The sequence below is a fragment of the Aspergillus japonicus genome (genome assembly GCF_003184785.1).
Source record: "Aspergillus japonicus CBS 114.51 unplaced genomic scaffold BO86scaffold_14, whole genome shotgun sequence".
In the NCBI taxonomy this organism is placed as follows: Eukaryota; Fungi; Ascomycota; class Eurotiomycetes; order Eurotiales; family Aspergillaceae; genus Aspergillus; species Aspergillus japonicus.
In genome coordinates, this window is record NW_020291651.1 from 385,428 (window position 1) to 457,516 (window position 72,089).

Here is a 72,089-nt window from a genome sequence, read left to right on the forward strand (position 1 = left end):
TTATTATAGTCCTGTTTTTACAGCTCCAGATATTAGTATATTTAGTATTAGAATTTTTAATACTTTAAATACTAGATTTTTTTATATATTATATTAATATAGAACTAGTATTTTAAAAAGGTTTTCTACTTTTATATTTTCTACTGCTATATGTAAAATATATTAATATAGTTTATTATAAAATATAAAAGTAGTATAACAGCAGTTATAAGTTGCTATAAACTTATTAAATTTATTATTATAAAAAAAAATAAAATATATATAATTATTTTTATTTTTATAATTATAGTACTAATCTTTATACTTATTATTATAATAGTTACTATAATAGATATTAGTCTAGTTCTTATAATAGTTATATCTATTATTATAATTATAATATATATTATTAAACTTATTAAGTATAGTAGAATTAGTTAATATAGTATATAACTAAGATTAAATATTATTTTAAATTAAAATTTAGTATATTTATTAAGGCTTATTTGTATAGTTTTAAGACTGCTTATTATTTTATATACTAGTTATATTAATATTTTTATTTTTTATTTTAGTTTAAAAATAATTAGCTAAAAGTAACTATTTAAAATATAGAAGCTACTGCTGCAGCTGTATTTATATATTATTTTATTTCTATAAAATCTATCTTTTCTAAAAAAAAATACCTATTATTTTAATTATTAGTATTTATATTAGTACTAGTAAGCCAGGGCTTTTTAAAATTAAAATTACTATTATACTAGTTGCAACTGTACCAGAATATATAAAAATTTTTAAAAAAATAAATACTATAATTATTATAAATATTTTTAGTATATTAATTTTTTTAGTATTTTTAATAGTTAAACTGGCTTTAGTATATATTGTTAAAGCAGCTTTAATATATATTATTAAAATATTTTTAATATATACTATTAAAATATTTTTAAAAAAATTATTTTTTTAATAGTTATTATTGTAACAGTTGCTGCTTTTATATTAGTATTATTACTATATATTTTATTTATTATTTAACTGCCTTTGCTAAAGGAATATTTTACTATCTAAGCAGCTAAAAAATTTAACTATAGTAGTAGTTTATATAAATAAATTAATATCAGCAGTAAGATTAGAATAAAAATATATCTATATTAATATTAACTAATTATAAATATTATTAATATAAAAGATTTTATAGTTATATATAATATTTTAAATAAATATTTAAATAGACTTATTTTAGTATATATCTATCTATTTATAGTCTATAGTAGCTTACAGATAAGTAAGTACTTAAATACTATTAAACTTAAATCTAATATAAAGGCCTTTAAATATTTTATTTTTTAAAAAAAATATATATATATATATTTTTTATATTTACTAAGTATAAGGTACTAATTAAGGGCTGTACTTTAAAGATAATTAATAATATTTACTTATACTACAGATTTCTAATATATATAAACTATATTTTTAATATAATTAATAAAAAAATTAATATTTTTAAAATATATAATATATTTTTGCTGTTTAAAATACTAATCTATTTTTATATTAGAAAAAAAATAATTAATATTATTAGACTTTAAAGCTTATATATATTATACTAACTATTTTTTTTTTTTTTTTTTTACTATTTGGTTATTTTTACTTTTAATAGTTATATTTTATATATTTTTTCTAATTATATTAGTTATACTTTTATTTAAACTTATAAAGGTATTAGTTTATATTTTTTAATTCTACTATAATATTAGTAAGCTGTAGTTAAGCTTTATTATTTTATTTATTATTTTATAATTTATTTTATAGTTTAATATTTTTTATATTAGTATTTAGTATATCAGTATCCTTTATACCAGTGTCTTTTATAAAAAGTAGTATTAAAATTAGATTAAATAATATAAATAAGTTAAGCAATAAAGGCGTGGGGAAGAAAAAGTATATAAAAAAATCTAATAAAAAATAAAAAAAAAATATTTTTTTAAATTAATATTTTTTTTATTACTGTTTAAGTATATAGAAGATAAATATTTATTAAATATAAAAAAAAATAGTAGACTTTCTGCAGATATTTTTATAGTTAAAAAAGCAGATATAAAAAAAAAGCTGTAAAGCTAAAAAATACTGTAGCTGTAAATAATTAAATAAAAAAAAAAAACTTTATAAAAGTATAATAGTTTAAATTTAATAAAAGTATACAGTATTTTTATAGGTAGTATAAGTACTTCTAGATTTAAATATTTTAATATTTTAATAAATACTTTTAAAATTAACTGTTTAAAAGTTTATACTGGGTATTTTAGTATTTTATTAAAGTCCTTTTATAAAGGGTCTATAAAAAAAATTAAATCTTTTAGTATTAAAAATCTTAATATAAAAAAGTCTACAGTTTTTAAAAGTTCTAATAATATAGTACTAGTATATTTTAATATATTAATACTAGCAGATTTTAATCTTATATATCTAAAAGATTTGTCTGGATTAATACTAAAAACTGGCTACTTAACTAGCTAAAATATATATACTACTTTTAAAAGAAAAAATTTTATAAAATGTTTAAATTTTTAAATAGTCTTATTAAGTATTGGACAGTTAATATTCCAGTTAAATAAATAAAAAATAGTATCTACTAATTTTAGTAGTTTTAATATACAGATAATATAGATTATATAGTATATTATATTTTTATCTAGCTGCTAAATATAGCAGCTGTTTAATATATTATAATATATTACAATCTAGTATTTAAGTTCTATATATTTTAGTATTTTTATATTTATATCTTTCTATATAAAAAGATGGTAATATTATAAGACAGAGATATAGGGCTGTAAAAGCAGTATAATATAAACAGTTAAAATCCTAGTTTTTATATTATCTAAGGTATAAGCTTAGTAGATAAAAAAGAAAAAAAGAGTATTAGTATTTAAAAAAATAATTTTTAATATTCTAAAAAAATATATTTAAAAGAATTTAAGATTATGCCGGATATGCTACCAACTTGTAGCTACACAGCTATATATAAAAATATAAAGATTTTAAAATCTTAATATTTATTAATATATTAATTAATTAATTATAAAATAAGGTGGGGCTATACACTTAGATAAAAAAATATAAATAAGAAAAAACAAAAAAAGGAACAATAAGGAGGCATAGAGATGGAGAGATGAAGAAGCACAACAAAAATACTTTATTAGCTATTCTAAATTAGTTTATAAGATTTATAATAAAATCTATTAAGTTATCTATATATATAATATTATTTTTAATAAAAAACTAATTTTATAAATACTATTTATACTATTTATATATAATTTGAATTCTATATCTAATAATACTGCTAATATAAAGTAAATTAAAAAAAATAATTTATACTACTAATTTTTATTTATTATATTTTTTTAAAAATAAAAGCTTTTTTAAACTAACTTTTTTAATAATTTAGTTTTTTAAAATATAGACAGTACTATAGACCTTAACTAGCTTATTAAATATAAATAAACTATTATACTACTAATACTACTAAATAAAAATAATATTTTATATAATACAGCTATAATATTATTTTCTGCTGTTAAAATATTATTTTTAATAATAAACTAATAGTTATAAATCTTTTAATTACTAATAATATTTTTTTAGTACTAGTATTTTTAAAAACTATACCTCTACTATTATATTATTTAACATATATTTATAAACTGTTTTGTATACTGCTTAAATTACTATAGTTATATATTATTAATATTAATAATAATCTAAATTTTAATATTAGTATTTTTTATAATCTATTTATTAAAAATTATTTTATTTATATTTTATTTTTTAATATTATAGTTATACAGCCGGTCGAGAATCTGCTAAAATATAAAAAAACTTTTACTATAAAACACTACTACTGTAAAATATTAGCTATACCTTTGCCAGCTATACTAATACTATAGTCTATATTAAAGTTTTAAAATAGTATAAAGTAGTTTATTAAAAAATATATTAGTAAATTAAATAAAATATTTTCTATATAATACTATATTAATATAAATTTACATATCTGTCTTTTAAATAGATATAAAAAATTAAATATAATAATATATATATAATATATTTTATTATTAAAGGCTTCCGCTAGTATACTAAAAAAAACTATTATATAAAAAAATCTATATTATAGTTATAAAAAAAATTAGTTTTATAATTTTTATTACCTTTACTGCTATACTTAGTTAAATACTGTATAATTTTAATATTATTATAATTTTTTTTAATACTAAATTATATAAACTAATATATATTAAACTACTGGTAGGCTTTTAAAAAAATAGTATATATAATATATTTATCAAATTATTATATAGATTAAAACAGGTGCTATATAAATAGTATAATATACTTTATAATTCTTTTACTGTAAATAGCTTTGAATATTTATATATAAATTATTCTATATTTATAAAGAAACACCTTTTTATACTTATTTATATTAATATTTTTTATTTATACTAGATATTTTTATAATTAATATTTTTAAAAACCTGCTGGGTAGCTTTTTTAAGTTTATAAATAATAGTCTTTATATATACTTTTTTAAAATTAATATTATATAACTAAATAAAAATATATATTTTTATAAAAATTATATATTAAAAATTATTTTAAATATTCCAGTGTATTTATCTGTAAAAACTTTTTTATAATTTTTAATTATAAAAATCTTTTATTTAAGTATACAGAAACAGTATAGATAGATAATATTAAATTATATTAAAAATATTATAATATACTAATTTAAATTATATTTAATATATATTTTAATTAGCTATAGTACTATATTTATTAAACTTATAAATAAAGAAAATAAACTGTTTGGTATACTAAAACTAGACTATATATAATTTATACCAGCCCTAGTAAGCAACCTTATTTTATATAAACAGCTAGTATATTTTAGTATATATATATATATTAAAACCAAAAATATAATACTTTTTATTAAAAATAGTAAATAACTAGGCTATACTGTTGCCGGTACTGCTTAATACTTTTTTTATATAATTAATATAGTAAGTTTTAATACTATATACAGTTTATATAGCTGCAGTGCCTTAATTTATTTATTTTTTACTAATTTTACAGCTAATACTATTAAAAAATCAGCTAATATACTAATTTTAATATATTTAGTATATTACTATGCGGCCTATACTTTTAAGATTGTAGAAATATATAGCTGCCTTTCTTTTTTTTTTTCTTCCTATACTTAAGATTTTGTCAAGATAGCGCCAAATCAATGGAATTATGTTGATCTGATCGGCCGTCACACCAGACTGTCTGTAAGCTTAAAAATATAGCTAAAAATTAATATAAGATTATAAATATAAAAGCTGGCCCAATTGGTATTATAATATCTAATAAAATTAAAGCTACTATATTAATAAAAGAAAATAATTTAAAAAGCTAGTAAAATAGTACCGTATAAAATTTATAGTTTAGATATAAAACTTATTAAAATTAGCTGTAAAAAATAATAATTTACTAGTTATACATAAGTAATATATACTGTCTTTTTAATTTTTAAAATACAGTTTTAAAAATATATATATAACTGCTGTTAAGGATAAGCAGCCATCTAAAGATGAGTGCTGTAATATTCTAAGTAGAGACAGCAGTAACTACTACCGCCTGGTATACTGTCTGCTTCCTACTGTTAACAGGATTCTGCCGCCTTCTGTTCAGTATTAGCCCTTACCGCCTCTAGGATAGATATTACAAGCTGTAGGCTTTATACTAATTATAAAAAATTATACTTTTATTAGATTATAAGCCCTTTGATATATTAAGACTTTAAAATCAGCTACATAAATATGAAAATTACCATTTATAGTATAAAGATTATTATAAATTTTACTAATATATGTAATATTTTTTTTATTTTTAAAAAATATAATTATAAGTATTACTATGCTATTAAAATATTTAGATATATCTACTATACTATTAAAAGTACTGTATATATTATATAGTTTAATACCGGCTTAAAAGATTTTAAAAGTATATTATTTTTGTTTTGCTTTTACAAAATATTTACTAGATACGCATATTTGAAAATATATTAAAAATATATAGTTAAAATCATTTTAATAATATATAGTATATTTACTGTAATTTATAAAAAACTTTTTTAAATTAAATAAACATAATAAAAAATTTAAAATATAATAAAAATAGTTCAGTTAAGTAGACTTTTAGCTATTAACTATACTATTTAAACCTTTTTTGAATAGATATTTTACTAATCTACTAAAAGATTTTTATAAAAATGAAATTTTTAATAAAATCTACTGCCTGGTCTATAAAGAGTACTTTATTGAAATATAAATAATAATTTTTTATTATATAAAAATATTACTATTTTTATACAGTAGACTAGTAAAATTTATTAATATATTTTCATAGAAATATTTAAATATAAATTTAGTAAGGCGCAGATATTTCTATTTATATATTTTAATATTATATTTTTTAACCTTTTTAAAATAGTTTTAAAACCTATATATATATATATATATATATAATGCAAAAGTTATATCAAAAAAAAATAAAATAATATAAAGATTTTAATCTATAAGCCTTAATTTATAATATATATAATTATACTATTTAAAAAATAACAGTTTTTTTAATACAGCTATTACTATATTATTAAAAGTTTTTAAAAAAATAACTAGTAAGGTGTCTAAAGGTATTACTAATAGACTTTTTAATTAATTTAAATATAAGCTAAGTAAAAAGTTTAAGTTTAGGAAACTTTTTTATAACTTTTTTAAATGATAGAAAAAGATTATTTCATATATAGTTAAAAGATATATATATTATAAAGTAGAAAGCTACAGCAGTAATAAATATTTATACTTTTATTTTAAAAACTATTTTTTAAACTAGAAGCTAATAAAAAAATTATTTTATATATAAAAGTTTAAAATATAAAAATAAAATATTACTACTACTATATATAGCTATAAATTTATAACTATTATAAATACTACAACAAATACTATTTTATATAAATAATTATGAATATAAAGTTTAGGCTTAGGCTATATTATAATATTAAATTTTAATATATTTATTAACTATTAGTTATAAATAAAAACTAAAGACTATTTTTTATAAGTAATAGTAATAATACAATAAAAGTACTAGGCAGTAGAATAATTACTATTTTATTTAACTTTAGTTATAAAAAGTTGTATATATGTTTATTTATACTCTTTATAATTTGAAAAGTCTATATAGTCTTTTTTAAGTAATAAAATATATAAAGAATACAGCCTTGTATAGTATTAAAAAAACTATATTATATAAAGGGCCTTTATTAATAAAGTAATTAGCAGCGCCTTACCTAAAAAAGTACTATTTTTAAAATATAAAATATATTAAAAATATATAGTGATATTTAGCTTATTTTAATAAATATTATTTCTTATACTATATACTAGACTATATAAATCAGCTAAAAATAAAAATAGTTATAAAAACTCAATATTTTAATTTTATAAATATATAAAACCTCTACTATAAAACATATAAGCTAAATAAAGCTAAATAAAAGATTTTTTATTTATTATGAAATTAAAATATCTACTGACTTCTAGTACACCAATAGATAATATATTAAACTAAAAAAAATTAGTAAAAAATATTATTTTATTTTTATTAATTTAGTAACTAGCTAAATTAAAGTAAAGCCTTGTGACAGCTAATATGTGTGATATTATGTATATCTAGCTACGTGGCCTGTGTATGGGCAAAGTGGTAAGGTCCGAGGTCACATAACCCCGAATATCTTTTATACCCCCTATAAATAAGGAAATTTATACATCAAGTTATATATAAAAAAAATATAAAACTACTTATATCTCTAAAATAAAAAATAAAAAAATAAAAAATATATAAATATAGAGATATTGGATTATATAGTCTACTATACTAAGCTGTTTGATAAAGTAAATATATACTATATATTTAAGCAGTTTTAGAAAACTATTAGCTGCTTACTATATTATTTTAATATAAATAAATTTAATATTTTTAACATATACTTTATACTGTATAAAGTTGTGAGAGATATCCAGGGTTATATAACCTCAGACCTTACCACTTCCACCGCCAACACGGTATGTAGCTAGTTATATATATAATATTATATATATAAGCTGTTACAGGTTATAAGCCCTTATAGCTATATTTCTTATTAAAAATAGTTTTTTTTATTATTTTATATTAAAACCTTTTTATTTATATTAATATCTATAATATTAACAGCTTTTTATATTTTAAATCTATAGATTATATATTTTATAGAGTAAAAAAGCTATTAAAATATTCTAGCCGGCATAGCAACCAGACCCAGTATTTACTAGTTTATAAATTAATAAATTATATACTTCTACTATATAAGCAGTATAGCTATATATTACACTATAGTATTAATAAAAACTCTATTTAATATTAATATTTCTAAAACTATACTAAAGTTAAAAGGTTAGATAAACTAGCTAGTATAGTAATATAATTTATATAACTATTTTAAATTTAAAAATCTTAATATTTAAAAATTATTTTAAAATAAATATACTATTTTTAAAAAACTAGTTTTTTATTTAAAAAATAAAAATAAATATTTATAGATTTCATGGTATATATAGTAGATAGTAGTAATCTACTAATACTGCAGAATCTGTAAAACAGTATTATTAATATTAAAAAAAAACTATACTCTAGTAAATATCTACAATTTTAGTATTTAAAAATAAAATTAGTTAAACTATTAAATTTTTATTATTTTTAGTACTATATATAAAGCTAGTTTTTTAATATACTTTTAAAAATATAATATAGCAGCTGAGGTATATTAACTTTTTTAAAAAATATATAAAATCTTTAACTTTATAACTACAGTCTGTGTATATAATAAATAAATATTTATAAACTATCACAGTACTATTAATTAAAATATATTTTTTATAAGATTTTTTAATATTTTTAATAAGTTATATAATATTAAAGTTGTTAATAACTAAATAAAATTTCTATAGTTTTTTATAGTAATTTAAAATATTACAGCTCTGCAACTATTAATTATAAACTAGTATATAACTTTTAAAAATACTATACTTTTTTTTAGTTTATATTTAATTTATATAGTTTAAATATATTTAAAAGAATTAGTTTTTTTAGTTATCAGCCTATATTATTAATAATAAGACTTTATTTAATACTATATTTAATTATAGTAATTACAGCAGCTAAACTAAAGGCTGTAGCTGTAGATATAGTAACAGCTATAGCTACAGCAGAGGTTAGTCCAACTTTAATATACAGTATAAATATAAACAGTTTAATACTGCTAATAGAAACTTAATATTCTATACTTTTTATTAATATAATAAAAATTATTTTTTAAATAAATATTTATTAAATCTAGTAAATAAAAAAATATAAGTATAAGTATTAATACAGTATTTAAGCCTGCAAATCCTATACTACTGTCTAAACTACTATTTATTAATATAGTTAGTATAAATTATAAGTTTTTTAGTATTTTTATAGTATTAATTTATTTTAATATTAATACTATATTTTAAACAGATAAATATTTAAGTTACAGGTATAATTAGATACTTAATTTTAATAGTATTAAAATATAGTATATTCTAAATAATATTTTACTACCTTTATATTTTATATTTATTAGGCTATAATAGTAACAGATAAAATTCTTTATACTATCATTTATTCATTTAATGATTATAAATTTATAGATATTAATTATAAATAGTATATATTTATTTATTTAGTAGATGTTGATTACCGGATTACTTATAACAACTGTTAATAAAAAAAACAGATAGGTTTTAAAAATCTATTTTATTTTTTAATCTAATTATTAAACTAATTTGAAATACTATTATACTTTAGAATATAGTCTCCTTTAATTACTTTATTTATTATTTTATTTATAATAAGCCCGGTATAGGTAGTATCAAGCTCTGTATAAACAGTATTAAGTTTAGCCTTTAGTTTATTATAATTAGCATCAATATAATCATAAGTAAAAATAACAGCTATTTTATTTTTAACTATTTATTTTAATTTTAGGGTTAATATCACCAGCTTAGTTAATACCTTATTACGTTTAGTTTTTATTTTTTTTAGTTATTTAATACTTTAATTATATTTAACATAAATAGTATTAAACTTTATAGTTAATACTATAAGTTTTGTTACAGCTTTATTACAGTTAATTTTTATTTTTTTATAATATACTAAAACCTGGTTGTGCTTAGCAGCAGCCTAGTTTTATCTAGCAGTAGTTATAATAAAATTTTTAAAATATTATTTAAAATCTATATAAATAGATTTAATCTTTATAGTATATATAGTAAGATTAATGTTTTAATTTTTTAATTTTTTATATATATATATAATATCTTAACCTGTATAATCTTATATTTTTTTAGTTTGATAATAATAGCCATTCTGCTGCTGCTGGCTTGGAGAGTATCAAATTTCTTTTTAAATTATAAAACTTATTTTAAATTTTAATTTTTTTTTAGTTTTTTTACTAAGGTCTGCCGATAATTGTCTAATTTCTTTATATATAAGGACAAGCATACTATAAGCAGTACTATTAGTAAATTTATATAGCTTAAAGTATTTTACTATAATATTAGTTTTATTAGTAGTAATAGTACTGGTATTATTAGCTATAATAGTGCTAGTATTAGTACTACTAGTAATACCACTAGTACTGGTAACAGTAGTAGCTGTATTAGAATATTTAGTCTTTAAATTATTAATTTTAATTTTAAACCTATTAATTTTCCTTTAAAAATTATTTACTTTTAAATTATACTTTTTAAAAAAATCTTAATATTTCTTATCTGTAAATTTAATTTTTAATTTAAAAAAAAGGCTTCAGTAGCTGCTACAGTAGTTTTAGTTACAGTAATAGTATTTTTTATTATAAATTATTTTTTATTTAGCTTAATTAGTTTTATTTAAAAAGGTTTAATACAGTTTTTTATTTTTTTTTAACTTAGTAAAACTAATAATAGGTTTTGCAAGTAGTCTAAAAACAAGCCGCTACCCAGTATTTTATTTCTATAAAGCTAATACTCTATATTAAGCTTTTTAATAAAAAAGATTTTATAAAGTTTAATTGTAGAATTATTAATGTATTTTAACTTTCTACTGTTATTAGTCTAAGGCAGTTTATTAATATTAAAAATAGTAATAGAATAATTTTTCTAAACTTCTTTTTATTTTTATTATTCTTATTTTAAATAATTTTATTAAGTTATACTTTTAAAAACGTTTTGAATATTATTAGTATTTTAGATAAAAACTAGAAAGTTGTACCTTGATTATTTCTAGTTTTTTTTCTACTTAAATATTCTTTTATAAAGACCTTAAAATATATAAGTATCTTTTTACAATACTGCTTAAAAATAAAAGTATTAATATGTTATAATATAAGTTCTGCTTAATTATACTTTTTACTTTAAATAATATTTATATTTACTATTTCTTTATACTAGTGACTATATAGTGGTTTTAGTAACTATATTTTATATAGAAAGATACTAGTAAAGATATTTAATTATAAAGTATACTATTATTTAGTTTAGTATTTTTTTATAATACTAATAGGAATTACCGGCAACTGAGGTTCTTTATATTCCAGTATTAAAAGTAGTAGTTTAATATAATAAAAATTATTTAATAAAATATAAAAGTTTTTAGATAAAAGCTTTACTAGGCTGATAATAATATCTTTATAATTCAATTTACTAGTTTTATAGAAATAGTCTGGGATTAGAAAAGTATTACAACTTTAGGCAACTGTTTTATTTTATTATAATTACTATTACAAAGTTTAAAGTAGGTACAAAACAAGATAAAATAAAAAACATTAATAACAAATAAAATAAGCTGAAAAGTATTGGTTAAAAAAATAATACTAAAGTAATAGTAAATATTAGTAGTAATATATTAGTAGTTTGCAAGCTGCCTATTACAGCCTATTATAAATAAATTAATATTTACTATATTTTTTATTTATATTTTCTAATCAGACTGTTAACTTTTATATTATAATTATATATCTACTAATTATTATTTAGTAGATATTTCTTTTAATAGACTAAATACTCTGTATAGTATAATCCTCTACTATATCTAGTATATTATAAATTAAATATTATATTTATTTTCTATTTATTTATTTTTTTATTAACTGCAGCTGGCTATTTATGGGCTTAGGTAAAAGAATCTGTAAATATATTATTTATATTTATATTATTAATACTGATATTTATAAAAAAAATTTTATTATTTTTTAAAGTTAATTTAAGTTGTGCTATTAATACTATAGAATAGATATAAAATATAAAAAATAGTTTTAATTTATATACTAATTATCCTATACAACACACAACTTTAAAAACCAGAAAGTTAGTAGCCTAGCTTAGCAGAAATATTTAGATTTAATAAAAAATTATAACTATAATAAAGTTATAAATAGATTTAGTTGCCCTTTTTACAAAATATTAACTAATATTATCTAGTATAATAGTACTTTATTTAGATTACTGTAAATTTAATTAATTTCTCTGTATTTAATTATATACTTTAAAAGTTTTACTACTTTAAGATTTTTATAGATTTAAACAGATACTATAGCTGATATAGATTAATACTAAATAGTACCTTATAAATATAAATTCTATAACTGTATTTATAAAGAAGTTAAGTATAACTATAATAAAAACTAACTATTATATTTAAAAAATATCTTTTATAGTAGAATAATATAATATAAATAAATTTTTATTATTTAAACAGTATACTCCAACTGACTGTTTATTTAAAAATAGTAGGCTATTATAAATAGCCAGTTAATATTTAATTTCTTATATAAGCCTTTTATTATATTAAAAATAAAAGAATAGTTTTTATTAAAAATATTATTATATAGTATACTTTAGTTATATAATTAAAAGTATAAAAGTATATTTTACCCTTATTAAATAGTATTTTAAGTAATATATTCTTATAAATATTTTTTTTATAAATTTATTAACTATAACTAGCAGCTAATTATATCTGTTAACAAGGGGAATATTAGTAATAAAATCTATTATAATTTAATAAAAAAAAACTAATAGAAGTATAATTAGTTGCAGATTTTTAAAAGATTAATATTACAGTATTTTATAAAGCAGATAATAAAAATAATATATAAAATACAGGTATAATACTTAACAGCCTTTGTAAATAATAAGTTCTTTTAAAAAGTCCAGATATTTTTTAAGCCCTGAGTAGTTCTATTAATTATATACTATTTTAAAAAGACTTTTATAAGTATTTAAAAAATATACAACTAGGGGTTATTAGTAATTTTATTATTATAATTAATTACTTTTTAATTATTATAGTTAAGCTTATACACCTGCCCAATATTTATTTTACTGTTTTTATTATTAGTATAAGATTTGTAGTTGGAAACTACTTTATAATTATATAGTACTATAGTACTAGAACAGGTATTATAAAGCAGTACAAATATATAATAGTCTTTATTATATAAAATTTTAATATAAAGAAAAACTGTAAAAACTAGAAAATTGTCTACAGTACATAGTACAGCTAAAGTTTATATAGTATAAAAATCAAAAGAACATTTTATAAAAATATAGTTTTTAAAATTATTAAAAAAGTATAAGATACTAGTGTACTTAATAAAAAATATATCTAAATTATTTTAATAGTTAAGGTTAATGTTACATAGTTGTAGTATACTATTCTGGTAAAAAAGTTTTAATAAAGTATTAACAACTGTATTTATTATATTAAAATAATGAAAAATATATAATTAAAAGTATTGTATAAATTAAAAGGCTTTAATAACATATAAATTTAGTTTATTTATATTAACTATAGTATATAATAAGCTTTAAATACAAAGATTTGCAGTAGCTGAATAGTGAATAAAAACTGTAAATAGCTAAGTAGTACTTTTAATTATATACTGTATTTTATACAGCCCCTATATAAAACAAAAAACTTCTAGTTTTTTTATCCAGTAATTCTTTTCCACTATATATAATACAAAAATTAGCTTAACCTTTATCTGTAGTAGTAGAGTAGATTTATTAAAAATCATATAATCAAAAGTATAGTAGACTATAATTAAAAGGCCGGCTTTTGATATATTCAAATTAATAAAAAGAAGTAGATTAGGATTAAGCCTAATAGTCTAAATTTTTATTGTATTCTAATTTTAAACTATATATAGACCTAGTAAGTATACTATCAAATTTAATAGTCTAATTAAAAAATTAGAAAATCTTTTTTAAAAAAAATAAGTATCTGCTGTACCAAAGCTAAATAATTTTAGAGTAAAAAAATATTAATTTTATTTATCTACTAATACTACTTCTAACCCTGCTAAAAAGAATTAAAAAATAAAAAAAACAACTTTAAGAAAAATACTAAAAATATATTAGAACTAAAACTAGTACCTATTTTACATATTTAAAAAAGTATAATTTTTAAAAATAGATAAAACTACAGCTTCTGTATAAAATATAAAAGCCTTTTTATATAGCCTATAAAAGAATTGAAAAATTTAAAGAAATTTTAAAGGCCTAAGCTACTACTAAAAAGTATTATTTAAATATATTACTAATATTATATAAAAAAAGCTTTTTATTTTATAAAAAGTAACTGTAGATATAAGATAATAAACAGATTAAAGCTAACGTAATTAAACTAGCTTATAATAAATCTATTTTTAAATATTTTAAAAAGTTTATATAGATAAGCTTTTGGTTTAAAAATACTACTAGCCTAATATCTACTAATATATAAAATAATAAATAAAAAACTATTATAACTGCTAAAAAGTAACCCTATTTAAAGAAATACAATAAAAAGTTTTAAACTTTTTTTATATCTAAATATATATAGTAAAATATATTTATAGACTTTATTATATACCTTTTTAGAAACTAAAACTATAATACTATCTTTATAATTATTAATTATTTAATAAAGATAGAATACTTAGTTTTATATTATAAGGGCCCAAACAGCCCTTCCAACCTTCGCGGATATCTGTAAGGGAAAATATATATAGACAATCTAAAACGGTAGTTATATAACAGCTAAATAAGCCGGCTGCAGCCGCCCCTAAAAACAGCAGCTACTTTTTAAATTAAATAAAGTAGTAATAATATTTTAAAATAATATATTAATATTTTTAGCTTTATAAAAGCTTTTAATTTATTATACTATTTTACTTTTTACTTTTTATAGTTTTATTACTTAATATCTTATAAAATAGTATAGTAAATAATAGCTAAATATAAAATATAAAATTAAACTAGAAGTAACTTTTTTAATTTAATTAAAAAACGATAAATTAACTGCAGAAAATAAATTATCCATACCAAAAAAAGTATATATTTTAATCTAAAATTTTTATAATTATTGATATATATTTAAATAAACTACTAAACTGTAAAAACAGCTAAAAATTAGTACTATAAAAAAATATTTATATAAAATTTTAAAAATCTTTAATTCTAGTACTGTAGAAATTAAAAAAACTAGTATATATATTAATTTATTTATAAATAAAATATAATATAATATTTATAATTTTACTATTTACTATATATTTATTACTAAATAAAAATAAACTGTAAAAACTAATAACTAAAATAAAAGCTAAAAAGTATATATTATAATAGTCTATTTAAATTATATTTTAAATAATTTATAAAAAAATAAAATTGTTAAATTTTATTATAAAAAAAATAAACTAGTTTTTATAAGTTTTTTAAAATACGGCTAAAAAATCCTATAAATAAATAGTAAAAAGCCTAATTAAAAATACTTAAAGCTAAAATTTATAAAAAAAAACTAAAGTTTATTTATCTATAAAAAAAAATAAAAACTAAATTAGATTATAAAATATAAAATATTAATACTATATAGCTGTATTTATTTTATATTTTTTTTATAGTTTTAAAAAAATCTATAAGCAGCAGATTTTTTTAATAATTAAATAAGATTTTGTTATACTATTTATAAAATTATACCTAATATTAGATTAGTAATATAAATAATAAAAAAATAAAATATTTTATAAATAAATTTTAAAAAAAAGTTGCAGGCCTACTGTCCTTATAAATAAAATCTAAAATCTAAAAATCTAAATTAATAATTTTATAAAAAAATTTAAAAATTAAAGTAATTTTTTTTAATACTATAAAAATCCGCAGAGGCCCCCAGATTAAAATTTTACTATAATTATAAATAAATAAATTATTAAATTAAAAAGTAATAATAAACTAAGTTATTTATAAAGTAAATAGTAGATAGGATTACAGCATCAGCCTTAAACTAAATTAAAATTATAATTTATTTTAGTTTAAAACTAAAAAAGTGGCTAATTTTTTATAAAAAAAATATTTTTGAAAAATTAAAATTATTATAAATGGTAGAGTAGAGATAAACCTAGTATTTATAATATATTAAAAATATTTAGAAATACTATAAAAACTAAATAGGTTTTATAATTATAATACTAGAAATAGATAAAATAGTTTTAAAAATATTTTAAATAAAGCAGTAAAAATTTATTATAAAATTTAATAAATATAAACTTTAGTTTTATAAATATTATATACTAAAAGTAGTATAGATTATAGTAAAGAAATTTGTACTAAAAAATCTTATAGAAGTAAATTTTTATTAAATAATAATATAAAAAATTTATAAGATAATTATTAACTAGAAAATACTAGTATAGTACTATAAGTATAAAATAAAAAGCCTAGAAGAGGCCTATAATTCTATATTAACTATTATATTTTAAATATTATTTTTATAAAAAACTATTATCTTCTTCCGCTTGTAAAGAAAATTCTAAATAATCTAAAAAATATAAAGTATTTTACTAAAATTAGTATTATTAGTACTTTTAATAATATTTAGATTAAAAAGGGCTAAAAATACCTAACTATATTTTAAATTTATTTAAAATTATATAAAATATTTATAATACTATTTAGACTTACTAGAGCCCCTGCTATATTTTAATAATATATTAATAATATTTTAAAAACTATTTTAATATATTTTATATAGTTTATTTTAATAATATTTTAATCTACAGCTGTATTTAAAAAAAGTACTTTAAATATATTTATTAAATATTATAAAAACTATATAAAGCTAAACTATATACTAAACTATTAAAGTATAAGTTTATAATTTCTAAAATAAAGTTTTTAGACCTAATTATAGGCTGTAATAAGTTTTATATAAATTTAGAAAAAATTAAGACTATAGCTGAGTAGCCTACCCCAACTTATATAACTAATATATAAGTTTTTTTAAGCTTTAGTAATTTTTATTACTAGTTTATCTATAACTTTTTAAAATTAACTACTCTACTAGTATATCTAATAAAAAAAATATTCTATTTATTTAAACCCTAAAATATTAAAAAATATTTAATATATTTAAAAATATTTTTATTAAAGCACCAGTTCTGCAACTGTTTAATTAGACTTATAATATTATTTTAAAAACTAAATATTTTTAACTATATTTCTAAAGAAGTGCTGTTTTAGTATAAAAATAGTAAAATTTTATATTTAGTTGTATACTTTTTTAAAAAGTATATATCTACTAAATATAATTAAAAGATTTATAATAAAAAATTACTTGCTATTATCTACTGCTTTAAAAAATAGTAATGTAAGCTAAAAAAAAATCCTATTTTTAATTTAAATTATTATTAACTACTATAATTTAAAATATTTTATATTTATTAAACTGCTAAACCGCCAATAAGCCTAATAGTTTAAATTTTTATTATACTTTAACTTTAAAATTATTTATAGATTTGGAAAATATAGTATTAAACCCAACAGTCTAACTAGAAAATTAGATAATTCTTTTTAAAAAAAATAAGTATTTACTATACCAAAGCTAAGTACTTTTAAAGTAAAAAAATATTAATTTTATTAGTTTACTAATACCCCCTATAACCCCGCTAAAAAGTAAAAATAATTGAAAAAAAAATAATTTTAAAAAATACTAAAAATATACTAAAAGTAAAATTAGCACCTATTTTATATATTTAAAAAAATATAATCTTTAAAAATAAATAAAACTTGTAATTTTTATTAGAAATATAAAAACCTTTCTATACTGTATATAAAAAAAATAAACAGATTAAAAAAATTCTAAAAGCCCTAGCTATTAATAAGAACTGTTATCTAGGTGTATTATTAGTATTATATAAAAAAAAGCTTTTTATTTTATAAAAACTAATTATAAATATTAAATAATAAATAAATTAAGGCTAAGCTGATACAGCTAGCCTATAATAAATCTGCCTTTAAATATTTTAAAAAAATTTATATTTATAAGCTATTAATTTAAAAATACTACTAATCTAACATCTACTAGTATATAAAATAATAAATAAAAAACTACTATATCTGCTAAAAAATAATTTTATTTAAAAAAGTAAAATAAAAAATTCTAAAGCCTCTGCCAGTATCTAAATAAGTATAGTAAAATATATTTACAAATTTTATTATATATCTATTTAAAAGCTAAAACTATAATACTATTTTAGTAATTATTAACTATTTAATAAAAATAAAATATTTAATACTATATAACTCTACTACAAATACTGCTGCTGTTATAGTTATATATATTTAGTATATATAAAAACTACAGCTTACTTTAATCTATTCTTTTAGATAAAAAACCCTAGTTTATTTTTAAAATTTAAAAATATTTAATAACTAGATATTACCAGTAAGCTTTTTATAGTATATTACATTAAAACCAACAGCTAAACTAAAAAAGTTAATATAATATTTAAATAATATTTTTATACTTATATAAATTATTTATAAAACAACTAGAGCCAGTACCTTTTTTTAGCTAAATTTACCCTAAATATAATCTTTTTTAATACTATTAAACCTATTTTATTTTTTATAAACTATAGTTTTTATTTTTATATAGATTTTAAATCTATAGCAATTCTAAACAGCCCAGCTGCTAAAAATATAGACTAGTTTACTATAAAAATATAAACTATTACTAAATTTATTAAAGCAGAAATATCTACTACCTAAGCCTAATATATAAAATAAATAAACTAATAATATAAATCTATAAAAAAATTTAAAAAAAAACTAAAAAGTATAGCTAAATACCTATTATATTAAAATACTAAAATCCAGTAAAAAACTTAATTAAAATATTTTAAAACTATATAAAATTAAAAACATTATTTATTTATATACCTACCGGCTAGTTTTACTTTCTAGTATAAAAATATATTTTATATTTAATATTAGTTTATTTATTTTTACTAGTAAAAAACTAGTTCTAGGCTAATATTAATCTCTACTACTATATATAAAAGTTAACAGCTTAAAAAAATAAAAAGTTAAAAATATTTTAAATTTTATATAAAACTATAAAAAATACAGCTGCCCTTAATTAATATATATTATAAAATAAATTAAATATTTAGATCCAACTGCTAAACCAGCCCAGTATTTAAAAAATATTAGTTAAATAGTTGAAAACTTCTACTACTATTATTTTAATAAACTATAATCTATATTTTAATAAAGCTTAGCTTTAAAAAGGGGGTATACTGTTATAGTACAGATTTAATATACCTATTTTATCTATTTTATTTATTTAACTTATTTAATTTATTTAATTTATATTATTTATTTTATTTTAATAATTTTACTGCCTTTTTAACTGTTTTATATATAATCTATAATTCTTTTAACTGCTTATCTACTTTTAATTCTATTTATAGCTTTTTATACTATATTTTATTTATTAAATCTAAAAATAGCCTAACCCAGTATATTAAAAAATATTAGAAAACTAGTTATAAAAATCTATCTAGTTTATACTATTATTTCTATTATTTAGCTAGACTAAGAACCAGACGCCAGCCTACTTTTTAATAATTTATTATTTTAAATACTATATTTTTATATTATTTATTTTAATAGTTTAAAAACCTGAAGAAGACCCCTCTATATATATAAATTATTAAAAATTTAATATACTAATAAAAAAAATCTATATTTATTACTATTAATGGATAAAATTATTAACGAACTAAAATAAAGCTAAGATATTTATAAAGTTAAACATTAAATAAGGCTTATACTATATCTATGTAGATTTAAATTTAAAGAATATAACTACTTTTTAAATATAATATAATATATTTAAAGTATAGAATTCTTTTCTAGATTAATAAATCTGCTGTATTTTAAAAATTATAAAATAAAGTTTTTTAAAAATATTTCTATAAGTTTATAACTATATATATTAATAATATTCTTATTTATAGTACTAATTTTTTTAAATATAAAATCTATATTAAACTAGTTTTTAAAAAGCTATATAAAACTTGTTTATAAGCTATTTATATATATATATATTTTATATTATAAAAATTAAATTTTTAGATTTTATTATTTCTACAGATAAAATACAGGTAGACCTAGAAAGAATAGCTGTTATTAAAAAGTAAAAATTCTAAAAATAGTCTATAAAATACTATTATTTTAAAAGTTTTATAATTTTTATTAACATTATATTAAATATTATAGTAAATCAGCCTAACTATTAATACTATTTATATATAAAAATACTTGTTTATATAAAATAAAATATAGAAAGCAGCCTTTAAATCTTTAAAAATACTTTTACTATAATACTAGTATTAATTTATTTTTACTAGATTAGAGACTAATACTGCACATAAAACTATTATAAAAATTTTTATTTAATATATTAATAGTTAATAGTATTGTATTCTATTTTTTTTAGAAAAACTCTAATATCAGCTAAATAAAACTATAATTTTTATATTAATAAATACTAATTATTAAAAGAGTTATAAAAATTTAAAAAACAAAACTAAAAGACTTTTAATAACAAAAACTTTTTAAAGTATTTACTAATTATTAAGTACTAAAATACTTTATAATTTTAAAAGGCTAAATAGATAAAATATAAAATAAACTAAATTTCTATTGAAATATTATTTTTAAATTTAATATAAATTTAGAAAGGCTAATACTTTAGCTGATATACTAATTTAATAAAAAAAACTAATAAGCTGTTAGACTAAAAATATAATTAAATTATATTATATTTAAAGTAGATAAATTTAAAAATACTACAGATATTATAAATATTTATCTTATTTTTATGAAGTAAAAAACTATTATTAATTAATTAAAGTTTTTATATTAACTATATATTAACTAAACTTGTTTATAAAAATATTTTAAATTTAAATAGCCTCTACTTTTTTAAAATAGATTACTATTATATAAAAAATATCTAATAGTATCTACTAAAAAAATTTATATATAAAACTATTAAATAAAATATACTCCCAACTATTTATTATATATCTAAAATAAATAAAAATTTTAATACTAATTAAATAAGATTACTATTAAAATATCTGGAATTAAAATACCTGTTAATAGTTAAATAATTATATAATTTATTAATATAAAAATTACTAACGAAACTGCCGTAGAAACTATTTTAACTATTTTTAGTTACTAATCAGCTATAATAATATATATTTATAAACTTTTATATACTATTAAAAAATAAATAAAAATATAATATAATATATATAGTAGTAGACTAGTTTTTTAAATAAATAATATTTTTTTTATAAATAAAAAATATTACTATATAAAATATAGTCTATTGATTTATTAAATTTTTCTATATTTAAATAAAGTCTTTAAATATTATTATTTTTAATAAAAAATCTTGGTTTACTTAAGATTTTAATATAAAAGTTCTACTGTATTTTTTAAGTTAAGCTAAAACTTTTTATAGTTTACTATTTTAAAACTAATAAATAAATTAAAAATATAAATTAGTATATAGTTTAGAAATTGATTTTTTTATTTATAATTTATATAAGAACTAGTTAAAGTTACTATTAATAATAGATTTTCCTGCTGCCTATCTACTATATATATTCTTTTTTTAAATTAAATATAAATACTAGCCCTTAACTATTTTTTAATTACAAGTTTTTAATAAATATTAGATTAAAAAATATAAATATTATTTATACTTAAAATATATTAACTTACCTTAAAAATATTTAAAAATTTATCAAAGCTAATAATACTAATTTTTAAAAGTAATAAATTGTACAGACAAACTACTACAAAAAAAACTTTCAATCTAAATAAAACGTAGAGTTTATATAAATTTTTTTAAGTAAAATTAAAAACAGCTGTTTAAAAAGCTAGCTAATAAGTATTCTACTTTATATAAAATTCTGCTGCAAAAGAAAATATATATTTTTAATATAATTATCTACTAGTATTAAAGTATATTTAGTATTTTATTTTAAAAAGCTTTAATCTACCTTAATTAGTAATCTGCTGTTAAAATAAACTTAAAACTAAATAATACTAATTAATATAAATAAAAATATAAAGTATAAAATAAATAAAAATTTTAATTTTTATATATAATAAAAGTATTTAATATACTATATGAAGTATAAAAGCTTAAATAAAAAAGATTTAAAAAAAAATATAAAATCACCCCTTACCTGCAGACAGCCAAAACTAATTTAAAAAATAATATAAAAATAATTTTATAAATAGAATTTATTTTTTTTATTTATATTTATTCCATTTATCTTTTAAGCTGCCCTATAATAAATAAGCTGCAGATATATATTTTCTTTTTCTTATTTCTTTTTATATATTTAATATTTTATATTATTAGTACTAAATTAGTAGAAAATAAACTAATTTACTTAGCTTTAATATATATCAATATTTATTTTATTTTTAGTAGTATTATATACAGTATTCTAATATTACTTTATTATTTTAATATAAATATTAATATTAATATTAATAAACTATATCTATATTTTTTAGATAGTATTTTAAATATTTTTTATACTGTTCTGCACTGCTTTTATACTTTTAAGTAGCTTAATTAAATTTAGATTAAAAATTTATGAATTAAAATATATTATAAAAAAAACTAATTTGTTTATTATATAAAGATTTTAGTATTTTATTATTATTTTTATCTATAGGCCTTAATATAGATATATTAAGTTTTTTTCTATACAGTATTTACTGTATAGAAGGTACTGGGGTAATATTATTTAAAAATTATAAAAACTAAAAATATATAAAACTATCTAAAATAATAAATTAAATAAAAAATGGTATAATATTTATAGTATTTATAGCCAAAATATCTAATAGTAAAAATAATACTAATAGAATTTAAATATAACAATAATATATTCTAAAGGTTTTATAAATTATAGTTTTAGATTAGTAATACTAGTATATATTTTAAGCTAATTAATATATATCAGCAGTTAAAAAAATATAAAAAGATTTAATAATAGCTTTATAGATTTTTAGTCTATATAAATTCCAGTTAATAAAATATAGTACTAAGGTATTTTAAAATAGCTGTATAGTCTATTTTAAAATAAATCCAGCTTAATAAAGTATATTAGTATTAAGATTACTTAATAAAACAGATAAAAAAGTATAAATAAAAGTAGTAAATATAGTAAATAAACTCTGTAAACTACTTATATACAGTTAATTTTTCTAATTTAAATAATATTTTAAAAAATAATTATATATTAACTTAGTATTAACTGTTCCAATAATAATTATAACAGCTAATATATATATAATATTAAGTATATTTAGCTATATAGCCTATATATAAGCAAAATAGTAAGGTCTAAAATTATATAATTCTAAATATTTTTTACATCTTCTATAGATAAAAATATTATATACTAAGTTATATATAAAAAAAAATTTAAGGCTGCTTATATTTTTAAAATAAAAAATAAAAAAAGTATAAATATAAAAATATTAGATTATATAGTATATTATACTAAGCTGTTAAATAAAATAAATATATACTATATATTTAAACAACTTTATAAAATTATTAGCTCTTTATTCTATTATTTTAATATAAATAAATTTAATATTTTTAGTATATACTTTATACTGTATAAAGTACTATTTAATAAATATATATTTAGTTTTAATATAAAATTTAAAATTTTTAGCTAAAATAATAGTAGATTAATTATTAGTATAAATTACAGTAGGCTTGGTTATTAATACCAGTATTAAATTAAAATATTAAATATTTAATTTAGTAAAAAGAATTATAGCTAAAAAAGTTTTTAAATTATAATAGTTTAAATAATATATTTATTTTTAGTAGAAAACAGTATAATAGCAGTTTGCCTTTGTAAATTTTAAAGAACTAGCGTATTAGTAAGCTTAAAAATATAGCTAAAAATTAATATAGTACTATAAATATATAGACCGGCCTAGTTAATATTATAATATATAATAAAACCAAAGCTACTATATTAATAAAAATAATAATAGTTTAAAAAAACCTATAAAATAGTACTATATAAGATTTATTACTTAAATATAAGATTTATTAAAATTTACTATAAAAAATAATAATTTACTAGTTATATATATAATATTAAAGTATATATTAACTATAATTTAAATTAGTATACTATTATATTTTTAATATAATTTAATATTATTTAACTGCCCTGTTTCTGTATACTTAAATTGAAAACTTTTACAGTTAAAAAATATAAAAAAAAGTTTATAAATAAATAAACGAAAAAATTTAAAATAATTTATAATATATAACTTTTAAAAAAAATAAATATTTTTATTTATTTACATAATATTAATTTTAAAAAAGTATATATAAAGGCTGTTATTAGTAAATATAATAAAAATATACAGCAGATTTTTAAAAATATTAAGTATAAAAATATATAGTATAAGTAAAAAAATATTTTTAATATAAATAAGTATAAAAAATATTATTTAATAAATACTAAATAATCTATATATAAATATTTAAACTATTAATAATAAAAAAGTTATAAAATATATTATACTATTTATATAGTGTCTGCTTTAATTTATATAATAATTTGATAAATATATTATATATACTATTTTCTAAACATCTTTTAGTAATTTAAAATATATTAGTTTATATAATTTAATATTAAAAAGTATTATAATATTAAAACTATATAGCACCCAGCTAAGTATAGCAGTATAAATAATAAAAATTTCAAAACTAATATTTTTTAAAACTATAATATAAATTTTTTTTATATAATAATTTATTTTATTATACTGGTGAATGGCTTTAATAATAAAATATGTCTTATATATACTATTATATTCAATTTTTTTATATTTATTTAAAAAATAAAAGTCTAGATTTATATTAATATAATATAATATAAAAAAATACTTTATTTAATTTATTATTTAATTTTTTAATATACTATTTTATACTACTTTAAGGCTTTAAAATAGACTATAATATTAATATAGCAAATAAAAGTATAAATAAAGTTTTTTAATATTAACTTTTTTTATAGTAAAAGATTTTTTATATTTTAGTAGATTTTTAGCCGGCTGTATAGCTGTAGTATTTAAAACTAAAATATAAGTAAAATATTTTTTAATAAATAAAGTATAAAAAATATTGATATATAAATCTGGATTATTATTAATATTAATAATATATAAATATAGTTACTTTAATAGTATATAGTATATAAAATAGTTTATAAATATAAGTTAAATAATATAACAGCTGCAGTACAGTTTCTAAAACCATAAATATTAAAAAACTATTATTAATAATTAAAAAATCTATAACTATTAGCTTATTATTTAAAATATTATTTTTAATAGTAGAAAATAGTATTACAGCTGTATTATATATAATACTATTTTTATTTAATAGTAGCAGTAGTATACTAATTTATTTATATTTAATAAACTAGTTAAAATCTACAGTACTGTCTATATTTTTAAAGGCTAAATTATTAGAAAAATTAGTTTAAAAAAACTTTTAATATTAAAAAAATATAGTAAATAAAAACTAGTAGTATAAATTATTTTATTAGATTTATTTAATATTAGCAGTATTACCAGATATAAAATTAAAATTATATATAAACAGTAAAAATAATATTTATCAAATTAGTTTTTAAAAAGAAATATTATATATACAAATATTAAATAAGTCTTAATAATACAAATTTTATAAATAAATAAATCTAAAATAGCCTATAAAATAGTTTTTTTATATATAATTTTTTAGTTTATTATATATTTTTTTAGAAGTTTAATACTAGTAGCAACAGCAAAGAGCTTTTTAATAAAAAATATTTAGCTGTATACTATATAAAACTTTATATAATATTTTTTTAATAAAGTTATATATAAGCCTACTTTTAATATAGTTAATAGTAAAAACTATATAGTTTTAAAAATAGCAAAGCAATTAATTATTAGCTATAACTAAAATATAAAGCTTAATAAAAAATATATTTCTAATTTTAATAATTAAATTGAAATTAGACTAGTAATATATTATAGGGTTTTAAATAATATTTTATTTTTTATAGTAAATATAAAAAGCTGGTATTTTAGTATATTATTACTATAAATATATTTAATATTAATATTTAGCTAATATTTAAAATAGTTTTATATAATAATAAATTTATTATAAACTTTACTATATTATTAAAAAAAATATTTAATAATAATAAAATATATAATTTATAAAAATAATAAAGTAATATATACTAGCTTAGCTGTATATTAGCAGTAGACTTTATATATTAGTATATATAAGAAATTTAACTATATATTAAAATTATATAGTTTAGTAATAATTACTAGAAGTACTCAGCTTTTTTTAAAAAAATAAAAATTATATAATAATAAAAAAATATTTTTTTTATTTTCAAAGCTAATAATATATTTTAAAAGTTATATACTTTATATTAAAAAGTATAGGCTGTGCGGTAGTTTTTAAATATACTAATATTAATATATTAGCTGGTTTTTTAACTATATTAGCTGTAAAAGTAGTAGATATAAAATAAATTAAAATACTACAGTTATATAAATTATATATAGTAGTAAAGTTTACTATACTAGCTATATAAAAAAGTACTAAATCTTATTTATAATAATATAATCTAGTTATTTACTATTTTTAATAAAAAGTAATATTTTCTTAACTTTAATATATATATATATATACTAATATATACTACTTACTTATGAAAAATAAAATTATTTATTAAAGCTAATATAAGTTATATATAATTTAGCTTTAGTATACTAAACAGCTTATTCTACTTATTTATAAGTTTAATAAATATAGTATTATAGCTAATATTATAAGAAACTTTATCTATTACTATTATAGTCTAATAAATATAAAATATCAAAATAATAAAGTATTACTTAAAATATACTATACTTTTAATATTTTAAGAATTAAAATTTAATTATACCTTTATATTAAATATTTATTTATTTATAATACAGTATTTATATTAGAATAAACTAATACTATAAAAATACTAAAAGATTTATAGTTTATATTAATTATATTAACTAATAAAACTTTAAATAATAGTATAGAATATATAGGCTTAGATAGTATATTAATACTTATATTTATATTCTTTTTATTTACTAAATGTAATAAATACTTATTTAAAAAATAATTCTTACTATATTGATATAAGGTATAGAATATTAAATTTTTATTAGTAGTATTAAATTATTTATATTAATACTAAATATTAAAGTTTAATTAGTTTTTACTATAGCTATAGTTCTTATTTATTATATTTATAGTTATAGTCTTTAGTACTACTACAGCTGCTGTAATTACTACTATAGTTAAATATAATATTTAATAAAATTTTATTATTAATAGTATAAACTAATAAGGCTAGTATTATATCTTTAAAAGTTATATGGTACTTTATAACAAATAATTATAAAGCTTTAATATTTTAAATTACTATAAAAAACTACAGAAGTTTAGTTCAGTTATTAATAACTTTAATATTATATAACTTATTAAAAGTATCTATAAGCTTTATAAAAAACATATTTTAATTAATAGTACTGTTGTAGTATATAAATATTTATTTATCATATAAGTAAACTACAGTTGAAAAACTAAAGATCTTATATATTTTTTAATAATATTAATATATTTTAGCTGCTAGATTATAGTTTTAAAAATATACTAAAGAACTGGCCTTATATATAGTATTAAAAATAATAAAAACTAAATACTTTAACGTATTTTATTTTTATATATTAATATTATATATATTTGTCAAAGTACTGTTTATTTTTTTATTTTTATAATATTTTGTTAAAAATCTTTTTAAATTAGTAGATTACCACCCTTTATTATACAGGCTATAAAAGTTTATATATATTAATTTTTAAATTTTAAATAAAGAGCTGGTTTTTTAGAAACAGTATAGTTACTTCAAAATAATTTTTAAATATTTAGAATTTTTAAATTTGAAATAATTATATAAATTATATTACTGTACCAGCTAGTTTATCTAATCTTTTACTTTTAATACAGCTTTAAAAATATTAATATTAAATAACTTTTTTATTAATATTATAATATAATACATAGCTATACTGCTTATATAGTAGAAGTATATAATTTATAGATTTATAAATTAGTAGATACTAGATTATGGCGATGTACGAAAGTATGGTTGAATATAACAATATGATTGATTCTCTTAAGAATGGGAGAAAGAAAAAAGTTTAAAAGACTAAAAGATTACTGGGGGCGGTAAGGATGGCAGTAGCTGAAACACAGCAGAATTAACAACTATAAAAATACTACAGATTCTACAGTTTTAAAAACAGCGCCCACGTTGAGAATTACATATATAATAATATTAATTAATAAGTTAATATAATTAAAAACAGGAAGATACTAGTATTAAACAAATAAATAAAAAATAGAATAAATAAAGTATTATTTGTAAATATAAGATTTTTTAATATTAATACAGTCAAATATAATATAATATTTGTAATTATAAATTAATTTATTAGCAGCAATATTATTTTTACAGATCTATTTATTATATTAAAAACTATATTTCTTCCAATAAATAAGATATTATATTATAAGTATATAATATTAACTATAAGAAATAGTATATTTATTAGGTACAGTAAAAACCTCCCAGTAGTCCAACTGTTTAGGAAACTGTTTATTAGTAATATAAGACAGTTAAAAATATAAACAACTAAATAGATTAATATTACCAGAAGCAGATTTAAAATAAGTAATTAAAATAACTGGATAAATATACTAAAAGTTAAGTAGATTAATTCTATACATATATTTTTAAATAGGGGTAATAATATAAAATATACTAGTATACTGCTAAGATAGTTAAGCCTTAACAGTACTATATATTAAAAAATACTATAGCCTTTGTATAAATAGAGGTAGATATAATTACCTGCCTTAAATTTAAAAAGTATATAATATAAGTTATAGATCTTTTTTATATATACTGCGGCGAATTTTAAAGCTTTGTTAGTATTATATTAAAAAAAAAGTCTTAAATAATTTATACTTCTTTATTTTAAATAACTTTCTTAATATTATTAACTTTGCAAGGGCAACTACGACATTTTTTATTTTTAATAATAGAAAAAACAATGACATAAACAGTTAAATACTTTAAAAATTTGGAAAAATAAGATGCAGTAATATTTAAAATATTAGATATATTAACTTTATCAATATTCTTAACAGCAGGAATATTTAAAATTTTAAAAAAATAAAAATATTTAATATATTTAAAAATATTTTTAACTGAATACTATAGTTAACAGAGGTTTATACCAAATATTAATTTATAAAATATTTTCTATATAAATATATTTAGAAAAAAATTAATAGCAGCAATAATTAATAGAATTACTATAAACTATTATTATTACTAGGTATATATATAATATATTATTATTTTAACTATCTGAATTATATATTTAGACTGTCTATTAGTTTAAAAATAAAACACAGTAAAATAAGACTATATAAAACTAAATATTTTAAAAAGACTCTTCTAGAAAAATAATATAAACTTAGTATTATAATTTAATATAAAGAACTTTGGAATGCCCTAATTATACTTTTTTATATAATTAATAAAAATAATATCCTATTAATCGGCTTTTTAGATAGAATAATTTTTTAATATACTAATATACTTAGTAAATTTATTAACTATAACAAAAGCAGTATTATATCTATACTTATTTAAAAGCTTAATAATAAAATTTATAGTAATAGTTTTAAAGAGGTTGTTAGGGATAATAGACTAGAGTATTTTATATAACAAATAATAGTATATTTTATTTTTAAAATATATAGGGCAACAGAAGATGTATTAGTATAATAGCTTAGATTTTTTATATAATATAAGACTATTAAGTTTAACAATATACTTATTATAGCCTTAGTAATATTAATTATTATAAATTATACAAAAGATTTTAGGAGCAAGCAAACAAAATAAGTATACCTAAAATTTCTTAAAAATTATAAATTTATTATTTTTAGTATTAGTATTATTAATAAATTTAAAATTACTAATATATTTATATCTATAAACAGTAATTTAGCCTATAATAATATTATAAATAATATATTTAAGTATAAAAAATAAACTGTCTTTAAAAATATAAAATATATTAGCTTTAGAATTTTTTTAAAAAATAGTAATAATTTTAGATATATAACTATTATAGCTGTATTATTTAAATAAATTATTAAAATTAACAGAATATATAGTAAATATATTAACAGAGTAAATAGGAAATACAGTAAAAATTTTAGCTATATAAATATTAACTAAGGTATCTTCTAAGCTATATTTTTTAAAGGTAGTATAAGATATATTTTTTTAAAAAAGGTAAGAAAATATATCAGCCGCAGTATTGGTAATACCAGAGTAGTAATATATATATATATTAAATTATTATATATATTAACTTATATAGACTAGATATAAGTTTAAATAAAAAGTAATAGTATTAAAAAAGATCTGCTTTAATAGAATAACAGTGCTTAAGTAGTTTATATAAAAAATAATAAAAGAATTTACAGTTTATACAATATAATAAAGCTTATAGAAAATCTAAATAAAATATAATACTTTTAGTTTAGTTAGCTAATAATTTTTCTCTACTGGTATTAATAAACAACTAAAAAATAAAACCAGATAGATAAATATTTTTAAAGGCAGCTTTAAAAAGTTTTTATATTTATATATAAAAATAGTATAGTATACTATAACACCTATACCTTTTTAGCAACTATTAAGATTAATATATAATTACTTAGATTAATTAAAATAGACTAATATTTTTAGGCTTATAAAATTATACTGCAGTATTTTAAATATATAAATTTTTTTAAAAGTTAGATTTAATACTAGTATTTTTGCTGTATAATATTAGTAATAATACTTAAACAGTTTTAAAATATTTTTAGCAGATTAGAATATATAAAAAAATAATATTTTATATTTTTAAAAAAGTACAGCTTTAGATATATAGTATTTAATATAATAGCAAAGCTAACCAGTAAAACTAAAATAATATTTAAAATCTAATAATATTTTACAAAATTTAAAATTTTAAATAGTCTTAATTTTATTTTTAGGTATAGTAAGACCGAGGGCGTTAACTTTTTAACTAAAAAAAATAACTAAAAAAAACTAATATATATTTTAAATAATTTTAGTTTTAGATTTATATCTTTAAGTACAGTAAAGACAGCAGAAAGATATTTATAATACTTTTTATATATTTTAAAACTAATAGTAAAATTATTAATATAGATACAACAGAATTTATAAAACAGCTTTAATACTAAGTCTATTTAATATTATATAAATAGAATAAAATTAATAAATTCTATAATTATAATATAAAAACTTTTTTAGCTGCGGTGGGTAACTACTGTAAAATAATTTTAATATAAAAAATAAATAGGCTATTAATAAAAACAGCAAATAGTATTAAAAATAAAAATATAAAGATATTTTTTAAGTATTTAAAAAATTTTATTCTAAATAAAAATAGAATATAGGTTTAGCTTTATTTTTTTATTAGTAGTATATAAATTAATAACAGCGCGGCCCTTAAGTACTCTATTAACTAATTTTTATATAATTAATATAAAGTATATAGTTAAAGTATATAATTTAGCAAATAATATCTTTTCAGCTTAGTATAATAAATTAAATATTTTATTAATAATATTTTAATTCTTTTTAAAAAGGCGATATATATAAGGCTTATCCGTTCAAAATTACTATTTATTTTTTATAAAAATATAAAGCTATTACTTTTTAGAAATATTAGCCGTTTTTTGAATATTTAAATTATTAGAATATATTTATATATTAAAAAATATAGTAAGTTCTACAAGTTCTTGCTTATAGCTACTTTTATATATAGTTATACTATTTAGAAGTATAAACAGTTTAAAATTACCTTAGTTAACTTTTAAAAATAAAGAATATTTAGAATTAGTAAAAAAATTATTTAGCTTATTAATAAAAAAAGAAATATTAGATATAAAAATACTAGACAGATTGCTAAGCACAGTAGAAAACAGTTTATCTAATATAATATAAAATAATTTATTAAAAATAATAAATAAAGTATTTATTAAAATATTTAAATAAATAAGTAACTTAGCAATATACTATCTGTAGCTGGGAATAGTTAATAATATAGAAAGATTTAGATTAAAATAAATAAAATTAATAATACTTTTATTAACAATATATATAGTAATATACTTATTATTTATTAATATACTAAGATAAGCTCTGCAGCCAATAGTAATAGGCTTAAATAAGTTATTAATAGCTTTAATAAATAAGAAAAATATATTAACCAGATAAGTATATAGTAAAACACCTGTATAGTTTTTAGGCTGAAAAATATAATTAATATTAATTAAAGTAAGTTTTATTTTAACTGGTATATATATTTTTAAATACAGCAGAATAATAATTTACTTAACTGTATAAATAGAGATTTTAATTTAATTAAAATAAATAAATATCTTAATTAAAAAGGTAAAACTATTATATAAATAAATTATTCTAATTTATTTTTTATAATTTAGAATAATGCCTTTATAACCAATAGTATTAGTACTAATTAGAATTCCAGGATATAAGTTTTTAATAAAATAAATCTTAATAGTAAATAATATATATTGGCAATATAAGATACTATTCTAAAATTTAAAGATATAGATTTTAAAAACTATATATTTTAATAAATTATAGTAGAAGCTAATTTTTTTAATATAGAGCAGTATAAATATTTTATATATTTTAATATTAAAAATAGTATAAACAATATCAGTAGTGCTGATTATAAAAAAATATCTAATATTAAAATAAATAAAAATATCTTAGCTTATAATATTAAGGCCAAATTCTGCTATTATAGATATTTATATATAAAATAGTTTATCTACTGGAGTATATAGTTTTTTTTTATATTAATTAAAAATAATAATAGAATTATTATTAAAAGTTAGTTTAATAGAAACAACAGATACAGAAGTAATAATATATATAGCAAAATAGTTATAAAGCTGGTTTTTAGATAAAAAAATATTATAATTATAATAAAAAATAATATTATACTTATTATTTTAAAAAGTAGAAGAAGATGGTGTAAATATAGTATATAAACCAGATTTTTAATTAGATATATTCTTATATTTATTATTATTAACAGTAGTAATATATATATTTCTATAGGTATATAAATTATTATAAAATTTATTATAGTTATTTTTATATCTATTATTATACAGTTTTTAATAACATTTATAGTATATGTCTTAATCTTAATACAACTGATCTTAATCTTAAGAATATTAGAAATTATTAAATTTAAAAAAAAAGTTAGTTTTGTATAGAGGATTATTAACATCTTTAGATAATATAGGGTTTATTATAGCAATATATACCTGTTAATTATTTAAATAATTATTTAAACAGTTATTTTAACAGTTGTATAAATAAAATTAACTGTAATTTTTTTATTACTGCTGATTTTAGTTCTAATAATTTTAGAATCTATAATTTTAATTATTCTAGTTCTAAGACTAATAATTATTACTATTATTTATATTTTATATTTAACCCAACTATATACTGTATTAAGGCTGTTAAACCTGTTGCTAATTATAGAAATATTACTAATTATAATACAGCTGCCACAACTTTTACCAGAAACAATTCTAGTTATTTTAATACAATCTATCATTATAATATTAATTATTATTAGTATTATTTTAATATAAATAATTATTTAAAAAGTTATTATAATATCCTTAGAATTATTTTTTAATTATAAGAATTTTAGAATTGGCTATAAAAGCTTTAAAAGAAATTACTATACTTATTTTAATTTATATAACCGATAAGATCTTTCTATTTAAACTGTTATTTATTAAAAAAATATAGAAAAGTTTTAATAGTTGTAGTTTTGGTCGGCTTAGAAATAGTTATATAAAAATAAATATAAATCTAGTTTTATAAATAAATTAATTAATTATAAAAATCTTTTATATAAGCAGCTTGGATATAGTAAATTATATCTTAGATAAATTAACTAACAGGCTTATTTAATATATTATTAAAGCTGTAATAAAGGTGATTAAACTTATTTATAGCAGCTAAAATATTTAAATAAAAATAATTTTAAAATACTTTTATTTATCCAGTCTAGAAAGATACTTCGGCAACTAGATTTTTTTTAAGTTTACTTATACCAGATATAAACTATATTAGTATAATACTATAAAAATAAGTCTAAATATTAGCTTTAACTATAGATTTTTTTTAAAGCTTAGCTAAGTTTTTAACACAGTTAAAAAATATATTTATATTTTTATAGTATATATTACAGCTAATTTATTTAATAGGTTTATTATCTTTTATACTAAAATAAAAAAAATCTATTTTTTTAGACTTTATTTTTTTAATATAGTAAATATAATTATTATTATTGCAAAAGCAATAATAAAAATAATTATAAAAATAGTAATAAGATTAATTATAGAAATAATATTAAAAATAATTATAAAAATTTTAATAAAATTAATTATTAGAATAATTATATTCTTAACTACAGTTTTAGGGATAATTATCTACAGATAAACAATTTTTAACTATATTAAAATATTTTATTATTTTTTAGAATATAATACGCATTTCAGTTATATTATTAGATAAAAAAATTTTTTTGGAAAAAGAAGTAATTTTAGAATTAGAATTATTTAATAGACTAACAGCAGAAATAGCAGGGCCGGTATTTTAGCTACTAGCTATAGTATTAAAAGATTTAACTTAGTAAGATTTATATATAAATAAATATATAAAAGTACTAATAGATAAAAATAATTTAGCAGAAGCAAAGCCTTTAATATTATATTTAATCTTACCAGTATTAGATATATTATATAAATTATTAAATACTAAAAATATTAGTTTATCTTATATAAAAAACAGTTTCTTTATTAATAATAAATATTTAAATAAATACAGAAAATAAAAACAGTCTAGTATTATAAATAATAAAAAAAATATTTTAAAAAATAAAATATAAGATTTAGATAAAAAGTTATAATATCTTTATATAGTAGAAGAAGAAAAAGGCTTACTAGTATTAATTTTTTAATATTTTAGTATTTTTAAAATAATAATAAGTTTAATCTCTTCTTCTGGAGTAATTAGGCTTAGTATAAAAGCGTTTAAAAAATTAAATAGTTATATAAAATAAAAAATAAATATTTAACTATAAAATAAAGTTGCAGTAGTTAATCTTAAATATGTACAGTCTAATAGTTTTATTAGCTTAATAAAGTCTTTTAAAATACACCAATAATTAGAATTAGCCAGCTAAGATAAAAATAAATAGTCTATAGTAAAAAAACTAGTTTAATTAAAAAAGTTATTAAAAGCCTTATATAAAATGCTTCTATTAATATTCTAAAATAGAAGGTATAAGTAATAACAAATCTAAAAGGTAGAAAAATTAGAGTATTAAATAATATAATAAATATAATATAATATTTTACTATCTAAATATAACTAATTTAATAAAAGAAACGGTTTATAGAATTAAGTAATCTAATATACAACTTTTATTAATATCCGGAATTACTAATAAACCAGATAAGTTAATTAAACAGATAAACTGTTAAATAAATATTTTAATATTTCTATACTAGTAAAATTTTAATAATAATATAAAATGCAAAGAAATATAATACAGTAGGGTAAAATAAATAATAAAAAATTATTAAGTATATCATTAATATAAAATAGAAAAGTAGTAGAATACAGTAAATATAAATTTAAAATAGTTAAAATAGTAAATATATATTATAAAATAAAATTTATAAATTAGGTAATAGGGTAGGATTTACTAAGGCAGGTAATCCATATAAGCAAATATAGATATAAATAGCAGAATTATTAGAAAATATAAAATATATAAAAAATATAAAATATAGAGAATACAGTAATACCCATCAGCTAATAAATAAAAAATTATAATAAATAAATAAATAATTATCTATAAAAGATAATATAATAATTATTCTACAGAAAACAATACTTTAAATTATTAAAATAAAAATATACTACTAAATATAGCAATATATAAAAGTATAGTTAAATATAATAATATAATTAATTCTCTTAAGAATAGAAGAAAGAAAGAAGTTTAAGAGACTAAAAGATTGCCGGGGGCAGTAAGGGTGGCGGTAGCCGAAATACAGCAGAATCAACAACCACAAAAACACCATATAGATTTAGTTACTAAACCAGCTAAAATACCTTATAGACTTTTCTATCCTATAAAATATGTAAATTATAAATTTAAAGTATAAAAAGCTATTAATATTATAAATATTATAAAAATAAAAAGGGTTTAATAAACAATAATAAAAAAGCTATGTTTAATAAATAAATATAGCTATAAAAGCTTATAACCTGTAACAGCTAATATATATATAATACCAAGTATATGTAGCTATATGGCCTGTGTATAGGTAAAGTAGTAAGGTCCAAGGTCACATTACCCCGGATATCTCTCACAATAATATTAATAATACAGGTGGAAGTCAATAATAGAGCAGAAACTGCGGAATTATAAAAGTTAAAAAAATTAATACTACTAAAAACAAACTGTTAAATTTTATTATTTGTAATAGTAAAAATAGTATAGGAGAAAGAACAGAATTAATCCCAACACCCACCCGCAGATTGGCTGCAGTATGCTTTTGGGGTATAATATTATCTGTTGGAATAGTTTTGTAAACAATAATATTACAGAGATTAAAATTAGCAAAAAATAAAGTAAAACATATAGATAAAAGGGCAAAAATTCAACAGGCTTAAATAGTAAAAGATTAACAGGTAAATAGTAAAAACTTAATAGGCTTACAAGGTCACCGTCTGTAGTGCAGCGGCGGAATCAATACAGAAGTAAATAAAACAACACAGTTTAAAAATATTAATATAATATATATTAATATGCTTAAAAAAATAAATTAACATAAAGTGGTTAGTCAGCTTTAGAGAGCAGACTTCTGGTCTGTTAAGAATATACTACTATTATAACAGTGTAACCAATTAACTTAGTAGATGACAAAATAGTTGATTTTCCCTAAATTCTAACTAGGCTACGTGAGCTACATACAGTAGTAATCAGGCGGTGTGCCAGGCGGTGGTGGTTACTGCCGTTCCCGCTTGGGGTGTCACAAATATAAAACTTTATATTAAATACTTTTAAAGTATTTTATAATATTAGTAGTAGGTTTTTAAAAGCTTTAAATACTATAAATAAACTATATAAAGTATTTAAAAAGTAACTAAAAAATAGTAGTATATATATAATATAAATTAGCAGTTAATATATTATAAATAAAAATAGATATTAATAAAAATATAGCTATTAGCTAAATAGCTTTAACTTTTAGCTAAATAAAGTAAATAGTTTTAATAAATTTAAAAATAAAATTATTTTTAAAATAGTAGAGGCTTTATATTAGCTAAACTACTATATTTAAAATAATTAAAAACTTATTTAATTATACAGCTAAAAATATATTTACATAAAATAGTTTATATACTATATTAATAAAACTATACTTTTAAAAAAATCTCGACTATTACATATAAAAATAAAGGTATTTAATTAAAAAGTAGATTTCTTAGTTAATTTTAAATATATCTTTTTAAAAATAGGCTTTTCTAATGTGGAAAAATTTAAACTTTTTAATTATATAATTTTTGTAGACCTATCTTTCTATTTGGAAAAGTTATTCTTTAAAAATTAAAAGTTTACAGGTTTTACTTTTGTAGGCTAAATTCTTAATATTTTTTAAACTTTTTAAAATCTTGTAAATAGACTGAATTCTTTTTTAAATTATAATAATTTATATAGCCTTGAATATTTTTTTTCTAATTTTTAATAGTTTTTTAAATACTAATTTTTATATTTTTATATAAAATATTTGCCCTACTTTTACCCGGATTATTAATATCTAACTAATAGTTTTTTTTTATAAAAAACTTTATTATCTTTTTTTATAGTTTATTTTTTATTTATATACTAATTTATAGTCTTTTACTAGTTTTATAGTTTTTTAATGCTGCTGGGGTTTTTAATAATTTATTTTTATAATGTTCAAAAGGTTGATATTTGTTATTAACAATATTCTGCTATTTATCTATTGCCTCTACTGTCTATACTGCCTGTATAGTAGAACTTCCTGCAGTCTGTATTTTTACTCTTCCAAACTTTTTTCCCAACTTAATTATTATAATTAATAATATTATAAACTTTATTTATTACTATAGCAATCTTTCTATATAGTAGTATATCTTTCAGCTATCTAAATATATATTTTATATACCTTTAAAAAATACTACTATTTTTTATTTTTTTTATATTTATTTACTGTCGTAGCATTCACTTAACTTTTATTCATAGATTATTTAATTTATAAAGCCCTGCTCTGGTCACTTAATTTATTAAAAACCTATTTTAATTATTTAATTAATTAACCAAATCTACCTATATAAATTTATTTAAATTTTGCCTTTTTTAAAATTTATCTGTTATATTCCTACTTTGGTATATTATATTCTAGGCTGTTTTATTTTTCTTATATTAATACTTTTTATCTACTTATATTTATTACTATATTTTATTTATTGTTTTGTCTTTTCTAATTCCTAGATCTGTTTTTTATATTTTTAATATTATATATATTATATTTGTAGATTTTAAACTAAGTATATTTTAATATTACTAATATTAGAATTTACTTACTAAATTATATAATTTTATAAGAAATTGCCTAGTATATTTAAAAGACACCTTAACAGAAATATATTACATTATACTTATTATATTATATTTTTAATATCCGCTTTCTTATTTTTTAGGTATTAACTATATTTATAAGCTTAGAATATTAATTAATCTATTCTATATAAAAGCCTTATTAATTTTTTTAATTAGTGTAATTATTTTTTTACTAATTAATCCTATACAGATTAAAGTTGTAATTTTTGTTTTTAGTATTTTCTAAACAGTTTTATTAAATCTAATAAACTACTTAGCTGTATTTGTTTATATTTAATTATATATTTTTTAATTTTATTTTCTGCTATATTAACTATTTTATATATACTAGTTAAAATACTAATACTTTTTTCTATTACTGTTGCTGCTATATATTTTATATAGTCTTTTAAAAATTTAATTTATAGTCTAATTACTAAAGATTATAAGCTAAAGCTATTTTAAAGTTGCCAGATACTGTATTCTACTTTTATAGGCTTTATACCTGAAAGGTCTGTTATTATTTCTGGTATATATTTTTTTAGTTTATTTTTAATAATTTTTATAGGTTTTTTTAGTTTTACTGTATTATTTTCTAGAGTATATCTATACTTTAAAAGAGCTGGATAAAGTAGACTATAGTTTAGCTGTATATATAATCTATATAATTTTAAGACTTCCAAATATAACAATTCTAAAGATAATTTTAAGATTTATTAAGATTTTTGAAGCTTATTTAATACTATAAAAACCCTATAGTTAATCCTGGTACTTTGGTATTACAACAGGTATAAAGCTAATCCAGTTAAAAATATTAATCTAATATATATTAAATATAATAAATATATATATAATAAGAATAAGTTAATATTAGTACTGTACTGCAACAGATATTAATATATTTTACTATACTTTAAAATAATATTTAAAATCCTAATATTTAAAATCTTAGTATTATTTATATTAATTTTTACTATATTTATTTTTATACTATATACTATAGTAGTAGCAGTCCATGTAATAATCTACCTAGCAATTCTTTTAATACTACTAGACCTGGTAGTTCTTTTAGTAGTCCTAATAATAGTATATTTAAAAATCTTTTTAAGTTTTTTTATTTTAATAATTCTAAGTATATTATTTATACTTTATATTTAAAAATATTAAAGTCTAAAATAATTAGTTACTTTGATTTTAATATATCTAGTAATAAAGTAATAAAACAGATTAATTATAATATATACTATAAAAATATTAAATATATTTTTTAATTACTTTTATAATATAGTTAAATATTATAAAAAATCTACAGTTAAAGCAAATCTTTAAGTATATTTATAAAAAACTATATTTATATAGTATACTACTAGTTTAATAAAAACTAAGAAATATCTTATAGTAAGAGTTAGCCTTAATAAAAAATAGCTAAAAGAGTTAAAAAAATAATTTAAGCCTAATACTTTTAGTTTTATAAATAAACTTAATAGTATATATTATAATCTGTATAATATATAAGTAGATTATTATATAAAATAATTTACTTAAAATATTATATAATATATACTGTATAAATAAATAATATTTTTAACCAGATTACTTATATATAAAATTATTTTTAACTAAAATTATTTTAATTTATATTTATATAATAGTATAAGATGTTTTATATCTAATATATTAATTATATAGTTTTTTACACAACTTAATAAACAGCATTATAACTAAAAGAATTTAGTTTATATTATAAAAAAAAGTAAATCTTATAGTAATTTTTATTTATCTGTATTCTGCAGTAGCTAAGAATAAGCCTAAGAAAATTAATATTTCTAAGATATAAAAAATAATACTAATATTTTAAAATATAATAACAGGTTTTAAAATAATTAATTATATAAATATATATTATATTTTTTAAATAACTAATAGTATAGAAACTGTAGTATTTTTTTAGTAATTTTAGCAGTTAAACTATCAGCTGTATTAGTAAAACCAAAACCAGCAGATATACTAACTATACTAGTAAAAAAATTAAAAATAAGAATAATAAAATTAATATTTTTTTAGCAGTATTTTTAAAATTAGTCTTTAAATATAGCCTAAGATCAGAATAATTAATAGGTATAAAATTAATCTTATTAATTCTAAAATTAGACTTAAGCCTAAGAACAGTACAGTTAGTCTTATTTATATAATAGAAATAATTATAATAACTATAATAATTGTAATTATTATAATTATAAAAATTATTATATATATATTACTACAACAAATCCTATCCTACCTAAGCTATAGGAATATTCTAATCTTTTTTATTAATTTAATAATTTCTAATTTAACTATATTTTTTTATATAAAAATATATATATATAGATAATGCAGATGTATAGTATATAGACTATTCTAAGTATATATTTTAGCCGCCTATTAGCTTTGTTAAAAAACTTTTTAAAAACCCTGTCGGCCTGTATAATAAGTCTAAAAATATTTTTTATAATTATAATAAAGTATATATAATTAATATCGGCCTTGTTTAAAGTATTTGCTTTATTAAGAATACTAAGATTATAAAACTTTTATTTATAACTAAGTAAAATATCTTTTCTGCTTTTTATACTAATTATACTATATTATTCCTATTAAAAAATATACTTTATAAATATATTAAAATATGTAATATTAAGCCTCCAGATATAATTCCAACTATATATTATATTAATAATAATACTATTGTAGAATCTAATTATTATATAAAAAATATAATATCTGGAGTACCCCTATATATATAAAGATCTACAACAGTATAAGTTAATTTAAATAATACTAAATATATATTATTATATTTAAATATAAAATATTTATCTGCTATTATAAATACTAATTTAGTTTATTTATTTAATATTCTAATCTTGCCTACAAGTGCACCCCTTAGTATTAGTAATATTAAATCTATATATTAAGCTAAAAAATATATTATTTTTAAAATATTTTTTTTTAATATATTAGTTCTGTATCTATAATGCAGTTAACTATCCAAATATTTAATAATTTTACTCATATTTTCATATTTAATATTATTAATATTTTAAAGTCTGATTCTACTAATATTTCTGTATTTATATATATTATATTTAGAGTATATTTAATTAAAAAACTCCAACCCAACTGTCTTGTTAGAATTAATATAATTAAATATAAAGATATTATTTTTAACTGTAAAAATTAGACTACTATTATTTAAAAATATTAAGAATTTATTATTCTAGTTTAGATAATTATTAAAATTAAGAAAAGTAATATACCTGTATATACAGTACAGTTAGTTGTTGTTTCTATATATTTTAAAGTATATATTATTATTAAAATATAAAAAAAGCTTTTTAATTTTAACTTTATTTTTAAACTAAAGTATAGAACTAGTATTTTTTTAGTTGCTTATTTAATTAATACCAATTTCTTATTTATTAAGGCAGTTAATAAAATATCTAAATCTATTATTTTAAAATATTGTACCTATATTAGTATTATTACTAATAATAATTATATTACTTTATATTATACCTGTAATAATACTGCCAAATTAGTCTGTTTATCTTTTATACTATTTACTACCTCTTAATATTTTTAAAAAATTATATTTAAAAATTATATTTAAAAATTTATATACAGATATAATAAATTTGTTTTACTAACTTTATATTACAAGTGCATTAGTATACACTGTAGATATTAGTAAATAAACTAATCTTCTTTATATTAATACTATCAATTTTTTAATATAGCAGTAATTTTTAAAATACTAAGTCTCTGCTTTTAAATACTTTAAAAAATATATTTTCTGTATTATTAATCTCTATACTATTTATCTTGCTGCTGGTAATTTTTTTATTTTATAAAAAGTTAACTTAGCTGCTATTATATATTACTAAACAGCTGAATAACTTAATAAGTATATTAGTAAATAGTATTATTATCTATACTAAAAATTCTAAAATAAAAAATATCATTAAAAAATAATTAATATTATATAATATATAAATATTATTTAATAGATCTAATATTAGTATTGCTTAAAATTTAAAAAAATATTAGCTGTATATTTTTTTAAAAAAAATAAAAAGATTATATATCTAAGCTATATATATATTATATTCCTAGAACTAATTAAAATATTATTAATAAAATATATAAATCTTTTTATACTGTAGGTAAAATATTCTATACTACAAGTTATATATTTTTATTATATCTTATTTTTATAGTATAGAATATTGCTAACAGTTAATTTAAAAAATATATTGTTATTAACCTCTACAGAGTAAATAAAAAAATAAATTTTAATTTTTATTTAGTTTTTATATAAAAAGATATACTGCAGATAGTTTATAGATATTAATATATTAGTATATTTAATCTTATTATCTGCTTTTATTAATAGTCTATTAAAAAGAACTTTAGGAATGGCCTTGCTGTTATAATATATTAAAATTAAAAGATTTTTTATATAATAATTATAAATTTTATTAATTTTATTTTTTTATATAAAAATAGATAAATTCTACTTTATATAAATTCTGTATATTTATTTATATATATATTAATAATATAGTTATTTATTTTAATATATTTAATAAATATCTTTAACATCTGTCTACTATTTTTACTTATTTTAAAAAATTAAACTTAAAGCTTAAGCTGAAGAAAAGCTATATAGGATTTTTATTAATAATTCTTTTTAGCCAGTATATTAATATACTTGGTTTTTCTATACTAAAGTTAAAAGTTAAAGCTATTTAAGCCCTTTTATTTCTGTTAAGTTTTATAAAGTTAAAGTACTTTTTTAGCTTTATTAAATAGCTATACTACTATATAAATTAATATATATTAAAGGCCGCCCCTTTTTAAAATTAAAAAATATAATTACTAAAGTTATATAAAAATAAAAAAAAATAAAAATATATATTAAAAACTATAATTTTAAATTCTACCTTTAATTAACTTTAATAATCATTTTGTTTACTTTAAAACAAATTTATAAATCTAAAGTATTTTATATACTTTTAAACAGATAAATATTTTTATATTAATATTAATATAAGCTGCTAAAATATAGGTATTATAGTATATTATTTTAAATCTAAGTTTATTTATAATAATTTATTAAAGCCGCCCTTATATACAATAGTAATACCTGTAATATTTTTTTTAAAAATATTTACTAGTACTAAAAAAAACTACTGGCCGACTAAGCTAAAAGTATTTTACTTTATATAAATATTACAGAAGATAAAATACTTAGTTAAAGTATTAAAACTAGATATATTTATTTATATTAATTATATATTTATTATAAAAATTTTAAAATAAATAACTTTTAATATTATTTTAGTTAAATAATTAAACTTATATTTTATATATATATATTCTACTATATTTAAAATTATTAAGTCTATATCTATTACTATTCCAGAAAGTTGAATACTATTGCAGATGTACTATTTTACTTACCCTAAGTAAAAGATGTTTTATATATTCCTATTCTATATATATAACTACAGGATCTTAAAAATATTTTGGTTATTAATATATTTATATATTCTATATATACTTTTAAAATTAGTAACAATTTTAAATATTATATTATTAATAGCTATACTAAAAATTCTTTTACTAAGAAGATTATATATATTCTTAAATCCAACCCTAATACTTTTTTTTATTTTATAAAAGATAATCTACTATATATAGTTAAAATTATTGCCTATAATATTAAAACTGGCGAAACTGTTACTAATTTTAAAAATAAATATTTAAATAATATATATCCTATATATAAATATACCGCAGACAGTGATTATTTTTCTATATTTAAAAAAATATAGCTATATATTTTATATATTTTTATTTATAAAATTTTTAAAATTATTTATAACAATAATCAGTACCAAGGCTATAAAAAGTATATTTTTAAACTAGATAATTCTTTAATATATTAAAAAAATTAGTTATATAAATATATTTAATAATATTTTATATATTTGGATAATAATATCTAATACTATAAACTATATAGCTTACTTTAGCTAATTATTTTAATTATACTATTTTATACTATTACTATAGATTTTCTAATATTACTTCCCCCTAACAGTTCAAATATATATAACTTTTATTTTATTATTATTAATAAATTTACTAAATATATTAGCCTTGTTTTAAATAAGTTAATCTAAAAAGCAAGGTATTAAAGTATTACCCTTATTAAATATATATAATCCTATAATTAAAGTATACTATACTATTTTATTTCTAATTGTAATTTTTATTTAATAAGCATATTTTAAAAGAGCCTATTTTTTTTATTTAAATATAAAATAGTTCTATTCCAGCGCTGCTAATTTTTAAACTGATAGTTAAAGTAAATATATAATCTAGACTGTTCAGATTATACTATACTATAGAATTATATAAAAATATATTTTATAGATATTAATATTACTGTTTATTATATTTATAATTAATCTTTTACTATTTATAGTAATAAAAGATATACTGTATTATTTTATATTTAGTATTTTATTATATTTATTATAGTATTTAGTAAAAGCAATCCTATATAAGGCTATTTTAAAATATATTATATTTAATATTACTATTTTAAGTATTTCTACTAAGTTAAATATTTCTAATATCAATCCTGCTATTTCTTAGTATACCAAATTTAAAAATAGTTAATTTAAAATATTTAAAAATTATTTTAATTAACAGCCTAAATATTTTAAATTATCTGTTTGTTTATCTTCTTATTTATATCTAGTAAATAAGGTAGTTGTTTCTTTTTTTATATTTAATATATATAATATTCTATTTAAAAACATTCTGTATAAAATTATTATTTCTAAAAAATACTGTGGTTATTTTAGAAAGTATTCTGTTGTTTAAAATACAAATCTTAGTAATATCTAAGATTTCTTTTCTTATTTTAATACTAAAAAAGCTTTTAAATTTGCTGCTATATATATAAAATATTTATATAATTATTATTATAAGCTCTTATTCTTTATCTAAAATAATATAGTATATTTATATCTCTACTGCAGATATACTATACTATCTGTTATAAAAAAATTATTACTACAGTATATCAGCCTATTTTAAATTTTTAAAGTTGTTGGTTATTATATATACTAACTTAATTTTTTTAACTTATAGAAAATATATCCTATTAATTCTGTTGCTTAGCTGAAGTCTGTATATTATACTAATAATTCTAATCTATTTAAATATACCCTAGTAAAACTGCCTAAAATAATTAATAAGGTATTTTTTAATAATAATAATTATTAAAAGGTTAACTGTATTTTTGAGTTGTGTATAGTCTACTGCAGTTAATATTATATACCTATTTTATAATATCTTATCTGCTAGAAAGAATATAGTCTAGAAGATAATATATAGATCTACTTATCTAATATTAATATATCTAATCTTATTTATATATTTAAATATTTTAAATAGTTGCTAAATTAATATATTCTATTATTTATTTAATTCTTTTTTTTATATTTAAAACTATTAATCTTTATATATTTTATTTTATATAATAATTCTATTATTATTTTTTATCTTTAAATATTTATACTTTTGGTATTTTATATATATAGTATTTAATTATAACAATAAGAATGTCTTTCTTAAAGTACAGTATATATAATATTTAAAAGGTTAATATTTGTGTTTAATAATATTCTGCTGTTTGTTTATTGCCTCCGCCCTTTATACTGCCTGTGTAGTAGAACTTCCCGCGGTCTGTGTTTTTACTCTTCCAAACATTTTTCTTAACTTAATTGTTATAATTAATAATATCATGAACTTTATTCATCGCCATAGCGATCTTTACAATTTTTTTTAGATAGTTAAATTTTTTATGATTTAGCTTTTTATATAAAATATATTACTGCTGATATCTACCTTTTAATTTTTGATTTACTATTCTAAACTGGAATTCTAGTTTATATATATTTATATTATAATTTAATTATTAAGTATAGCTGTTTTTTTATATGAATAGATTCTTAGTAATAAATCTTTATTAAATAGTTAAAAAACTTTTATTATTAAGCTTTATTTCAATTTTTAAATAGTCTACTAAGCCAGCACCGCCTTGCCTATACAGTAGATTATATAAAATATTAGCTTTTAAATCTATTTCTAAACGTTTTTCAACTGTTTAAATACTTATTAATAATACAGCCCGCCAGCTATCTACTACATAAAAAATAATTTTATTTATTTATATTAAAGGTTTTTATGGTATTATAAATAACTATATAGTCTAGTATAAAATATACTATAAATTTATTATTTTTATTAATAACGAGTTAAACTATATAATTTTAGCTGTATAAATATACTATATTTTTTATATATTTTTATACTAAATAAATAAATATATTTATATTTTATTTATAAACTTTTTTATATTTAAAAAATATTATATAAAAAAAATATAGTTCTGTTTATAGTTTATATACTATTTTTTTATAATTTTTATTTTTACTATAATTCTAACAGCTTTTAATTTATATTAAAAATTTACTATTATAATAGTATAATAGTATTTATATTTATAAACTATTAAATTAATAAATATATTACTAATAGAAAATTTAAGTAAATATTATAAAAAATTAATTTATTTATATAAACTGCTAAAATATAAAAATACTTATCTACTTTTTTTTATATAAATATAGTTTTATAATATAGAATTTAGTAATAATATTTATATTTAGTATAATATAAATCTATTGCTTTATATACTAGATTAATGAGTTAAAATATTTAAAAATATTAATTTATATATTTTGATATACTAGTTTGTATAAAAATAGTTATATAATACTAATTTATGTTTTATACTAATTAATATTATATTAGTACTGTAGATTAATCTAATAATAGAAAAAAGTATAGATTATTAGTAGTATAATATTTGTATTATATTTAAAATAGCAGCTGATATTTTAGATATAGGTACTAGTTACAGCTACTATATATACTAAAATATTATTTTATATTTATATATTATAAAAAAATAGCTACAGCTAATTTATATTAATGCTCTTTATACTTTTTATTTTAGTTTATATTATATTTTTTTATATAGTAATCTAGACTGGTACTGGGGCCTACAGCTTTATAAAAATTTTATTTTATATTTTAATAATAATTCAAGTTATAAAAATAGCCAGTCAACTATATAAATATTTTATATATATTATACGTTTATTTATAAAAATAAGTTTAATATATTTTAATAGACTGGATATTTATAGCAGCAGTATTTAATAACTATATAAACAACTATTAAATAAAATAAGTTTAAATAAATAAAATATAACTAAGTTATAGGCTTATTTATATAGTAGATTGATAAATTTAATAATATATATTAACAGTATTAATTTTACAGCTAAAAAGTTAGACTATAAAATAGTTTTACTGTTTAGCTACATAAATAGTCTATACTATATATAATAGTCTTTTTATAATACTATAACTATTATATAAGTTTATAGTCTATTATTACTTTTTATTATTATAATAATAAATTTTAATTAGTTAAAAATATTAAGATTTTTAAACCGGGTACTAGTATAGTTTTAAATATTAAAATATTAAAAATATAATCTATTTTATTACTATTTTATTTTATTTTTAATAAATTATAATTAATTTTTAGATTTAAATATTATAAATAAAATTCTTTTAGCTAAGCTGTTTGATTTAAATATAAAACTACAACTATATAAACTTATTTATATATATATAGTTTATAACTTTTATAGCTTATCATATAATTTTTAAATACTATACTGTAGAAAAAATCTAGATACTAATAAAACTTTTTCTATAAAATATTTTTTAATTATATATTAAAAGATTATATTACCCTAAAAAATTATTTTTTTATTACCATTAATACCAGTCCAGAACAACTTTTCAAAAATAATTCATAATTAAAAAATTAAAATCAATAATATATAAATTATATTATATAATCTATTTTTTATTACAGTTGTATTATTATATTAATATTTAAATCTATTAAAATATTAACAGAAATAAATATATTACTAAGTATATATATAAGGGCCCGGATTGTACTATACTATATTTCTAAATTAAAAATAAATTAAATTAATATTTTAAAAAATATTATATTAGCTTAATAAAAATTATTTAATTATTATTTTAATAAGTTACTGGGCAGCATAACTAATATTTATACAGCTAATAAAGCTCTAATAGATAATATTACTAATAATACTAAAAAAACTTACATATAAGTTTTTATATACTATTGATTTATCTAGTTTATTTTTATTAATTTTACAGCTAAAACTAGATATACTAATTATTTATTTATAAAATATATATATATTTAATAGTTTATATAATAAAGTATATTCATTAATATAAACTCTACAGCTATAGTTAATTAAAACTAAAATTTTAACTAGTAATTAAATTAGCTTAGTAGAGTTATTTTTATAATTTATTAATCATTTAAATTGAAATAAACTTTTATTTGTATTTATTTATAAATAGTTTTTAGTTTATTTTTACTTTATAGTAATAGTAAATTATATTTTAAACTAATCTTTATAAATTATAGCTATAGATCTTTATTTTCTACTATTTTTATATAGATAGTTATATATGATATTTTCTTATATAATAGATATAGCTAGACTGGCTGTTTTTTATTATCCGGATATAACTACTACTAAAAATTATATAATTAAATTAATTACTAGTCTAGTAAAGTATTTAGTAAGCCTAGTGTGAAATACGCGTATCGCGGATGACGAAATGTAGGGAAGTTGTTTATTCTTAGAAGGGCTGGGGAAGCCGGGTACTTAAAATAATTATTTATAGTAAACTATCTAGACTAGTAATGCAGACGGCGATATAGAAAGATATAAATATTTTAATATACTAATTTTTAAAAACAGCAGTTATAGTTACCCCTGCTGAAAAGATATATTACTTCTACTACTATATAGATATAAGTAGGAATATATAAAAATAGTATAAGTATATTAAAAAATATAAAGTATAGGGTATAGAATACAGATAAACATATAAAAATTGATAAGAATAAAAACACAGTTAAAAAGGTAGTCTTGTGATAAGAAATTAAGTACATAAAAAATATTATTTTTAAATATATAAATAAAAGTTAAACAAAGACGGATGCCTAGTTAATGCTGTTTTAAAAGTATAAATAAGGTTAAATAAAGTAAGATTATATTTATATATCTACTAGTTGTATTTAGAGCTGTAGCTAAACTAGTATACAAAATACTTAATAGATATAGAATCTTATCTTTAATAATATATATACTTATTAAAAATATTTAATTTTATAACTATTAGCTTTGTCAACTGCAGAAGGTTCGGGTGGTTAACAACTAAATAGGTTAATTTTTAAAAAGGCAGATTCCAGTTGCAATACTAATATAACCAGATAGAATTTAAATATATCAGGCAATATAAGACAGTATATATAGTATTTAATATATTTAATAATATTAAAAAAACTAGAGAACTAATATTCCAGCTTATAAAAAATATTTTTGGTAGTAGAGAAGCTGTATTTTTTATATAGCCTTAAATATACTTTATTATTTATATTAAAGTATATGGGTTTGTGCCTGGTATTAAATTTATACTTTATATAGATTATAGTATACCTAATAGTATTTTTAGAATTAAAACAGGTAGATATAAAATTTTAGTATATTAAAATAAATAATTTTAGTAAGCTAAGCAGCTGGTTTAACTTTATACTATATATAACTTTATATTATATATAATCTATTAAAAAATAAACAGATTTGTTAAAAAATATAATAAAGTTTAGCAATTGTAAAATCTAGAACAGCTTTTTAATAGTAGTATACTATAGTATAACTTTTAAAAACTAAATTATTTACTTTAAGCTTCTGTTTATCTGTAATTAGTAAACAGTACTAAATAGCTACTAATATTTTAAGCTTTTAAAAAAATTATAAAATATATTAATAATAAAATATTAATTCTAATTAAAAATTTATATATAAAATATATTCTAGTTATAGGCTTGCAGATATTTAAAAATTATTTTTTCTATTTAAATATTTTTTAATTGGCTTTGCCTGGAATATACTCTACTTTTTTAGTAAATTTATTTACTAGAATAAGCAACTGGTTGCATCTGTTATATAAAAAAGAATTAGTAATAAAATTAAAAATAATAGTATAAAATAGTATAGAAAATAAAATAATAGATTATAAATTACTATACAGCTTATACTTAAGAATTTAATACAAGTAATATTTAGAGCAGTAATATATATAATTATATAAAAAATATTAATAATAATAAAAAATTAAGCCTTTTAAAGTATTAAAATATTTTTCTAGATCTTAGTAATATTAGTTGTTATATACTATATAAAAAAGATTTTAAGTAAAACTGTATAGCAGATATAGCTAGGGCTTTTTAGTAAATATAGTATTTATACCTTTATCTTTAGTATTTTAATATATAATATATTTAAATATATATAAAAGACTGTTATATTTAATATAGAAAAAAACAGCTGGATTTACAGCTTTAGTATTGCTGCAGAGTATACATAGAATTTTAAATATATAAAAATTAAAAATATATTTTTAATATATACAGTTTTTAAATTTTTTAATTATATATAAAGATATAATAAATAAGTATTTAGATATATAAGTAGTAAATACTTTAACATGGTTAAATATTTTAATATTTTTATTTTTAATATTAAAAATAAATATATTTTTTATATAATTATTAAGGTTAATATTATACAGCAGGGGGTTGCCTTTTTTTTAAAAAAATAAAACAGGGCGTCTGCTATAGTATTTGTAATACCTAGTTTATAATAAATATATAAAGTAAATCACTATATATATTATAAAATAAAAATAAAATACAGATTTAACTTTTTAATAATAATAATAATAGTATATAGAAATACAGTATTGTAAGTATATATATCTATAGTAGATATATAGTTAATAAAAATAATAAATAGTTTAGATATATTTATTAACTTAATTATATAATATAGCTTATAGATTATTTATATAAGATAGGTAATTTTTATTTTAGTAGGCTAATATTATATTTCTATAAAGTATAAAAAGCAACTTATAAAAAAAATAGGTTATATTTTAGTATAAAAAGGCAGAGTTGGTTTTATAATAATAATATATTTAAAAATATAGTATATTATAATAGTATATTTTTTTAATATATTAAGGTTAATATATAATTGTTTGTTAGAGTTAAAATGAAAAAAAATATATAGATTAGTAAAGTTATACTAAAGTATATTAAATATATTAAATTTTTTTTTATAGGCTTAACCAGTATATAGGCTAAATAGTTTTTCTTTAAATATTTTTTAGTAGAACTGCTTTTTACCAGGATTATTCTCTACTGCTAAAACAGTATAGTTTTTTATATATATTAATATATCTAATATTAAAAGCAGCCAGCCAAGCTAAAATAGTACTTTAATTTAGTAAAAATATAAGAAAATAATAAAGTATACAGTACAGTAAGCTTTAATTCAGATATAATAAGTTTAAAAGTATTAATTTATAGGCCAAGTACTTTTACTAATAGAAATATAATAAATATTTTTATAGCTTAATTTTTAGATTAATTAATTCTATATATCTAAAGATTTTATACTGGTAATTCAAGTAACTGTTGGGATTAACTTTATTTTTTTTATTTTTTATTATTAATAATACTATTAAATATTTTAAAGCTAGTAACATAGTTGTTTATATATATTTTTATAAATATAAAATTTTTTAAAAGCAAATTTATATTATACTAAATATATAAAATACAATTAAAATATTTTTTAATAGTAATATTAATAATCTTTTAATTTTTATAGCTTAGAATAGTAAAATAATTTTGTTAATTATACTATACAGGCTACTAAAAGAACATCTTAGTAGTATTAATAATATTATTATAATAATAATAATAAATAAGTTTAAATATATTTTTTTAATATAAAATAGAATAAATATTTTAAACAGCTTTTGTATTAGTACCTTAAAGATTAATTACTATACAACTTTTATATTTATATTTACTATTTTTAGTCTAGATATTTTTTTATAAAATAAAAATAAAATAGCTAAATAGTATATAGGATTTGGTAAACTCTAATTTACCTTACTTCTGTAAAGGTTTAAATATATTATTAATTATCTTTTTATTTTAAGAACTTAAATAATAGATATAGATTTTAAAAATTTAATTCTTTTAACTGTTATATAGAAATACTTATATCTACTGTTTTTTAAAAATATTAAATAATTTAATATTACTTCTATTAAGCAGGGTCTAAATATTATAATTATTAACAACTTTAATTAAATATTTAACTGTATTTCTTTTACTGTAGTTACATATAATTATCCTGTTTAGTAAAATAGTAGTATTATTAGTACTAAAAGTAGTAAAAATATTAAATTAATAAATATATTTAAAAGTAGAATACAGATTACCGGCTATTTTATAGATAATCTTAAATTAGCTATATAAAATATCTTTTAATATTTTAATATTTATATTTCTTATTTTTTAATAGTATTTTTTAGTATAGTAGTTTTAACAGCTATAGTATATATATCTGCTATATTCCTAGAGATGTAGTAATAGTACTTATAGTTAATTAAATTAGCAACTGTATTACAGTTTAACAGCTTAATATTAGTATTTTAATAGATATAAGTATATGTAGTATAATTATAACTAATATAGTATACTATAATAAGTTTATTATTAAATAAAGTACTTAGATAAGTATAATAAACTAAAATAACAGGTTCAGATATTTTATTAAATACTTTAATAAAAAGAATTTATAATTTACTAAGTATATATATTGTATAGTATTACCGGTAGATGCAGCTGGGCTAAAAATATAATCTTATTTTAACAAAGTCTTAGATATCTTAACTTTAATAAAAATACAGATTTTTAAATATAGTACTATAATTATATACTTTCAAAATACTATAAAGGCCTTAATATAGTTTATAGCTTTGTATTAGATTCTAAATATAAAGTTTTAATATAAATATATTATACCTATACTATACTCTATATTAGGAATAATATTTTTATAATTTATAATATTATTTTTAGTAAGTAAATAGAGATTAATCTGATTAAAAATTTAATTAAAAAAGGTTAATTTAGAAAACTGTATAGTTTTTAGTATAATAGTTGGAACTAAGGCCTTTAATACTTAATATTTTATATAATAATTTAATATTAACTGCAGTTAATCTAGTAAAACTTTTACTAATAATAGTAGCTAGATAGCCAGAGTTAATATATATATTATATAGTATATTAATACAATAAATTCCTATACTGGTGGTAGTAGAATGTAAATTATATAAAAATACTAAATAGTCAAGATTATATACTTTTTAATTAAAAATCTTATAGACTTAAGAATATTAAATGGGGCGGGTAATAATATAACTGGAGTAATTAGATATAGAGTATATTTATAAAAAAAAATCTATACAGTTAATAATTAAATATAAATCTAATACTATAATTATTATAGTATATAATAATACGGTCTTGTGTCTAAATGTTTTTAAGGCTAATTAACTAAGTATCTTTATTAGTATCTGTTCTGGAGCTGGGGAAGAAAGTAGAATTACTTTAATAATATATACTTAACTGTTCTGCAGATAGTTAAAATATAGCTGATTTTAAAATAGATTATATAAAAAAATATACTCAGTTTAGTAGGATTTATAAAATATAAATATTAAGTCTATTGGTATCGGCGCCGGCGGTATTTAATTACTAAAAATAATATAATATTATATATATATATAAATAGTCTTTTATTTTAACAGTTCTATAACTAATAACTATTATTATTTTAAAATAGATAATTCTAAAATTAATTTCAACTTATATTAGTTTTACTTCTATTAGAATAAAGCTTTTTAATAGATTATTAAGGGTATAATTAATACTAGGGCAGCAGCGGCTGATATAAGGTCTACTGGTCTTATAAATATTATAGTTTAAAATACTAGTCAATAGTAGTATTTATAGAGTATAATATACTAAATAGTCTATTAAATATATAAAATATATTTATTTATTTATATTAAATATAGGGGGTCTAGAAATAGGAGTTCCAGCTGTATCACAGCCAACTGTATTTTTTTAATTATAGTAATTAAACTGTTTTTTATTATTTTAACAGTTTTTTTATTATTATTATATTTTCTATTTTAATACTTGTTACAAGTCTTTCTACAACTATTATATTTAGTAATTTTATTCTTCTACTGGAATATCTAATATTTTAAATATTATAGGAATATTAATTGTATAGTATACTTTTTAGACTTAAATATATTATTTTATAGATTAGAATTAAAGTATTTTTATATTATATATAACTAGTTGTATATATTATCAATACAGGCAGACTAAGTATAAAGCAAGACTTTTTAAGTAAAAATACTAATTAATTAGTTAATATAAATATTTTTATAAAAATATACAATACTGTTAAAACAGTAAACAGTATTTTATATATTAAAATAAAACTAATATAGCAACTTATAAAATTATCTATTTTTAAAACTAAAAATATAAATTAATTATTTTTTATAGATGGTGATTTTAGACTAATACTACTATAATACAGTACTAATAAAACATATTTAAATATTTATTTTAACTATAGCTTTACCTTTGTAATTAATAATATTACAGAGGTGGTTGATAAACAGATAGGTTTTCTAATAGTATATTTTTTAATTATTTAAATTTTTATAGCAACTGATAATTATATTATTAAAAGGGTAATTAAATTATTAAAAGGGTAATTAAATTAGAAATAACTAATCTTATTAGTTTTCTACTAATATAAATACTTGGAAAAGTTGGGTATAGGGCCTTAACTGTTGTATTTGGTATTATACTTAGAATCAAAAAAGTTTCTATTTTTATTTTAATTATAATAATATTTATTATTACTGCTATAATTGCTGCCATAGTTATTCCAATATTAATTATTTAAAAAAAAGAAAGATTATTATTATTTTTATTATTTAAACTGAAATTACTACAATTATTACTATATTAATAATATCTGCCAGAGTGTTTTTTATTTTTAATATTTTAATATTTATCAGCAGAATATTTAATATTCTTAATATTTTAATATTTTTATCAGCCTTTATATGTCTTGTATTTTGCAGTAAAAGCAGATTTTTATAATAGTAATTTACTAATTATTAATACTAAGATATTTATTAATATATTTTACAATATTTTTTTATTAAGATATTTATTAATATTCTATATTATAGTCTATATATTAGCTGAAAGACTAATAATTAAGGTATATAAATTATTTTAAAAAATATAAGATATAGCTGATAGACTGGTAGGCGGTTTGCCAGTACTGGTAAATAGTTTTTTATTAAAATTAATTTTAGTATTTATTATTTTAGATATACTAATATTTTTAATTTTAGTATATCAGCAGTATAGAATTATTACAGGTATAGTAGGCAATATATATATAGAATTAGATAAATTAAACTAGCTAAATATATTAAAAGTAATAAAATATCTAAAGTTAAATTGATTTAAATTAGTAATTAATACAGCACTTGCAGCTAATACAGAATATATATATTTTAAAAAATTTTAAAACTTAGTTTTAGATTAAGTATTCAACTTATATTAGTCTCGCCATGTGTAATAATTAGATAAATTTAATATATAATATATTAAATATAAAGATTAGAGACAGCTTTGCTTAAAAATAGGCAGTTAATAAACTAATCTAGCAGCTATTAAAAATTATAATTTTAAAATAGATTAATAGTATACAGTTGTATATATTTAATATACTACAGAGTATTATTATTAAGTTAATATATAAATTTATATTATATATATAACTAAAAATTCTATAACTAATATACTAATTCTGCAAAATATTTTTTTTTATTTAAAAAAATAAATATAGATATTTTTACAGTTAATAAATTAGTCAGCTTTATACTTATTTAAGAAATTTTTAAAAAATCAAGAAAGTTATCTGTAGACAGCAAAAATAGTTTAGTATAGTTAATAAAATAATACTACTTTTTTTATAATATTTTAAAAATATATAGACTACACAACTGAACAGCCGTTATATATAAATATTTTATAAGTAATAAAAAGTTAACAGATATAAAAATAATAACTTTTTACTATTTTTATAACGGGTAAAAGTTCTAACACAGTTGAGAACTTAATACAGTTAAAATAATAAGTAAAAATATTATATTTTAAAAATAAAATCAAATAGAATTTAATAAAACTATTTTTTATTTTTAATAAAAAAAAGGTATTAGCAGCTGTAAAACTAGAAGATATTATTATAGGCTTAGATAGAGGCGTTTAAACAGGCAAATATTAAATATAAAAAAAAACAAGCAACTAGTTTCTAGATAATACTTTAAAATAATATATTTTAATATACTTTTATATATTACAAAGCAGAGACATGTAGAGCATAATATTAAAAAATAAAAGAATATAATTTTTAAATATACTATAGAATACAGTAGTTAAAAGTATATACAGAATATACTACTAACTGTTATAGTACAGACCTAATACACCTGTTCTACCTGTTCTATCTGTTTAATCTATTTAATCTATTTAATCTATTTTATTTTAATAACTTAACTGCCTTTTATAACTGCTTTATATATAATCTATAATTTTTTTAACTGCCTGTCTACTTCTAATTTTATCTATAGCTTTTTAAGCTATATTTTATTTATAAATTTAAAAATAGTCTAATTTAGTAGCTAAAGAATATACTAGAAAGCTAGTTATAAAAAATTATTTAGCCTATATTATTATTTCTATTATTTAGCTAAACTATAAACTAGATACCAGTCTACTTTTTAATAATACATAGTTTTTTTTTAAAAAAATAATAGTTTTAATAAAATACCAACAATTCCATAATCCCCAGCTATACTAAATAATCTAAAAAAGTTTATTTAATATATTAATAAATATTTTAAAAATTAGTATATTTATTATAATAAATTTTACTAGTATACTATAAATACTAAAGCTGTATTTACTAATATTTAGTATACTATTACTATAAAAATTATATTATTTATTTATTAAATAAAGTAAATTTTAAAACAAAAACTAATCTAAATTATCAGGTTATAGAAATAAACACTATCTAAAAGATAACTTTTAAAAAATAAAATTAAATTTAGATTAAATATATTAAAGCTATCTAAATTATTACCCTTATAATAAATATTCTAGTATAAATTTTAAAATCTATATTTATTACTAAAAATACTACAGCTGCTTTAGTAAAATCAATTATATTAATTATTTTTAAGTTTTTTTTTAATTTTTTTTAAATATTTATTTAATTTTAATAAGTTTAAAGGTAACTGCTCCAACCTTTGCTATTTTACTAATTAGATTTTAAAAAAAATAAAAAATTAATATTAATTAATATACTATATTTATTTTTTATAAGATTTATATTATTAGCTATTTTAAAAAGAAATTTTATACTTAGATATAATTTTATATTAAAAATAGAAGATATACTTTTTTAAACTATCCAGATATTTTTACTTTTTTAAAATACTTTTTTAGAGATCCGGATAGAAAATATAGTATTTAACATAAATTTTTTAATTTTTAGAAATAATAAAACTTTTATAATTATTTTACTATATTTTAAAGACTAATATATAAAGCTAAAATATATTTTAATATACTTTAACTAATATTTAAACAGAATATTAACTATAGACTTAAATCTATACTTATAAATAATATTTTTTAAAAAAAACTATTTTATACTAGTATATTTTTTTAGAATTTAAAAAACTGTTATATATAGTATTTTTATAAATCTAGACTAACTACCTTTAGAAATCTGCTACTAATCCAGTACTATATATCTAAAAAAACTAGTTTAATTTTTAAAATAAAAATAATTTAAAAAGGTCTGTTATTTTTAAATATAATTTTTTAAATCTGTTTACTGTATACTGCTGGTTTTTTTACTAAAAAATTAACTACTATAATTATTAAAAGTACTGTTACTATAAATTAGACTATTATTTTATTAAAAATTATTTTAAGTCTAATACTAAGGTACTGTAAACAGTATTTATATATTTTTTATTCTTAAATTTTTATATTTATTTATTTTTAAAATATTTTCTATTTTTTTATTATTTTATAAAGTTTATTTTTAGTAATTAAATCTATTTACAGCCTTTATAAGTTTTCTAATTTTATTTTTTTATTATAGTTTAGATATTTTATTTATTTAACTTTAGTAAACAGCTAAAAAATAAACTTAATTTAAGCTGCTAACAGGCCAACTTTTTTATATAATTATATACTATTTTAAAAGCTGTACTTGGAAAAGTGTTTATTAAAAAAACTTTTAAAAAATTAATTTAATACTTATTTTTATTATTCTAAGTTCTGGAGATATAAAAGTTTTAATTTATACTATAATTAATATTAAATATTTTATTTTAAAAGTAATAGACAGAAGCTGGGCTGAGATCTACTAGTTATTATTATATTTTTTAAAAATTTCTAAAATAATTATAAAATTTAATAGTTAATAAAAAAAGTTAGGCTGTATTATTTACTATACTTGAATAATTTTAAAAATCTATAACTATATTAAAAAAATATACTTTTTTTAATTATTTATTTTATCTACTATTTAATTCTTTTTAGCCTTTTATAGCTAAAGGTCTATAGTTTTTATATTAATTAATTTATATATATAGTCTAGTTTATTAGTTAATACTACTAAAACAATTATAATAGTTTTACTAAAACTTTAAAAAATTAAAGTACTATATAATATACTAGTAAAAATCTACTCTAAAAATATAATATTTTTAAAAGTTTTAATAAAAAAATATTTATTTAGTTATATTAGCTGTATATACAGTTTATATATACTATAATTATTTAGTATTTATTATAATAATAAGTTAACTTAATAAAGCACTATAAACTTTAATTAAGCTAAAAAAACAGACCCTATTTAAAAAGTTTAAAAATTTAAATTTTTTGTTAAAAAAGCTAAAAGGTTATCTCTATACTAAAAGTATAATTATATTATTATATTAAAAAATAAAAAGTTTCGACTGTTTAGTTCTTTATATAAAATATTTTAAAATAAATTATAAGCTTTAAAAAAATAGCTTTTAAAAAATTTAAAAAAAAGCTTTAATTATTTTAGTTTATTACTAATTATCTTTTAATACTGTTTATAAAAAAGTATAGAAAAAATCTATAATTTTATATTAATTATTATATTTTAAATACTATTTTTATAAAAAACAGATACCTGCTTCTGCTTATAAAAAAAACTTTAAATAATCTAAAAAAATAAAATATTTTATAAAAATTAATATTATTAATATTCTTAATAATATTAAAATTAGAAAGGGCTAAAAGTATTTAACTGTATTTTAAACCTGCCTAGGGCTATATAAAATACTTATAATACTATTTAAATTTACTAAAATCTCTACTATTTTTTAAAAATATATAAATAGTACTTTAAAAAATTATTTTAATATATTTTATATAGTTTATTTAAATAATATTTTAATTTACAGCTGTATTTATAAAAAGTATTTTAAATATATTTAAAAAGTACTATAAAAGCTATTTAAAGCTGAATTATATACTAAATTATTAAAATATAAGTTTATAGTTTTTAAAATTAAGTTTTTAAATTTTATTATAAGCTGTAATAAATTTTATATAAATTTAAAAAAATTAAAACTATAGCTAAATAGTTTATTTTAATTTATATAACTAATATATAAGTTTTTTTAAGCTTTAGTAATTTTTACTACTTGTTTCTTTATAACTTTTTAAAACTAACTGCTCTATTACTATATTTAATAAAAAAAATATTATATTTATTTAGACTTTAGAATATTAAAAAGTGTTTCAAAGATTTAAAAATATTTTTACTAAAGTACTGGTTCTGTAACTGTTTAATTAGATCTGTAATACTATTTTAAAAACTAATACTTTTAACTATATTTTAAAAAAATATATATCTACTAAATATAACTATAAGATTTATAATAAAAAATTATTTACTATTATCTACTATTTTAAAAATAGTAATCTAAGCTAACAATACCCCTATTTTTAATTTAAATTAATATTAACTATTATAATTTAAAATATTTAATATTTATTAAGCTGCTAAGTTGCTGATAGGCCTAATAATCTAAATTTTAATTCTATTTTAATTTTAAAATTATTTATAGATTTAAAAAATATAGTATTAAATTTAACAGCCCAAGTAAAAGATTAAATAATTTTTTTAAAAAAAATAAATATCTGCTATACTAAAATTAAATAGTTTTAAAGTAAAAAATATTAATTTTATTTATCTGCTGATACCCCCTTTAATCTTACTAAAAAATAAAAAAAATAAAAAGAAATAACTTTAAAAAATACTAAAAATATATTTAAAGTAGAGCTAATATTTTTTATATATATTTAAAAAAATAGTATTTTTAAAAATAAAAAAAACTTATAATTTTTATTTAAAATATAAAAGCCCTTTTATACAGCCTATAAAAAATAAATAAATTAAAAAAATAATAAAAGTTTTAGCTACTAATAAAAGCTGTTTTTTAAATATATTATTAGTATTATATAAAAAAAGCTTTTTATTTTATAAAAACCAACTATAAATACTAGATAATAAGTAGATTAAGGCTAAATTAATACAGCCAGCCTATAATAACCTGCCTTTAGATATTTAAAAAAGTTTATATTTATAAATTACTAGTTTAAAATACTACTAGTTTAATATCTATTAATATATAAAATATTAAATAAAAAACTACTATATCTACTAAAAATAATTTTATTTAAAAAAGTAAAATAAAAAATTCTAAAGTCTTTACTAGTATTTAAATAAGTATAGTAAAATATATTTATAAACTTTATTATATATTTATTTAAAAGCTAAAACTATAATATTATTTTAATAATTATTAATTATTTAATAAAAATAAAATATTTAATATTATATAAATTTACTACTAATACTGCTGCTGTTACAAATCTATATATTTAATATATATAAAAATTATACAGCCTATTTTAATTTATTTTTTTAAATAAAAAATTCTAGTTTATTTTTAAATTTTAAAAATATTTAATATAATAATTAGATATTACTAGTAAGCTCTTTACAGTATATTATTCTAAAACTAATAGCTAAACTAAAAAAGTTAATATAATATTTAAATAATATTTTTATACTTATATAAATTATTTATAAAATAATTAAAGCTAGTAGCTTTTCTTAGCTAAATTTATACTAAATATAGTTTATTTTAATACTATTAAAACTATTTTATTTTTTATAAACTATAGTTTTTATTTTTATATAGATTTTAAACTTACAGCAACTCTAAACAGCTTAGCTATTAAAAATATAAACTAGTTTATTATTAAAATATAAGCTATTATAAAATTTACTAAAATAAAAATATCTACTGTTTAGATTTAATATATAAAATAAATTAACTAATAATATAAATTTATAAATAAGATTTAAAAAAATTAGAAAGTATAGTTAAATATATACTATATTAAAATACTAAAATATAGTAAAAAACTTAATCAAAATATCTTAAAATTATATAAAAGTAAAAGAATTATTAGTTTATATATTTATTAACTAGTTTTATTTTTAAATATATAAATATACCCTATATTTAATACTAGTCTACTTATTTTTATTAATAAAAAACTAGTTTTAGATTAGTATTAATCTTTACCATTTTATACAAAAATCAATAAATTAAAAAAATAAAAAGTTAAAAAATATTTTTAATTTTATATAAAATTATAAATTAAAGTTGCCTTTAACTGATATATATATTATAAAATAAATTAAATATTTAGATTTAACTACTAAATTAGCTTAGTTGTTATAAAAAATTATTAATACCCTAACAGGCTATTTATAAATCTACTATATATTTTATATATAACTATTATAATATAAATAACTCTAAATCTTTTTATATTTTAACTTTTTATTATTTTACTGAACTATATAATAGTAAAAATTAGTTTTAGAATAATAATACTGCTATATTTTCTATATTTAACTAATTTCTTTTTTATAATTCTAATTTCTTTTTAATTATTTATAAAATATAGTATATTACTGTAATAATTATACTAAAGTATTAACTTAAAATTGAAAAACTTTTTTATTTTTAATATTTTTAGATTTTTTTTAAGAAAGCTTTACTGAAGTTAAAAATACTATTAGCTGTTTATAAAATTATTAGTATTTTTAGTATTAAACTACTAAATTATTAAAAAAAATTTAATAAAATAATATTAAACTGGTATTAAATTAGCAGTAGAACTATTTATCTTTTTTATATAATTTTAAAATAAATATTGAAATTAAAAATCTTTTCCAATTTAAATTTTTTATTTAATATTTAATAATGATAAAAATAGTTTTATAATTTTAATTATAATTTTTAAAAAGTATCTACTAAATTTAATATTAACTATTATAAAATTTTTAAAGCTGTAAGCTATACAAGTATAACTTATTAGCAGAAATAATATTAATACTTTAATAAATTATTATTTAAATAAAAGAATTATTAGCTATTTATAGTCTGTTATTTTGAAATAAATTTTATTTTTAATTTAAAATACTGCTATTTTTAAATCTAGTATTATAAACTGATTAAAGAAAACTTAATAAAAAAATAATTAAAATCTATATAAATTTTATACTTATTTTAATACTTTAAAATAATACTTTTTAAAGCTATAAAAAAAATATAATTATATTTATTTTACCAAGTTACTTTCTAAGTTTAGTTAATATATCTAAAAATATATATATTAATTATTTAAAAAATAAAATAAAATAGTATTTTTTACTACTTATTACTAAAACTTATATTTTTAATAATAAAACTAAAAATAAAAATTAAAAAATACTAATATATTTTAAAAATAGTTTTAATTTTATATAATTACTTAATCTTAAGATTCTAAATCTAACTATATTAATTTAACTAGAAAATTATTTTAATACTTTTTATATAATAGTACTGAATACTTTGTTAACTAATATTTTTTTTAAAAAAAGTTAATTTAAATTTAAAAGTTGCAGTTAAAAAAAGTAATATAAAAAAAATAAAATAAACTAAAACTAATTTTTTATTTTAGTTTTAAACTATAAAGTTAAAATATTTAATAAAATATTAATACTTATACAGATATTATAAAAGTAAACTAAAAAAACTATATATAGATTAATAAACTAAAATTAGTTTAATTAATTTATTCTATTTATTTTATTTAATATATATATATAGATAAAATAATATTATAAAAATATATAACTGTTACAGTACAGATTTAATATACCTATTTTATTTATTCTACCTGTTTAATTTGTCTAATCTGTTTAATTCATTTAATTTATTTTATTTTAATAATCTGCCAGTTTTTTTAACTGCCCTATATATAATCTGTAATCTTTTTAACTATTTATCTACTTTTAATTCTGTTTATAGCTTTTTAAGCTATATTTTATTTATAAATCTAAAAATAGGCTAACCCAGTAGCTAATAAAGAATTTAGATAACCAGTTATAAAAAATTATTTAAATAAAAACTATTATTTCTACTATTTAGCTAGACTAAAAACTAGATACTAGTCTACTTTTTAATACTATATAGCTTTTATTTTTAAAAATAATAGTTTTAATAAGATACTAGTAATTCTATAATTCTTAGCTATACTAAATAATTTAAAAAAGTTTATTTAATATATTAGTAAATACTTTAAAAAATAGTATAACTACTGTAATAAACTATACTAATATATTATAAATACTAAAACTATATTTACTAATATTTAGTATACTATTATTATAAAAAATATACTATTTATTTATTAAATAAAATAGATTTTAAAAAAAAACTAATGTAAACTACCAGCTTATAAAAATAAATACTATTTAAAAAATTATTCTTAAAAAATAAAATTAAATTTAAATTAAATATACTAAAATTATTTAAATTACTACCCCTATAGTAAACACCCTAGTATAAATTTTAAAATCTATATTTATTATTAAAAATCCTATAGCTATTTTAATAGAAATAATTATATTAATTACTTTTAAATTTTCTATTTCTGTTTTTTTTTTCTAAATATATATATCTAATTCTAATAAGTTTAAAAGTATCTAAAAAAACCTTATCTACTTTATAGTTTAGATTAAAAATAAAATAATTATTAATTTTAATTATTTTTTTACTATTAAATTTTAAATTATTTATATAATTAGCTGCCTTTTAGATCTTATATACACCTAAGTACTTTTTTATATCTAAAATAAAAGCTATTTTATTAACAACTATACTAATATTTTAAAAATCCTAAAATAAGCCTTTAAAGATTTAAATAGTATTTATAATATATATAATAATTTATATTATCTTTACTAGAACAGTAAAAAATTTGCTGTTTTTTTTACTAAATTTTAATATTTAGCTATAAAAACTAAAATATTTAAAGCCGCCCTATTAACTATACTAAAATAAGTAATTAATAAAAAACTAAAGGCTATAATACTGTATTAAAATTTTTTCAATTTTAATAGGTTTTATCTAGAATTTACAATCTTTTTTAAAAAACTAAAAAATAAAAAAAATTTAATAATTAATAAATACTAAAATTAATTCTGGAGACCCCCTGTTAACCCAGTACTATATACTTAAAAAACCTAGTTTAGATTCTAAAATAAAAACTATTTAAAAAGACTTTTTATTTTAGATTATAATTTTATAAATCTATTTACTATATACTATTAGTTTTCTTACTAAAAAATTAACTACTGTAACTATAAAGAATATTTTTATTATAAATTAAACTACTATTTTATTAAAACCTACTTTAAATCTAATATTAAAGTACTAACATAATCGGCAAGCAAGTCGGCTATATAAACAAGTCAGCTACTGCAGTCTTGGCAAGCAGCCCATTATACTGCCTATATTAGAATTTTAATTTATATATAAAAAATACAGTATATTTAAATATTTATATAACTGTTTTAAGGCCTGCAATTGCTCTCAATTTTTTTTATTAAATATTATATATATACATATATTTAAAAAATATTATATATACTATAGTAAAGTAGTACCCAGCAGTAAAATTAATTTTTTGTAGATTTTATATTATTAGCTATTTTTTTATAGTTTAGATATTTATAAAGGCTTTACACCTTTTGAATTATAAAGCTATTTAAACTATTTATTTAATACTAATTCTGCTTCTGCTTAGTATTTTTTCTTTTAACAGCTATACAGAGTTAGTAATTTTTATATTTTAAAAAAACTACTTAGTTTAATACTACCTCTATATTTTTAATAATATATAATAAAACAGTTTATATAGGTAAAGCCGGAGAATTAAAGTATTAAAATAATTAAAATATTATTAACTTATATTTTTTAAATTACTTTAAATTTATAGATATTTTAGTAATAGTTAAAATAGTTTTTTAGCTGCTTAGCCGGCTCTTTTTTTTTATAAAAAATAAAACTATTTAAAATTTTATTTAGATTAAAAAAAATAATTTTTAAAGTTTTAAAAATACTTTGTATATTTATAGCTTTAAAAGCTTAGATATATACCTTTAAATAAATATTAAAAAAATTAATTTTATTAATATAGTAATATCTAATTATATAAAATATTTAATTCGGCGGCTATATATTTATTTTAATAGTAAAAATACAGCTATATTTAATAGTTAAGAAAAATAAAAAAAATTAGCCGGTATATATACTAAAATAATATTATTTTTATAATATATATTATTAAATTAAAATATTAAGTAAAAATTATACTTATTAAAAACTAAAAGGCTATATTAGCCAGTTTTTTAATTTTTAATATAAAAAATAAAATATTTTTTAAGCTAATATTTACTAATCTTTTAATTTATTTATTTATTTAGTAATATAGTAATCTACTATAAAAAAATAGACTATTTTTATACTATATCTATATATAAGTTTTTACCTTTAATATTAAATATACTAGTAATATTTATTTTATAGTATTGTTCTACTTAATTAAAGTTATTTAGTTATAGTTTTTAAACTATATAAAAAAAGATTTTTTTTAGTAGAATAAATATATTACTATTTTAGCTGCAGCTACTAAGCCTATAGTAAAACTAGTTTTATTTAAGTTATAAATATTTATATTTATAATTCTATATATAGTAACAGTAGTTTATATATATTAAAACTAGGCCTGTATAACTTTAGAATTCTAATACTTTATATATTTATAGCTAATTTAATAAGTAAATTAAGTTTTTAAAAAATTATAATACTAAAAAATAAAATTATATATTTATTTATTATCTACTAAGTTAGTTAATTACTTACTGTATTTTTATATTAGAATTAAAGCTATATTATAAATATAAAGTTGCCTTAGAAATATACTGTATTAATCTAGTAATATAATTTTAATAAATAATTTTTTTTTAGAAAAGTTAGTTTATAGTAATTAGTATATATTTTTTTACAATATATAACTCTATTTAAGCAATTCTAAAAAGTTAAATATAGAATATTAAAAGTATCTATAGCTTTATAAATTAAGTAAATTTAATTTTTTTAAATAGTTTTAACTATAAGAGTAAGTCTGTCCTCTTATTCTACTCAATTCTTTAATAATTAAAGTATTTTTAGTAGAAAAATTAATATTTGTATAAAGGTACTTTTATAAGTATAGTGATAGTTGATAGGGTGGCTGACTTGCTTATATAGCTGACTTGCTTGCCAATCATATTATAAGTAGTATTTATATATTTTGTATTTCTAAATTTTTATATTTATTTATTTTTAAAATATTATTTATTTTTTTATTATTTTACTAAGTTTATTTTTAGTAACTAAATTTATTTATAGTTTTTATAAGTTTTTTAATATTATTTCTTACTACAGTTTAAATATTTTTATTTATTTAACTTTAGTAAACAGTTAAAAAAATAAATTTATTTTAAGCTGCTAATAAGCTAACTTTTTTATATAATTATATACTATTTTAAAAACTATATTTTAAAAATTTTATTTAAAAAAAACTTTAAAAAACTAATTTAATAGTTATTTTTATTACTTAAAACTTTAAAATATAGAAATTTCAATCTATATTATAATTAATACTAGATATTTTATTTTAAAAATAATAAATAAAAGCTGGGCCGAAGCCCACCAGTTACTATTATACTTTTTAAAAATTTATAAAGTAATTATAAAATTTAATAGCTAATAAAAAAAGTTAAGCTATATTATTTACTATATTTAAATAGTTTTAAAAATTTATAATTAGATTAAAAAAGATATATTTTTTTAATTATTTATTTTATCTACTATTTTATTATTTTTAGTTTTTTATAGCTAAAAGTTTATAATTTTTATACTAGTTAATTTATATATATAGTCTAGTTTATTAGTTAGTACTGCTAGAATTATTATAATACTTTATTAAAACTTTAAAAAATTAAAATACTATATAATATACTAGTAAAAGCCTATTTTAAATATATTATATTTTTAAAAGTTTTAATAAAAAAAATTTATTTAGTTTTATTAGCTGTATATACTACTTATATATATTATAATTATTTAGTATTTATAATAATAATAAGCTAAATTAATAAAATACTATAGACTTTAGTTAAGCCAGAAAAAAGACCCTATTAAAAAAATTTAAAAATTTTAAAAATATTTTTTTTTAAAAAAAGCTAAAAAGTTATTTTTATACTAAAAATATAATTATATTATTACTTTAAAAAATAGAAAGTTCCTGCTGTTTAGTTTTTATATAAAATATTTTAAAATAAATTATAAATTTTAAAAAAATAGTTTTTAAAAAATTTAAAATTTTTTTTATTTATTTTAGCTTATTACCAGTTACTTTTCCAGTACTGTTTATAAAAAAGCTTAGAAAAAATCTAAAATTTTATATTAATTATTATATTTTCAATACTATTTTTATAAATAGATATCTGCTTCTACTTATAAAAAATTTTTAAATAATCTAAAAAAATAAAATATTTTATAAAGATTAATATTATTAGTATTTTTAATAATATTAAAATTAAAAAAGGCTAAAAATATCTTATTATATTCTAAATCTGTTTAAAACTATATAAAATATTTATAATACTATTTAGATTAACTAAAGCCTCTGCTATATTTTAGTAATATATTAATAATATTTTAAAAAATTATTTTAATATATTTTATACTGCTTATTTAAATAATATTTTAATTTATAGCTATATTTATAAAAAATTGTTAAAATATATCTACTATATTTTATAAAAGTTAAAAAAAGTAGAACTTCATACTAAATTATTTAAATATAAATTTATTATATTTAAAACTAAGTTTCTAAGCCTAATTATAGGCTATAATAGATTTTATATAAATTTAAAAAAATTAAAACTATAGCTAAATAGCTTATTTTAATTTATATAACTAATATATAAGCTTTTCTAGACTTTAGCAACTTTTACTATTAATTTATTTAACTTTTTAAAATTAACTACTTTATTTATATGTTTAATAGAAAAAATATTCTATTTATATAGATCTTAGATTACTAGAAAATATTTAATATATTTAAAAATATTTTTATTAAAGTACTAATTCTACAACTGTTTAATTAAATCTATAATATTATTTTAAAAACTAATATTTTTAATTATATATTAAAAAAATTTTTATTTTAGTATAGTAAGAATAAAATACTATATTTTATTATATACTTTTATTAGATATAATTATAAAATTTATAATAAAAGATTACTTACTATTATCTGCTGCTGGAAAAAAATAGTAATCTAAGCTAAAAAAAACTTTATTTTTAATTTAAACTATTATTAACTATTATAATTTAAAATATTTTATATTTATTAAACTATTAAACTGCTAATAGGCCTAATAGTTTAAATTTTTATTATATTTTAACTTCAAAATTACTTATAAATTTGGAAAATATAAAATTAAGTCTAACAGTTTAACTAAAGAATTAAATAATTTTTTTTAAAAAAAATAAATATCTGCTATACTAAAGCTAAATAGTTTTAAAGTAAAAAAATATTAATTTTATTTATTATTAACCCTCTTCTACCCCGCTAGAAAATAAATATAATAAAAAAATAATTTTAAAAAATATTAAAAATATATTTAAAGTAAAGCTAGTATCTATTATATATATTTAAAAAAATATTATTTTTAAAAATAAGTAAAATTTATAATTTTTACTAAAAATATAAAAACCCTTTTATACTATATATAAAAAAAATAAATAGATTAAAAAAAATTTAAAAACTTTAGCTACTAATAAAGACTACTACCCAGATATATTACTTATATTATATAAAAAAAGTTTTTTATTTTAGAAAAACTAATTATAAATATTTAATAATAAATAAATTAAAGCTGATTTAACTAGATTTATTTATAGTAAATCTGCTTTTAAATATTTTAAAAAAGTCTATATATATATACTTTTAATTTAAGAATACTACTGGTCTAATATTTATTAATATATAAAATAATAAATAAAAAACTACTATATTTACTAGAAAGTAACTTTATTTAAAAAAGTAAAGTAAAAAGTTCCAAAGCCTCTACTAATATTTAAATAAATATAGTAAAATATATTTATAGACTTTAATATATATTTATTTAAAAGCTAAAATTATAATACTATTTTAATAATTATTAACTATTTTATAAAAATAAAATATTTAGTATTATATAATTTTACTGCTAATACTACTGCTGTTGTAACTATATATATTTAATATATATAAAAATTATATAATTTATTTTAATTTATTTTTTTAAATAAAAAATTTTAGTTGATTTTTAAATTTTAAAAATATTTAATATAATAATTAGATATTATTAGTAAACTTTTTACAGTATATTATTCTAAAATTAATAGCTAAATTAAAAAAAATAATATAATACTTAAATAATATTTTTATATTTATATAAACTATTTATAAAATAATTAAAGCTAGTAGTTTTTTTTAGCTAAATTTATTTTTAGTATAATCTATTCTATTATTATAAAAATTATTTTATTTTTTATAAACTATAGTTTTTATTTTTATATAGGTTTTAAATCTATAGTAATTTTAAATAGTCCAGCTGCTAAAAATATAAACTAATTTATTATAAAAATATAAACTATTATTAAATTTACTAAAATAAAAATATCTACTATTTAAATCTAATATATAAAAT